Source organism: Rutidosis leptorrhynchoides, chromosome 4, assembly GCF_046630445.1.
Source record: "Rutidosis leptorrhynchoides isolate AG116_Rl617_1_P2 chromosome 4, CSIRO_AGI_Rlap_v1, whole genome shotgun sequence".
Classification (NCBI taxonomy): domain Eukaryota; kingdom Viridiplantae; phylum Streptophyta; class Magnoliopsida; order Asterales; family Asteraceae; genus Rutidosis; species Rutidosis leptorrhynchoides.
The window spans coordinates 231398092-231470180 of NC_092336.1; the positions used below are offsets into that span (position 1 = coordinate 231398092).

A 72089-nucleotide genomic window follows, 5' to 3' on the forward strand; every position below is an offset into this window, starting at 1 on the left:
ATATTGAGGAAACGGAACGAGAATTCAAATATAACTATCTTTTGTGAATATACTTATATTGTTCTATGTATTTAAGTCCTTTAAAAGTGATTAAATACGTATTTATACGATACTTGTATAAGCATTATAGGTTATAGGTATATATATCAAAGAACGTTACGTATAGTTATCGTTTTGAAAACTTAAGTTAGTAGCCTCAAAGTATACTTATAACTCATTGTTATTAATACACAATGATATTCTAAACCATCCTTAGATCATGTTAAATGTGTATAAATACGTATATGTACATAATCGTATAATTATCGTATGTGATATAGTTCGTGATATCATCGGTCAAATTGGACGGTCAAACGTTGTGTAAAACTCTTTTCAAAAACACAAGACTCAACAATTTGGATTGCTTATCATGTTGATAATGTTTAATTTATGTAAATATTAATCTCATATGTATAAAACGGTCGGAAAAATCCTGGTCGTTACAGTACCTACCCGTTAAATAAATTTCGTCCCGAAATTTTAAAGTTGTACCTATTTTGCGTTCTCGGGAAACAAATGTGGGTACTTTTGTTTCATCTGATCCTCTCGTTCCCAAGTAAACTCGAGACCCCTTCGAGCATTCCAACGAACCTTAACGATTGGTATGTTGCTCTGCTTGAGCTGTTTTACTTCACGGTCCATGATTTCGACTAGTTCTTCTATGAATTGTAGTTTCTCGTCGACTTGGATTTCTTCAAGAGGAATGGTGAGGTCTTCCTTTGCAAGACACTTCTTAAGATTTGAAACGTGAAACGTATTATGTACTTCGGCTAGTTATTGTGGTAACTCAAGTCGATAAGCTACCGGTCCAATGCGTTCGATGATCTTGAACGGGCCTACATACCTTGGGTTCAGTTTACCCCTTTTGCCAAAACGTATTACACCTTTTCGAGGTGACACCTTTAGCATAACCATGTCACCGATCTGAAAATCTAATGGTTTCCTTCGAACATTGGCGTAGCTCTTTTGGCGACTACGGGCTGTTTTCAGTCTCTCCTTGATTTGTACTATCTTCTCAGTAGTTTCATGTATGATCTCGGGACCAGTTAATCGTCGATCTCCTACTTCATTCCAATAGATAGGGGATCTACACTTCCTTCCATATAGTGCTTCGAATGGTGCAACTTTAATGCTCGCATGATAACTATTATTATACGAGAATTCTGCTAATGGTAGATATTTATCTCATCCGTTTCCAAAATCGATCACATATGCCCTGAGCATGTCTTCAAGAGTCTGAATTGTTCTTTCACTCTGCCCATCAGTTTGCGGATGATATGCAGTGTTCATATCCAAACGAGTTCCCAGGGCCTCCTGTAGTGATTGCCAGAACTTTGATGTAAATCTACTATCACGATCAGATATAATGAAAATAGGTATTCCATGCCTTGAAACAATTTCCTTTATGTATAATCGTAATAGTTTCTCCATTCTATTTGTTTCTTTTATAGGCAAGAAATGTGCAGATTTGGTGAGACGATCAACTATTACCCAAATGGTGTCATAACCCCATGCAGTCTTGGGTAACTTCATGATAAAATCCATGGTAATACCGTCCTACTTTCATTCTGGAATTTCTGGTTGTTGAAGTAACCCTGACGGCTTCTGGTGTTTTGCTTTGACTTTGAAACAAGTTAAACATTCCCCGACATATGCTGCAATGTCTGTCTTTAAATTAGGCCATAATAATGCGTCTTAAGATCTTGATACATCTTTCCAACTCCAGGATGTATCGAGTATCTTGTCTTATGTGCCTCGTTCAATATCAACTTCCTTAATCCACCCAACTTTGGTACCCAAATATGTTTTGCAAAATATCGAATTCCATCTTCCCGTATAACGAGTTGTTTCTCATACTTCTTCATTATTTCATTTCCTATGTTTTCCTTAGTAAGAGCTTCTCGTTGAGCCTCTTTGATTTGTGAGTTGAGGTTCATGCGAATTTTTATGTTCATCACTCGTACTCAAATTGGCTCTCGTTCCTTTCTGCTTAGAGTGTCAGCCACTACATTCGCTTTCCTGGGATGATAGCGAATCTCACAATCATAGTCGTTTATCAGCTCGACCTACCTACGTTGCCTCATGTTCAGCTGTTTTTGATCGAAAATATGTTGAAGCCTTTTATGATCGGTAAACACAGTGCATTTAACCCCATATAAGTAGTGTCTCCATATCTTCAATGCAAACACTACTGCTCCCAGTTCTAGATCATGCATCGTATAATTTCGCTCGTGAATCTTCAATTGTCGGGATGCGTACGCAATAACTTTCTTTCGTTGCATAAGGACGCAACTAAAACCTTGTCGCGAAGCGTCACAATATATCTCAAAATCATCGTTCCCTTCAGGTAACGATAAAATAGGCGTTGTAGTCAACTTCTTCTTCAGTAATTGAAATGCACTCTCCTGCTCAGAAGTCCATTCGTACTTCTTCCCTTTTTGCGTTAACGCTGTCAATGGTTTAGCTATTCGGGAAACATCTTGAATAAACCTTCTATAATAACCGGCTAAACCCAAAAATTGATGTATTTGTGTTGGTGTCTTAGGAGTCTCCCATTTTTCAATGGCCTCAATTTTAGCTGGATCAACCTGAATTCCTTTGCTACTAACAACGTGGCCAAGAAATTGCACTTCTTTCAATCAAAATGCACACTTAGAAAATTTGGCGTATAACTGTTCTTTTCTTAATAATTCTGATACCAACCTTAAATGCTGCTCATGCTCTTGCTCATTTTTGGAATAGATGAGAATATCGTCAATGAAAACGATAACAAACTTATCTAAATACGGACTACAAACTCGATTCATGAGGTCTATGAATACAGCTAGCGCATTCGTCAATCCAAAAGGCATGACCAAAAATTCGTAATGACCGTAGCGTGTTCGGAAAGCAGTTTTCGGAATATCTTCTTCTTTGACGCGTAGTTGATGATAGCCCGATCTTAGGTCGATTTTCGAATAAACACATGATCCTTGCAGCTGATCAAATAAGTCGTCAATTCTCGGTAGTGGATACCGATTCTTGATAGTTAACTTATTTAATTCACGGTAATCTATACACATTCGGAAGGATCCATCTTTCTTCTTGACAAATAAAATCGGAGCTCCCCACGATGAAGTGCTCGGTCGAATGAAACCACGGTCCAGTAATTCTTATAACTGGCTTTGTAACTCTTTCATCTCAGATGGTGCAAGTCTGTATGGAGCACGAGCCACTGGTGAAGCTCCTGGTACTAGATCTATTTGAAATTCTACAGATCTAAATGGAGGTAATCCCGGCAACTCTTTCGGAAAGACTTCAGGAAAATCTCATGCCACATGCACGTCATTGATGCACTTCTCTTTTTCTTTCGTTTCGACTTTATTAACATATGCTAGGATAGCATAGCACCCTTTCTTCAAGCACTTTTGAGCTTTCAAACAGCTAATGAGTTTTGGCTTTGAGTTAACCTTCTCTCCATAAATCATTACCGGCGTTTTATCCTTACGAGGAATGCGAATTGCCTTCTTAGCACACACAACTTCAGCTCCTATTTTGGACATCCAGTCCATGCTGACTATTACATCAAAACTTCCTAATTCTACAGGCATCAAATCAATTTTAAACATTTCTCCGGCTAAATTTATTTTACAATCACGGCAAATTTTATCGGCTTTAATTAGTTTACCATTAGCTAACTCAATCATGTACTTAGCATCTAGAGGTAATGATGAACAATTCAATTTAGCTTAAAAGTCTCTAAACATATAACTTCTATCGGCACCAGTATCAAATATAATAGATGCTGATAAGTTATTAATGGTAAACATACCCGTAACAAGCTCCGGGTCTTCACACGCCTCTCTAGCATTAATAATAAATGCTCTTCCACGTGCAGATCCGTTATTCTTCTCTAGATTTGGGCACTGGCTCTTATAATGACCCTGTTTCCCACACCCATAACAAGTAACAGTGGCCAAAGCAGTTCTATTTGCATTGGTGGCAGGAGTCTTGGTGCCATTTGTATTTGTAACGGGAACCCTACAATCTTCAGTAAGATGACCCCTTCGATTACAATTGTTGCACACGATATTACAATAACCAGAGTGATGTTTGTGGCATCTGTTACATAAAGGATTTCGTCCCGTGTAACCTGAGCTTGAACCACTACCCGTACCTTGTGTGGCTTCTTGTTTCTTGTTGGATTGTTGATGATTACCTTCCCACTTTCTTTTATTTTCCAATGTCTTGACATCGGTGTTCTTATCCAGAATAATCTGGTCCATCAACTCGTTTGCCATGGTGATGGCTTCATGAATACTCTTGGGTTTCGATGCTGTAACATTTGCCTTGACATTTTTAGGCAAACCATCTTTGTACTGTTCTATCTTCCGTTCTTCGATTGGTACCAATTCGGGACATAGCAAAGCTAATTCCATGAATCACTGATTATAGTTGGTGAGTTCAGTACCAACAACTTTCAGGCTTCATAATTCAGCTTCCAACTTCCTAACCTCGTTCCTTGGACAATACTCGTTGATTATCATTGTTTTAAATTCTTCCCATGGAGTATCATAAGCTACATCTCCTCCTACGGCCTTCACATAGTTTTTCCACCACGTGAGTGCACTATCTTGTAAGGTGCACGATGCATACTTGGTCATGTCCTTCTCGATACAACCACTGATTTTAAACACAGACTCAATCTTTTCGATACACCGGGTTAAACCGACCGGTCCTTCTGTTCCACTGAATGATGAGGGCTTGCAACCTTGAAAAGTTTTGTAGGTGCATCCCACACGAGGATTTGGGTTAACTGCAGAACCTCTTGCAGCCTCGACCCATAACATTCTGTCGTTCACTCGCTGATTGATGAGTTCCTCGATTTCTTGTTCCGTCATTCGGTTCAATCGCGCCATATTCTTCAATAAGAATGAAAAAAAAATAATTATTCACATGGAATATTATAGATGTAGTGTGTATTTACATTACATCGTAGCTTATTAATAATATGAACCAGTTATTATTATAAAAGCCTTTTCTTGTTATTAGCATTTTATAATTATATCTAGGGTAGTACCTACCCGTTAAAGTTCATACTTAATAGCTTAGTACAGAAATCAATTACTACCACCCAAATAATATTCAACCATGAAAAATTATTGTATTTTACACTTCACTATTTTACATATGCTTATCTTACATCAAACATCAAGCAAAACATACTAGTAATATTATACAAAATGTTATATGATCCCATGGTTTAAAACAACAGCGCATCATTTAGCCTATATCCCAAAACGTTTGTGTTCAGGGAATCGCTTAACGCTAATCCTAGTTGTCTCCCTACGTTTTGGCTGAGGGGTCGAAGAACTGGATGCCGGGATAGAACTAATAGGAATAGCGGGAATAGGGGTGGAAGTGTCTGGTGGAGTTGGTGCCACAACATCCTCACTAACCTCGGGATTTGATTTTTTCAATTCAGTAGCCTTTCGTTTCTTTCCTCGTTCGAACTTGTCTTTCGTAATTTCCTGTATTTCTTCCTCTTTAGGATCACTTTTCGGTTCCTCTTCAATTGATTCATCCGAAAATTGTGAGTCTTCCCCAAAGGTGTCGTCTTCATCATCGGATAGGTTAATGACTGGAACACTATCTGAGGATTCTGGTTCGGAGTCGCTGAATGTGATAACAAGTTTTAAGCCAGACATCTATCACATAATAACTAGCACGTTAGTACCACATAATATTTACATATTAATTTTTAACCAACAAGGATAAGCAATAGTTTTCGAAATCAAACACGGTCAAAGGCCAGACTCACTAATGCATCCTAACAAACTCGATAAGACACATTAATGCAAATTTTCTGGTTCTCTAAGACCAACGCTCTGATACCACCTGAATCGTCCCGTTCATATCGAATATAAACGTCACGTACTCATTGGTGTTATTGCGAGGTATTGACCTCTATATGTGACATTTTTAAAAATATGCATACGTTTTTATGATACAAACCATAATCTTTATTATAACAAAGGCTTAAACAACATAATAATGATTATCGTTTAGTGATAATCTTAGTCTTACAAACTTTACATTTGATAATAACAATACAATTTCCAACATATTTCACATTACAAATCTTCCGATATGCAGTTTTATTTTTGACACAAATATGCATACTCCAAATCTTGCTTAAATTCGGCATAATGCAGCGGAAGCTTTTATTTATCACCTGAGAATAAACATGCTTAAAACGTCAACATAAAGTTGGTGAGATATAGGTTTAATGCTAGCAGCATTATAAATATAGACCACAAGATTTCATATACATAAACGTTTTAATATAAATATTCTAAGTAGTTGAGCACTTGATAACCATACTTAACATTTAATCAACGTCGCATATTCCCTTTATTATGAAATCTCACTACACCGTACCAAGTGTAGTCACCGAAACGAAGTACTGTGCAACCGTTGAATACTGGTCGTCCAGTCCAATTGGGGTTGTCAGGCCCAATAGATCTATCAACAGGATTCGTGTTTACAATACCGCATGTAAATAGTAGTTACTAAGTTACAGGGAAGTATGCCAGTGGTACAACTCAACGTAGAATATATATTTTTAATCACTTGTGTCCATAACGTAAATCACAAAATGCATGTATTCTCATCCCGAAATATTTAGAGTTTAAAAATGGGACTATATACTCACTTTTACCTTGAAGATATTTAACACGACTTGGTCTCCGATAGATATCACGAACCTAACCATATATATAATATATCAATATATTTTCTTTTCAAATAATCGTTACATATATACTTATAATACTTTTAATATCTATTAGTCCGTAGTTAGCAGTCCGATGTTAGTGGTCCACAATTAGTTGCTCAATAAAATAAATAAAGACCCCATCGTATTCATATTGATCAGAATTAATCTCGACCCATGGTACCATGTTGTCAAATGACGTGTCGCGTACATAAAGTACCGTGTTGTCAAATGACGTGTTGCGTACAACCATGAGGTCTTATAATTAATCTTCTCGTGTTGTTTACGGGTGGTCCTGAAATATGTAAAATCAAATCATGAATAAATATATATAAAATATCATGTTAATTAGCCAAGATATGATTAGTTTGGTTTTAGTCAAAATATTTTCGTAGCTAAACTAGCTTCGGATACCCGATTTTGTTTTAGTCGTAGTTTCTTCAATACAACTCTGTTTTTGTTGATTCAACTTGCCACTTCCATGAATCAATTCATTATTTATGAATATGAACTGTAAATACCTTAGTTTACATTCGAAATCACATGTTATAGGTCAAACTTGGGTGAATCTTATGAAAGTGATCATTTCCATTATAAAAATAACATCTAGATGATCATTTTTATGAAATACTTACACTTTGAGTTATACCATGAGATTTTTATATATTAACATATTCATAAGAAATATCATTTTTCCAGAATATAAACTTCCAATTCATAGTTTAAGATGGTTTTTAATTATCCAACCCAAAACAGCCCCCGGTTGCACTCTGACGACGTAGATTCAGTTTTAAGGTGTTCTTTGTAAAAATAAGTTGTATCTTGTTAAATTAGCATATCATTATGATATATTACAGGTCTTGAAGTGTTTTAAAAGTCGAGTTAGAAGGATCTATTTAGTTTGCGAACAAGTTTGAAATCATTCAAACTATGTTTTTGTTGTTATAATTTGTAACTCAAAATAAGATAGCTATATGAATATGAATCGAATAAGATTATGAATAAGGTTACTACCTCAAGTTACTTGGATAAAGCTACTGGAAAGGAAGTATAACTCTTGATCCTAAAAAATGGTGAAGTTGGATTGAAAGATTGGAAGTAATATTGCAACTTCTTGATTCTAGGTTGTTTTTATGAGGATTAAAGCTTGTAATTAAAGCTAAATGATGGGAAAAATGCTTGGAGATGATCAAGTATGAAGTTAGGAGTGTTTTGAGAGAGAAATGGGAGTGTAAGTATGAGAAAATGGAATGAAGAAATGGTGTTCATGCATAAAAACGTTTTTAGTTTATAAAGAAAGAAAAGATTCCTAATTTTGTTTTCTTGCTAAATAATTCATGCTACTTGACAAATGGTTGGTTCCACATGTTCCTTAATCATTTAAGGCTTCTAAGGATGATAATTGATGTGTATATACCAATAGTATATACATCTAGAAGCTGCGTACAATACGGTTACATATACCCTAGGTATACGTGTAGAAATCTTGAGGAAATGGAACGAGAATTCAAATATAACTATCTTTTGTGAATATACTTATATTGTTCTATGTATTTAAGTCCTTTAAAAGTGATTAAATACGTATTTATACAATACTTGTATAAGCATTATAGGTTATAGGTATATATATCAAAGAACGTTACGTATAGTTATCGTTTTGAAACTTAAGTTAGTAGCCTCAAAGTATACTTATAACTCATTGTTATTATGTTAAACCATCCTTAGATCATGTTAAATATGTATAAATATGTATATGTACATAATCGTATAATTATCGTATGTTATATAGTTCGTGATATCATCGGTCAAATTGGACGGTCAAACGTTGTGTAAAACTCTTTTCAAAAATACAAGACTCAACAATTTGGATTGCTTATCATGTTGGTAATGTTTAATTTATATAAATATTAATCTCATATGTATAAAACGATCGGAAAAATTCGGGTCGTTACATTGTTGCAATACGAGAATACATTGCCTCAACCCTTAAGTTAAATGAAGAGATTTAAAGATGAACTAAATATAAATTTGAAGTTCATAAAAAAATAAGTGACTATATATTCATTTTTTGCTAGAAAATTCAAGAAATTTGGAAGATTTTTAGTGATTATTACTACGTAATTTATAGTTTTTGCTAAGACTAATATATTTACATTAGAATTTTAAAAAAATTATTATCTTATTATTTTATCGATTAAGGTCCAATTTTGTACTCGTTCCAAATATGGAGTGGGCAAAATATTAGTTTTATCGAGATTATGAATTTATCGAGTATTAAATTAAATGCGTCAAAACATGGAGTACTAAATTCACGATTTTGTTATTTCTCAGTTTTCTTTTTTTTTTTCCTGCCAAAAAAAAAAAAAATTCTGTTGTCAAAAAATAAAAAATAAAAAATAAAAGAATGGTACATTCTCAGCCGCTTATATAGAAACTCTAAACAACATTCGGACATTCCAGAGCTTCACTTCCAACCTTCATCTTTCGATCAACCCTAATCCCCAAAATGGAACAACAACAAGTGATTAACAACAAACAAATTGTATTGAAAGATTACGTTAATGGCTTCCCTAAAGAATCCGATATGATTCTTAACACTTCTGCCACCATCAACCTCAAGCTTCCACAAGGTTCTAATGCTGTTCTTGTTAAGAACCTTTATATCTCATGTGATCCTTACATGCGTGGTAGAATGAGTAAATCACAAGGCAGTTATGTTGATTCCTTCACTCCTGGTTCGGTCCGTATTTTTTATTTATTTATTCATTTTTTTTATCATTATAATTATAATTTTTTATAATTATAACGGTTTATGTTGATTATAATCTTGTTTAATTGTATCATATTAATAATACGATTGTGTGATTACCTGTTTTGATTGACCTAATTGGACTATCTCTTAAAAGTCTTGGATGATATTATTATTTTTATGATCAACATGACCATAAAGTCAAGTTGCAAAAGCATACTATTATTAATTATAGTGATGATTGACTGAAAAATATATAATATTAAAATATTTATTATTTAAAGATCCATAATTTTTTTTTTTTTTTTTTTTACGAGGAACCCTAGCGACGAGCCATAATGGCCGGTAAACGGCAAGCCAGGCCTCTACAAGATCCATAATTTACATATGCCTAAAAATTGACATAATTGTAACCATATTTTTAGGTACATGAATCATTACCCAAAATTGTATGAATTAAAATTTTAATTGCTGCAATTGTATGTCTGACCTTGTATAACTCTATACAGACAATTGAAATAATCAAAAATTTGATGCATACAACCATTGTACAAGATAGTGTAGTGATTGTACAAGATAGTGTGGTGGTTGGGTCATGATATCTTTATTTTCTGAAAGCTTTTTCTGTTAGTTTAAGGACAGAAATGTAATATTACGACTTATTATCATGTACCAATTTCCGTCTTACAGCCGATAGTTGGATATGGAGTAGCTAAAGTCCTTGATTCGGGCCATTCAAAATTCAAGAGTGGTGACTTAGTTTGGGGAATTACAGGATGGGAGGAATACAGCGTTATCACTAATCCCGAAACTTTATTCAAGATTCAACATACTGACGTGCCTCTTTCTTATTATACAGGAATCCTTGGTATGTTTCTTGTTTAACATTATGCATGACACATCCTATGTTATTTTACGCATAAAACGTCATGTGGGTGTGGGTCAATCCGATCTGTTTCCATCTATGTATAAGAAGTTAAGAACACACCAGTTTTGACCTCTCACCCAACCCGCCCATTTTGCCACCTGTAGGTATGCCTGGTATGACTGCATATGTTGGTTTCTATGAGATTTGTGGTCCAAAGAAAGGAGAGTATGTCTTTGTGTCTGCAGCTTCAGGTGCAGTCGGTCAACTCGTTGGGCAGTTTGCTAAATTAGCTGGATGTTACGTTGTTGGGAGTGCTGGTACAAAAGAAAAGGTTAGCGTCTTTAAACGTTTATCATAGTTTCTAATCGTGTAATTGAGTGATGGAAATACAACTAATCATTATGTATTAACAAATTACCGGTTAACTATGAGACACAGCTGATACCTTCTGATAATAAATGTTTTCTTGATAATTTCCTAGACTTAAAAATTAATGTTATTCATTTGTTTCCATATTGTTGTGTGTGTATGTGTATGTTATTACCCAAGGTTGATCTGTTGAAGAATAAATTTGAATTTGATGAGGCTTTTAACTACAAGGAAGAACAAGATTTAGATGCTGCTCTGAAAAGGTTAGCTTCAGAATTTATAGGAAGCAAAATGAGCGGGTCAATGACTTTCAAAACAAGTTATTTGGGACACGAAGGTTCACCCAGGACACTTTTTGTCCCAAGATTTCAAAATACAGATGGTTTTTATTTTAGTATATGATTACAAGCTTATAATTATATGTTAATCATAATATAAATTCTGTAGAGAACTTTTTATGGGGGACATGTTTCCTTTTTCGCTACTTTTATTATTTTATTTTACCCATTGGGTCCATAAGACGATGATTTAAAAAACTATCCAAAAAGACTGACTGATAAATAAATGGGTCGATATTTCCACCTTCAAATCAAATTGGAATTTTTTAGTAAGATTTGTCTTGTTATGTCAGGTACTTTCCGGAAGGCATTGATATTTACTTTGAGAATGTTGGTGGGAAGATGTTGGAGGCTGTACTCTTGAATATGAGATTAAATGGTCGCATTTCAGCTTGCGGGATGATCTCACAGTATAACGAACAAGGGGAAGGAGTGCGTAACCTTTTTCATATAATAGCAAAGCGTTTGCGCATTCAAGGGTTTATCGTGAGCGACTACTATCACTTGTATCCAAAGTATATGGAAATGATTATACCCCTTATTAAACAAGGGACTATAAGTTACATTGAAGACGTTGCAGAGGGACTCGAGAGTGCACCTGCAGCTTTGGTTGGGTTGTTTTCGGGCAAGAATGTTGGGAAACAAGTGGTGGTTGTGGCTCGCGAATGAGGATCGACAAAAATGCTTATATCTTTAAGGTTCTGTGTATGCGTATGTAAAATGGAGTTGAGCTTAATAATGAAGTGTCGTTAGTGTTTTGTGATGTGTGGTTTAATAAAGCTGTTTGTAAATTGGTAGAGCAATAACGGGCTGAGGATTTGCATTTTGACTTTTATTGATGTCAGCATAAAATTCTTCATCTTCATTTGCATATTACAACTTTCTTGTTTCAAACTTTTTTGAAGTGGTACACTTATAAGCGATTTGTGTAACTTACTTTACCTAATAACTTGAACATGGACCGGTTGAAGTTGTTCAAAGAATGACCGTTTCTTGAGATATGTTAGATTTGAAATGACATATATATTTGGATACCGAAGATGACATATGAAGGCACGATATCGGAGTGCTGCTTCTCAAGGTCGTCTTAGAAAAACCTCACCGGGGTGATCTAGTTACCCGGAATTTTCACTATTATTCTACAACCATTGAGCTAGTATACCATTGAACCGTACTAGCTTCGTTACAAACTTGATACTGAACTGTTCACCATCCGAACATTCGCTAGCTGGAAACACAACTTTTACTACCGAAAAAAAGATCTCAAGTGATTAGGCGGGGACAGGACTGCATGCCGTGACTTATTCGGCGCAATATCACAATTTATTAATTCTCGAGACCATTCCTCTAGAGCAAATTTAAATACCAACCTAGCCAGAAGGCTATCTAAAAGCGAGTCAAGCGCACACACACACACACAAAAAAAAAAAAAAAAAAAAAAAAAAAAAAAAAAAACCGAGACCAAACCAAACAAGAACATACAATCTAAACTAAGAACAAACCCCCTACAATAAAACAGGGACACAATAGCCCTAAGCTAGGCAAGCATGTCATGACCAGTATACATAATTAAAAGCTATCCCTAGGAGCTTATAATTCGGTTAAATAATCGATATTGAAATTGAAAGTTGAAACAATCAAGCTAATGAATGCTTCCCATATAAGAGCTTTCATTTGTTAGATTGTTGTCGCTTAACTTCTGAAGCACGTCTTTTAGTTTCAAACTGGTGGATCCTGTCAACATATTGTCCACGAATCGGTTGTAAGATTTGGGTAATGATAACAACAAATGTAGAGCCAGATCCTCTTCTTTCATTATATCATTTATGTCAGACAACTTCGAAACCAACCGACGAAAAGTGACAATATGGTCACTCAGATTACCTCCTTCTTCGAGTTTCAGCAAGTACAAATCCTTTTTGACAACCAATCTATCTTTCAACACCTGCAAAAGTTTGTCATTAAATACACTACGTGAAGATTTGTAAGCACTTTTATATGTTTATCTAGTTAAGATAGCTCTAATTTTATTTGCAAATTATGGTTTTCATTTAATTCGTTGAATTCTGGAAAACTATAAAATTGTGAAATCTTACTTGGATATCCAATGCTTTTTTGAGTTGCATATATACTTCATCCGCTTTTGGCCTTTTTTCTCGCTTTTCATGCAAGCATTGATAGGCAATCCTTAGAAAAGTAGCTAGCGACTTCGCTTCAATTTGTTCCTTAATACCCTCAAACACAATATCATCCACTAAGAAGTCTTGATATTGCTTAGATTCTCTAAACTTCTTTACACATGTAAGTGTTCCGCACAACATCTCACATAAAACCACACCAAAGGAATAAATATCAGATTCTATGGTTAAAAAACCAGTGTTTTCATAGACGGGATCACAATACACGGGATCAAAATAGTCGGCCGACCCAACAACATCTTTAACGGCATATTCCATCTTTTGATTTTTAGGAGTTATTAAGGAAAAATCAAAACAACTGATTTTTGGAGTCCAATCTTCATTTAGTATGATATTAGCACTTTTAATGTCTCTATGTACAACCAAACTTTGTCTTGCAAAACCTTCATGAAGAAATTTTAACCCATTCGCAATGCCTATGCATATTTCAAGCCTTTTTGTCCATGTAAGACTAACATCATTCACATGGCTATTAAGAGTATTTACGTTATATGCATTTTCATAAACGATAATTTGCTCATCCTTATCCTTACAATAACCAACAATCTCCATAATATTCTCGTGTTTATGCCCGAATAGGATTTCAAGCTCCCTTACAAAATTATGTTCTTCAGAAGATCTAGTGACCTTTAAAATGACCTTCTTAAGTCCAGTATTATATGGAACTTCTCCTCTGTATAACATCCCATATCCTTCTTTTCGAATGAAATTTTTCTCACTAAAGTTTTTTGTGCCCAATTTTATGTCCTTAAGTGAGAATTTGAAGATGTCATTCCGGTCTTCCTGTGAATGACGGGATACTTGATTACATAATAATTTACTAGGTTGTCATAATAATGTAACTATTTTCTAACAAAAAATAAAAGAGGACATCATATATAGAGAAAAAAAACTTATTAACTTTTCTTTTAGCCCTTTAATTAAGTGTTAACTAAGCTCTGCATGTAAACTTTGGCTGACTTGGTGTTATAACCATTTTCTTGACATGGTATCGGTTTAACCAGTCATCTTTTAATTGATTAACTAGTTCTTCATTTTAAAGGTTGAATGTTTTGACAAATTGTTTAGAGGTCATGCATAAAAAGAAAATAATCGTTGAAGTCAATTTAAAGCATCGACTTACTTGAAGCTTCAGTGCAAATTCAAGTTCTTTGATGATGTCAAACAGTTTTGGTCGACCGTCTTGAGTTTCTGCTAAACATTGAAATGCGATTTTTGAAAATGTTTCAAGAGACTTTTGATTAGGTCCTATCTTTAGACCAAAACAGTGTTCCTCGGCTTCTTCCATTACTTCCGAATCTACTATTTCCATTAGTGTTCCCTCAGAGAAGCGCCTTCGTGCTACGGCTGCAAGTCCCCTGTTGTTTTCGTCGGTGTAAATTTTTTTATAAGCCAATGTCCCAGTAAACATTTCGAATAACACAACTCCAAAAGAGTATATATCTGATTCCTTTTTTAATTTACCCGTCTTTGAATATTCAGGATCCAAATACACTTCTGTGCCTACAATTTTATCTGTCACGATAGTGCTCCTCAATTGATTCACACGGAAGAATTTGGAGAGCCCAAAGTCACCAATCTTGGCATCCCAATTTTTTCCCAATAATATGTTAGCACTTTTAATATCACGATGTATTATCCTTTCTTTGTCACTCATGTTTGCGTGAAGATAATCCAACCCATGTGCAATATCAAGGCATATTTTAATCCGATGAACCCAGTTTAGATAAGTTTCTTTCTTAATGCTTCCCAAATGATCATCAAGGGAACCATTTGTAATAAACTCATATACAAGGATCAACTCACGTTCTTCATCACAATAGCCTATAAGTGACACTATGTTGGGATGGTTACATCTACGAAGCATTTCAAGTTCTAGCAAGAACCCTTGTCTACCATGCCCATTTTCATCATTTAGGATACGTTTTATAGCTACATTCTGGCGTTGCCTAGGAATTCCATTCTTAGGATTTTCCTTTTCATTCTTCCCTTTCATTCCCGAAAAGAACTTTGAAGAACGGTTGTGTTTCTTAAGAATTTCTTTTTGATTCTTCCCTTCTATTTCCAAAAAGAAAGCATCATAGATGTCAAGTTCTGCTTTATACACCTTACCATATCCACCAGACCCGATAAGGTATTTTTCAGCAAAATTCTCTGTGGCTAACTTTACATCCCCAAGTTCAATCTTGATGATTTCCTGTAACATTTAATAAACAAAATAATGAGCCCTGCAGCTTTCATGTGCTGAAGGCAAAATTATCCGTTCCTACTAATTACTAAAATAAGTTCAAGTGTTTTGCTTGGCCAGTTTGCTAGAACTAATTGATTTGTTTAAAACATCATTTTTCTATGTCAAATGTTTAACTAATTGATCATGATTTACCCTTCTAATTTCTAATAACACAGAATGAATGATGGAAAGAAAATAATAATAAAGAAAAAAAAGGATGGGCTTACCAGATTTTCATGTTTCTGTTGAATCCATAAAGCTCTCTCAAGTAATTTCACAACATCAAGTATATGTGGAAGGTATTCATATTGACTATTGAAGCATTCATCAAGGGTGCTTCTCAAAATGTCCAATGCTTCCCAGTGCATCGTTTTGAGTATTTTATCATCGAAGTCCTCTAGTTGGGTACTGTAAAACTGATAAGTACCAAACGGGCTCCAGGAAGTTGGGTACCGCTTACAAAACACATCCATCAAAACCATACCGAAAGAATACACATCAGTTTTATGTGTCACAGTATCGGTCAATTTACACACTGGGTCAGTGTAGTCGTCAAAATTTTCATTGTAATAGGGGATGAAACAAAAACCGACAACTTTGGCCTCTAAATCTGTATCTAAAAGAATCTTATCGCTGCTAAAATAATAATTTTTGGCTTTTTGATTATGGATGTAACACAAGGCACGAGCAGCACCCAAACATATTTGCAATCTATGGGAACATGTGAAGTTTTTGTAGACGTAGTCTAAATTATAGAGACGGAAAATGGGAAGAGATGAGATATTAAGGATTTGGGCGAGACTTTGGAAGAATTCACACTCACTAACTAAGTAACCGCGTTTGTATTTGTAACAAAACCCAACAAAGGTTGGAATATTTTTATGCTTAAAACGGGAAACCACCGAGACCAATTTCAAGAAATCATCTTCTTCCATATATTGCCTTATTTCTACAATAACATTGATTCTTTTACCAAATCTAAATAGTTGCCCTTTGTAGATAGAAATATAAGGATCTTTATATTCGTTATCAACTATAATACCTCTCTTTTCACTCACAAGTCTTTCGATAATATTTCTGTCGTCAAAGTTGTTGGTAGCAGATTTGATATCACGATACGGAATTAGTAAGTGATCAAGTTCTTTGAATAAAGACGACATGATCCCAGATATTAATTTCCTTTTAATTAGTAACTAAAGGAAAGGATACACGGAGGGAGTTGGTACATGGGGTTGGGGTTGATGATGGTGGTGGTGGTGGTGTTGGTCAATTTTTTTTTGTTAACAAATATGTATAGTAGTGTGATGATAAAGCTGGATACATTTTTAAAATGATAGAATTATCTATCCAAATAATACGTTTGCCTTCGGTTGAATCTTATGTGGGAGCCTACTGATAACAATAATAATTCAATAAAACTCGCATGTTAATTAATGATGATAAGATTAATACAATATCCGTACCCTTTCCACCATTATTTTCTCAATTTTACGTCTAATCAATCCATTTTTATAGCAAAAATCACAAAAACTATATAAAATTCGACTTCAGTGAATGATGAAATAGGACAACAAAGATATCATCAAACAACCGGTTTAGGCTCGGCCAGAAAACAGAGTTCTAAAAAACTAAATAACAAACTATTGCTATCTATATCCGAGCCAAACCAAATCTTAAATAAACAAGAAGGACACAATATAAGTTTAGGTGTGATGACACGACTTTGCAGTCTACAGTTTCTGCACATACCGAGCAAAATGTGCAAGCACCTACCATGTCTATACCTGCTGCTGCTTCGACCACTCCAGGCCATCCCATGGTGACCCGTTCCAAGGCTGGTATTTTCAAGCCCAAATATCGAGTTAATCTAGCTTATTTATCGCATACTCGCTTGCATCATGCGCTTCTTACCACTAAGGAACCTAAGGGATTCAAATCAGCTGCTAAAGATCCAGCTTGGTTCGAAGCTATGCGTGAAGAGATGACTGCCCTTGGTCATAATCAGACTTGGGATCTTGTTCCCCGTCCCAAGCATGCTAATGTGGTTGGTTCCAAATGGGTGTTTCGAACTAAATATAATGCAAATGGTTCTGTTGATCGACTAAAAGCACGACTCGTTGCTCAAGGATTTACACAAATCCCTGGTATTGACTACTCAGCTACTTTTAGTCCGGTGGTCAAATCGTCTACGGTTCGTATAGTGCTTTCTCTTGCCACTCTTAACAAGTGGTCGCTTCACCAACTCGATGTGAAGAATGCTTTTTTGAATGGGAATTGAAGGTCAGTGGTACTAATATTGAAGCTTATACCAATAAGTTTATAGAGTTGGTTTCATTGTGTCCGGATATGGTACCAACTGAACAAAAGAAGATTGAGCGATACATAGAAGGTCTTCCTGATGAGATTCAAGGAAATGTTATTGCTGCTAGTAAAGAGACCTTAGATGCAGTGATACTTATGGCTCAAAACTTGATGATGGCTAAGAGGAGAAAGGCCGCGGTTAATAAACAAGCCGAGGCTAAGTCTAGTGAAGGAAAGAGAAAGTTTGAACCCTCTCAAGGTTCAAGCCAAGGTTCAAACAAGAGAGCTGCTAATAGTTCTAGAAGTGGTTATGCTGGGACAAAACCACAATGTAGTCTATTGTGATGCCTCGAACCAAGGTTTCGGATGTGTCTTAATGCAACGTAACAAAGTTATAGCTTATGCATCTAGACAATTGAAGAAACATGAGAAGAATTATACCACGCATGACCTAGAGTTAGGAGCCGTGGTATTCGCATTGAAGATGTGGAGACATTATCTCTACGGGATTAAATTCACGGTGTTTACCAATCATAAAAGTCTTCAACATATCTTTGATCAGAAGTAACTAAACATGAGACAAAGGCGTTGGGTCGAGTTATTAAATGACTACGACTGTGAGCTTAAATATCATCCTGGTAAGGCGAATGTAGTTGCCGATGCCCTTAGTAGAATGGATCGTGCAAAACCGATCCGAGTCCGAGCTTTAAACATACATATTCGTACGAATCTTACATCTCAAATCCGTGAAGCACAACTTGAGGCATTGAAGGAAGAGAATGTCCAACTCGAGGGACTTAAAGGTCTTGTAAAGCAACCTGAACTCAAGGGAAACGGAATAAAGTATTTCAATAAACGAATCTGGGTCCCAATCTTCGGAAATCTTCGAGAACTAGTCTTGGATGAAGCACATAAGACTAGGTATTCTATTCACCCAGGCTCTAGTAAAATGTATCACGATGTGAAAGAGTTTTATTGGTGGCCTAATCTTAAATCTGATATTGCCGATTATGTGAGCAAGTGCCTTACTTGTTTGAAAGTTAAGGCCGAACATAAAAAGCCATCTGGTTTACTTCAACAACCGGATATTCCGCAGTGGAAGTGGGAATGTATCACTATGGATTTCATTACTAAGTTGCCTAAGACTTCAAACGGCAATGATACTTAATGGGTCGTAGTGGATCGTCTTACTAAATCTGCACACTTTCTGCCAATCAAATAAACCGACAAAATGGAGAAGTTATCACAACTTTATATCAAAGAGATAGTCTCACGTCATGGAGTCCCTATTTCAACCATCTCAGATCGCGACAGTCGATTTATTTCTAGATTTTGGAAGACTTTACAATCTACTCTTAAAACTCAACTCGACATGAGTACTGCTTATCATCCGCAAACCGATGGTCAAAGTGAACGAACCATTCAAACATTGGAAGATATGCTTCGTGCTTGTGTTATTGATTTTAGCAAAGGTTGGGATAGACACTTGCCTTTGGCTGAATTCTCTTACAACAACAGTTATCACTCAAGTATTAAGGCTGCACCTTTTGAAGCCTTATACGGACAAAAATGTAGATCTCCACTGTGCTGGGATGAACTAGAGGATAGACAATTAACTGGTCCGGAAATCATTCATGAAACAACCGAAAAGATCATTCAAATTAAGAAACGATTAGAAACTGCCCGCAACCGACAGAAGAGCTATGCTGATATTCGTCGGAAGGATTTAGAATTCCAAGTTGGTGATAAAGTCACGTTGAAAGTATACCCTTGGAAAGGAGTCGTTTGTTTTGGTAAATGAAGCAAACTAAGTCAGCGTTTTGTTGGACCTTTCAAGATTATCGAAAGAATTGGTCCCGTGGCTTATCGATTAGAACTACCTGCCGAGCTTAGTAAGGTACACGACGTGTTTCACGTCTCAAACCTGAAAAAAGTGTCTTGTTGATGACACACTCGTTATTCCTTTAGATGACATTCGCATTGATGATAATATGCACTTCATAGAAGAACCAATTGAGGTGGTGGATCAAACTGAAAAACACTTGAAACAAAGCACTATACCTATTGTTAAAGTCCGTTGGAATTCACGACGAGGCCCCGAGTATACCTGGGAACGTGAAGACCAAATGAGACGGAAATATCTCCATCTCTTCTCAACCGCAGATGTATCCGAGAAGATCACCTAAAACTTCGGGACGAAGTTTTTATTAACGGGGAGGTACTATGACGACCCTCAAATTTTCATCTCTGTTATTACTGTTCCATTATAGGACTGTTTGTACTCGTAAGCTTTGTTTAACAAACTTTGATTAAATAGTAACTTTTGATCAATATTTTCGTTAATATAAAGTTTACGTATTTTTCTGTGTCTTTATATCTATAAAGCTATAAGTATTATTAAAAGTGATATTTTATAACCTTTAAAAATTAATATAAACTAAATTGGAACTAAATAAAATTAATAAAAGTTAGGGACTAATAAATAAATAAAATGTAATTAAAAAATGTAACCTTAATATTAATAATAATAATAACTATAATTAAAAAAATATAAAATACATAAAGAAATAAGTAATGCCGTATAAAAAAAATATAAAAATACATGAAATTACAAACAAATCGGCTTGTTGTAGAAATAGGAAATTAACTTAATCTCTAAGCTTTCTCAAATCCTAGTTAAACTCTAATTAGTGTCCTTGTTCTTCAAGTAAATTGAGTGCAATTAGGAAACCCAACACCACTATATAAGGCATCAAGTTTTCCTCATGAAATCACCACAAACCCCTAGCAAATTAGTCGACATTCTCCCGCTTTCCCTCCTCTATTTTCTGTTGACACTTTCAGTTCCCATCCAGCCTTCCAGTCGACTAAACATAACCCTCAAAACAGCCTCTTACATCGACTAAAACCACCACCAAACAACCTGTATTCGATCTCCTGTTTCCTGCTGAATTCGTGACCCTCAACAGCCCAAGAATCATCCATTGTTGCTGCATGTTTTTATTGCTGTACCTGCTGTTTCTGTTCGTGATTAAGAAGACCCAAACAACCTCAATTAGGTCGTGTTGTTGCTGCTTGGTTTCTGCTTTCTTGTTTCGCATCATCATCATCATCCTTAGTCTCCAATCTTGTTAAGGTAGTGATAATGCTAAAAACGAACATATATTTCATAGCATTATTCCTCAAGAAAGACAAGCTTTTAGTTGCAATTGTTCTATTTACAAGTGATATTCGTTTAAATAATAAAAGGTGAAGACAAAAGACAGATTCGACGAATTGAAGACGCAAACGACCAAAAAGCTCAAAAGTACAAAAGACAATAAAAAAGGTTCCAATTATTGATAAGAAACGTCTTGAAATTACAAAAGTACAAGATTCAAAACACAAAGTACAAAATATTAAATTGTACGCGAGGACGTTCGAAAATCCGGAACCGGGACCAGAGTCAACTCTTAACGCTCGACGCAACGGACTAAAAATTACAAGTTAACTATGTATATAAATATAATATAATATATAATTAATTATATTAATTATATATATATTATATATATATATTAAAAACCGTCGGCAGCAAGAAACTCCAAGGGTGTGAGCTGTAAATACATCTCCGCGACTCGCGGAGTTTTAAGGGCATTTTGCCGCGAGTCGCGGAGCCCCAATTTTCAACTCTGGCTATAAAGCCAACCGAATTCTGATCAAATTTTATCATTTTTTTTTCTTCCTCTTCATACGTAAAATTTATATTTATATTTATAATTTATATTTTAATTTTAATTATAATTCTAATAATAAGGGTATGTTAGCGAATGTTGTAAGGGTGTAAGTCGAAATTCTGTCCGTGTAACGCTACGCTATTTTTAATCATTGTAAGTTATGTTCAACCTTTTTATATTAATGTCTCGTAGCTAAGTTATTATTATGCTTATTTAAAACGAAGTAATCATGATGTTGGGCTAATTACTAAAATTGGGTAATTGGGCTTTGTACCATAATTGGGGTTTGGACAAAAGAACGACACTTGTGGAAATTAGACTATGGGCTATTAATGGGCTTTATATTTGTTTAACTAAATGAAAGTTTGTTAATGTTAATATAAAGATTTACAATTGGGCGTCCCTATAAACTACCATATACACTCAATCGGACACGATGGGCGGGGTATTTATATGTACGAATAATCGTTCATTTAACCGGACACGGGAATGGATTAATAGCCACTAGAATAATTAAAACAGGGGTGAAATTACATTCAAGGGTAATTGGTGTAATTGTTAACAAAGTGGTAAAACCTTGGTTTACACGCAGTCGATAACCTGGTGTATTCATTAAACAAAGTATTAAAACCTTGTTACAATTCGAATCCCCAATTAGTTGGAATATTTAACTTCGGGTATAATAATAATTTGACAAGGACACTTGCAATTTATATTTATGACTGATGGACTGTTATGGACAAAAACCAGACGGACATATTAAATAATCCAGGACAAAGGACAATTAACCCATGGGCATAAAACTAAAATCAACACGTCAAACATCATGATTACGGAAGTTTAAATAAGCATAATTCTTTTATTTCATATTTAATTTCCTTTATTTTATATTTAATTGCACTTCTAATTATCGCACTTTTATTTATTGTTATTTAATCGCACTTTTAATTATCGTACTTTTTAATTATCGCAATTTTATTTTATCGCACTTTTATTATTCGCAATTTCATTATCGTTATTTACTTTACGCTTTAATTTAAGTCTTGTATTTATTTTATATTTTACATTAGGTTTTAACTGCGACTAAAGTCTTAAAATCGACAAACCGGTCATTAAACGGTAAAAACCCCCCTTTATAATAATAATATTACTTATATATATATTTGTATTTTTATAAAAGTAAACTAATATAGCGTTGAGCTTTGTTTAAAGATTTCCCTGTGGAACGAACCGGACTTACTAAAAACTACACTACTGTACGATTAGGTACACTGCCTATAAGTGTTGTAGCAAGGTTTAAGTATATCCATTCTATAAATAAATAAATATCTTGTGTAAAATTGTATCGTATTTAATAGTGTTTTCTGCTAAAATTAATAACTATTTTATATACACCTCGTTGCACATCAAGTATTTTTGGCGCCGCTGCCGGGGAAAAACTCTTAAAAGCCGGAAGCGCAACGCTAATATAAAAAAAAAAGATTTTTATCTACTTTTATTAAAATTCGTTTTTGTAAAAATACGTTTTAATTATTGAAAAATATAAAAAGAAAAAACAAAAATATAAGCATTTTTAAGATTTTGTTAAATATTTAAGTGTTATAAGCTTCTTTATTTTTATTTTAGTTTATAAAAATATAAGTTTAATTTTAATATCTTTTATTTATATAAAAATTAAAAACAGAAAATAAAAAAAAAAATAAAGAAAACGCGTAAAAATTTCAAACCTGTCAACAGAATTTCTGAACCCCGCGACTCGCGGGGTTTTCTTCTTTAATTGCCGCGACTCGCGGAGGCCATCTGACACGCGACAGGAAGCCCTAAAACTGCATTAATTACGGGTTATTATTTATTATTATTATTTAAACCTTATTATTATTATTATTATTATTATTATTATTATTAGTTTTAGTTTTAATTTTACTTTTTATTTAATTTGTTGTATTTAGTTTTAATTAGTTTTATTAAATTGTAAAATTTGTAGTTTTATTAAATAAATAATATAAAAATAATATTTTTATAAAAATTGTACTTTTTACAACTTTTTGTATATTTTTATATTTTGTCCCTTTTTAATCGTTGTAGCGTAATATTTGTATTTTTTTTAGCTCATAATTAATTTTAAACTTAGTTTTTGCTATAGTTATTTTTACTCCTAGATTTTTAGGCTTTGCCATAGAATTCCTTAAGTGCTTTTTCTTTAGACTAAGATTTAGGTGCTTTAGAATTTTGCGACGCCTTTTTAAGTTTTAGTTTCTTTTTAAGTTATTTCCATTTGGGATTTAGTTTTTCCTGTAAGCTTTAATATTTTTAGACACCTTTTACTATGTACCAATTATCATTCCAATTAGTAATTTCAATTTGCGATTATAATTTTAAGTTAGTTGTAGTAATAAGGTTAGGTTAGTTAAGTATTTTTAAGTTTTTATAAGTTTCTTTTATTTTTTCGTCACCTTTTATTTTTCAACCATTTTTTCTTTTTCAACCTTTTTCGACGAACTCTTTTTCTCTCTTATTTCTCGCCATTCTAGTTTTTAGGACATAGATTTTTATTCTACTTCTTATCTAAATTTCTTAAAATTACGAAAATTTATTTTAAGTAGTTAAATTGATAGACATCAAAATTTTCTGGTTCGTAGTAATAGTTGGATTTGTACGTGGACCGGGTTATTGGAGCCAAACAGTCCTCAATTATATTGAGACCAAACGAATCCTGCCCCTCTGCTGCATCTTTTGGCTATTCGAAACGTGGGCAAAATCAGAAAAGTCTATTGATTGGATAACTTATTATAATTTTTCTTTCCTTTTTAAAACTAATAGGATATTCAGTGAATGCACCGAGCAAGACGTTCATCACCTTTTGTACGTTCACCACCTGTAACTCGATCAAGACATCGTTTAACAAATATAACCGCCGTTGATTTTTCTTTAGAATCGTCATCCAGTCGACCAAGTACTTCAGTTCAAATTTCCGATAATCCAGTTTTTGAAACAAACCTCACAATTGAGAATCCAGAGAATATTCAGGAACGGTTCATAGATCCTGAACCACTAAACTTTCCTCCGGAGCCACCAATCATTCAAACAGAGATTGTTAAGGAACGAACCATTAAATCAGAATCATCTAGTGATACCGATTCAACAAATTCAATTATGGAGAATCTGGAACCTTTAAGTATGGAAGACCGAATGAGAGCTAAACGTACTGGCCAAGGTCACGCAATTACTCATCCAGACATTAATGCGCCAGATTATGAAATCAAAGGACAAATTCTACACATGGTGACTAATCAATGCCAATTTAGTGGTGCGCCGAAGGAAGATCCAAATGAACATCTACGTACCTTTAATAGAATCTGCACACTATTTAAAATACGAGAAGTGGAGGATGAACAGATATATCTCATGTTATTTCCCTGGACTTTAAAGGGAGAAGCCAAAGATTGGTTGGAATCGTTACCTGAAGGGGCGATCGATACATGGGATGTTTTAGTTGACAAATTTCTTAAACAATTTTTTCCTGCATCTAAAGCCGTAAGACTTCAAGCAGAAATTGTTACGTTCACACAGAAGCCAAATGAAACTCTATATGAGGCGTGGACAAGATATGGAAAGTTATTAAGAGGATGTCCGCAACATGGTTTAGACACCTGTCAAATAGTACAAATATTCTACCGAGGATGCGACATCACTACAAGAAAAGACATAGATATAGCAGCTGGTGGTTCTATTATGAAGAAAACCGAAACTGATGCTTACAAAATTATTGATAACACTGCTTCCCACTCACATGAGTGGCACCAAGAAAAAGATATCATTAGATCATCTAAAGCAGCTAGAGCCGATTCTAGCCATGACTTAGATTCCATTTCCGCAAAGATAGATGCTTTCGAGAGACGAATGGAAAAGATGACTAAAGATATTCATGCTATACGAATTAGTTGTGAGCAGTGTGGAGGACCACATTTGACAAAAGATTGTCTCAGTATTGAATTAACAATGGAACAAAGAGAGAATATTTCATACATAAACCAAAGGCCTGGAAATAATTATCAGAATAATTATCAATCGCCAAGACCGATTTACAATCAAAACCAGAATTATAACCGAAATATTCCTTACAACAACCAACAAGGTCCTAGCAATCAACAAGTATCCAATAATACTTACAATCAGCAAAGACCGAATTTTCAAAACAAACCACCACAACAAACCGATGATAAAAAGCCGAATTTAGAAGATATGATGACGAAGCTAGTTGAAACTCAAACGCAGTTTTTCACATCTCAAAAACAAACCAATGAACAAAATGCTCAAGCATTTAGAAATCAACAAGCTTCTATTCAAAATCTGGAACAAGAAGTAAGTAACCTAGCAAGGTTAATAGGTGAAAGAAAACCGGGAAGTCTACCAAGCGATACAAATGCTAACCCCCGGAATGAAACAGCTAAAGCCATTACCACAAGAAGTGGTACAACACTTAAATCACCTGAAATACCTGTAACTTCTGATGAAACTATTCCTACTACACAAGAACCACAACCTGATCAAGATAAGGAAAAAGAACCGGTAGTTGAAAAGGTAAATGAAGATAACACAGTTAAAGATAAACCTTATGTTAAACCATACCAACCACCACTTCCTTACCCGAGTAAAATGAAGAAAGAAAAACTTGAAGCCGAGCAATCCAAATTCTTGGATATGTTTAAACAGATAAATGTAAATCTTCCTTTCATTGATGTGATTTCAGGAATGCCAAGATATGCTAAATTCTTGAAAGATCTAATCTCAAATAGAAAGAAAATGGAAGAACTCTCGGCTGTTACTATGAATGCTAATTGTTCAGCAGTGCTGTTGAATAAGATACCAGAAAAACTATCTGATCCAGGAAGTTTCACAATTCCATGTTTTCTGGGTAGTCTTAGTTCAATAGAAGCATTGGCAGACTTAGGTGCTAGTATAAATCTAATGCCGTATTCACTATACGCTAAACTAGACCTTGGAGAATTGAAACCAACCAGAATAAGCATACAACTAGCCGATAGATCAATAAAATATCCTAGAGGGATAATGGAGAACATGCTAGTTAAAGTTGGTACTTTAGTATTTCCAGTAGATTTTGTTGTTTTGGACATGGAAGAAGATTCTCAAGTTCCTCTCATATTAGGAAGACCATTCTTAAACACGGCTAAAGCAATGATAGACGTGTTCGGTAAGAAATTGACCCTAAGTATAGAGGATGAGAGTGTTACCTTTTCAGTTGATAGAGCAATGCAACAACCACAATCTGCAGATGATACATGTTATTATATTCAAACTATAGATGCACATGCGGAATTATTAGAAGAATTTCCAGAATTACAAGGAACAGGAGAATGTTCTTTAGGAGAAGGTAATGAACCAATTGATGAAGCTGAAATGTTAGCTACACTTATAGCTAATGGATATGAACCAACAACAGAAGAAATTCAAATGCTAAAAGAAGAAGACAGATATCGATACAAATCATCGATAGAAGAACCTCCGAAATTAGAATTAAAGCCACTTCCAAACCATTTGGAATATGCTTATTTACATGGTGAATCTGAATTACCTGTAATAATATCGTCTTCTCTTACTGAAAATGAGAAATCACAGCTCATTTCTGTGTTGAAAGCTCATAAACCAGCCATTGCATGGAAGATTCATGATATTAAAGGAATAAGTCCTTCGTATTGCACACATAAAATCCTTATGGAAGAAGGTCATAAAACGTATGTGCAACGCCAACGAAGATTAAATCCTAATATGCAAGATGTAGTTAAGAAAGAGATTATTAAACTGCTAGATGCAGGTTTGATATATCCAATCTCTGATAGTCCATGGGTAAGCCCAGTTCAATGCGTGCCTAAGAAGGGTGGCATGACTGTCATTACAAATGAGAAAAATGAGCTTATTCCTACTAGGACTGTAACAGGATGGCGTGTATGTATTGATTATAGAAAATTAAATGACGCCACCAGAAAAGATCACTTTCCCTTACCTTTCATAGATCAAATGTTGGAAAGATTAGCCGGAAATAGTTACTATTGTTTTCTAGATGGATTTTCCGGATATTTTCAAATTCCAATAGCACTCGAAGATCAAGAGAAAACCACATTCACGTGCCCTTATGGTACTTTTGCTTACAAAAGAATGCCATTTGGACTTTGTAACGCCCCTGCAACCTTTCAAAGGTGTATGATGGCAATTTTTCACGACATGATAGAAGAATGCATGGAAGTATTCATGGATGACTTTTCAGTCTTCGGTGATACATTTAAATCATGTCTAGTTAATCTGGAACGAATGCTAATTAGATGCGAAAAATCAAATCTAGTACTTAATTGGGAGAAATGCCATTTCATGGTTAAAGAAGGCATCGTTCTTGGACATAAAATTTCAAAAGAAGGAATTGAAGTGGATAGAGCTAAAGTAGATGTAATTGCTAAACTTCCACATCCCACCAATGTTAGAGGAGTTAGGAGTTTTCTAGGGCATGCCGGTTTTTACCGACGTTTTATAAAAGATTTTTCTAAAATTGCCACTCCTATGAATAAACTCCTAGAAAAGGATGCGCCATTTATCTTTTCAGATGAATGTATCAAATCTTTTAATATTCTTAAAGAAAAACTCACTAATGCACCGATCATGATAACACCAAATTGGAATCTACCATTTGAACTAATGTGCGATGCAAGTGATTTTGCAATGGGAGCCGTTTTAGGACAAAGGATTGAAAAACGATTTCAACCTATATATTATGCTAGTAAGACATTACAAGGAGCACAAACGAACTATACAACTACTGAAAAAGAACTCCTTGCTATTGTCTTTGCTTTTGACAAATTTCGATCATATCTCGTTCTAGCAAAAACGGTGGTCTATACCGACCATTCTGCTCTTAGATACCTATTTTCAAAACAAGATGCTAAACCAAGATTAATCCGTTGGATCTTACTCTTACAAGAGTTTGATATTGAAATCCGAGATAAAAGAGGAGCAGAAAATCTCGCCGCTGATCATCTTTCTCGTCTTGAAAATCCCGAATTAGAAGTTCTAAATGAATCAGCCATACAAGACAACTTTCCTGATGAATATCTATTGAAGATAGATTATAAAGAAATCCCATGGTTTGCAGACTATGCAAACTACTTAGTTTGTGGATTCCTTGAAAAAGGATTATCGTACCAAAGACGAAAGAAATTCTTCAGTGATATAAAACACTATTTCTGGGAAGATCCACATCTGTTTAAAAGTTGTCCCGATGGAATAATACGCCGATGTGTATTTGGAGATGAAGCTAGTAAAATTTTAAACCATTGTCACACAGGACCAACAGGAGGGCATTATGGGCCTCAACTAACAGCAAGAAAAGTTTATGAAGCTGGATTCTATTGGCCTACAATTTACAAAGACGCACACCTTCTTTGCAAATCCTGTGATGCATGTCAAAGGGCCGGAAAAATAAGTCAACGTGATGAAATGCCACAAAATGTCATTCAAGTATGTGAAGTATTTGACATTTGGGGTATTGACTTTATGGGTCCATTTCCAAAATCTCATAATAATCTATATATACTCGTAGCCATTGATTATGTATCTAAATGGGCGGAAGCACAAGCTCTCCCAACTAACGATGCACGAGTTGTAGTCAACTTTTTAAAACGTCTTTTTGCAAGGTTTGGAACACCGAAAGCTTTAATAAGTGATCGGGGAACTCATTTTTGTAATAATCAACTTGAGAAAGTTCTTAAAAGATATGGAGTAACTCATAAAATCTCCACCGCATATCATCCACAAACAAGTGGACAAGTTGAAAACACCAACCGAGCTTTAAAACGTATTCTAGAGAAAACCGTAGGATCAAATCCGAAGGAATGGTCCATTAAATTGGAGGATGCACTCTGGGCTTTTAGAACAGCCTACAAAACTCCAATTGGAACCACACCTTTTAGACTTGTGTATGGAAAAGCATGTCATCTTCCAGTAGAAATTGAACACAAAGCATTTTGGGCTTTGAAGACATGTAATCTTGATTTACATGAAGCCGGACGTCTACGATTAAGTCAACTAAACGAATTAGAAGAATTAAGACATGAAGCATACGAAAATTCGTTAATCTATAAAGAAAGAACGAAGAAATGGCATGATAAAAGAATCAGAAGTTCAAAAGAATTTAAAGAAGGAGACAGAGTTCTTCTTTTCAATTCACGATTCAAGCTATTTCCTGGAAAATTGAAATCAAGATGGTCTGGACCATTCATAGTCAAAAGAGTTTTCCCATACGGAACGATAGAATTAATAAATTCAAATGGGATTGAATTTAAAGTTAATGGTCACAGAGTTAAACATTACATACATGGTCCGATGGAAGTCGACAACGAAGTTAATCACAATTTCGACACCACAGCTAACTAAGTGTGGGGAGAATCAAGTCTTTAAAGGATAATATGTATTTCTGTTAGAGTTAGATTGTCTGTTTTCGTGTAGTTCTCGAAAATGGAACACGTATGGTCTTTCCCTAGCAGACCCTAAAGAACTAGTCTTCTCCCCCCATTCTGAATTTTTATTTTTTTTAGGTTTTTACAAAATGAAGACTGCCTGTGAATTAAACCATGGTCTAATGCTACACTCTTTGATCACTAAACGTAATAATGACATACTACCGAGTGAATTAGTATCAGTAATCAGAGAAAGAATGGACAGAGTTAGAAAAGGATCCAGATGCGAAGATAATAAGTTACAATTTGGTAAAGGAAAATCAAAATCCGCAGCGAAAAGAAGAGCACGACACCTAGAACGATGTCACAAATGCGGAAAATGGTCACATGGAGGTAAATGTTCAAATAATCAAACCTATTCAAATACCGAATTTGTTACTTTATGCAGAGACGGACCGTTCATATGTTTAGAAGAAAAGACAATGAATGCTCGAGGTTACGCCTATGCAGCCATGGAAAATCAATTAAACCGACTATCTTATGAATATAATAGATCATATAACTAAGAAATCTATTTCACAGGTATGTCTGTACAGTTTTTATTTTTATTTTTATTTTTAACCTTTTGATAATAAACGCTAATTTGTTCGCTAAAAAGTATTAAATTGGTATTAAATAAAATTAGGTTTGGCGACCGAAATTATTGATATACTTCAAAAATTTATTACATCACTGCGAAATTTAACGTTTATTCTTAAGGTATAAATATCTTTAATCAATCAACCCAAAAATATTTCAAAAATTCGTCATGAGTTAAATTAGGTCTTGGAACCGAAATTACTTTACCGAAAAGAGGGGCGCATATTTTTGATAATATTTGATTGATTAAAGTGGGATAAAAAGCCAAAAAGATTTTTAATTTTATTTTTACCATGTTTTTAAAATTAATCTTAAATTAATATTGTAAACTTTGTAAAAACAATATATTTAAAATTGTAAATATTTGAAAAATTAATATAAGTTTGGTATGAATTTATGAATTTTTAAATTAAGTTTGGTGTGAATTTTTAATTTTTAAAATATGAAATTTTAATTTTATGCATTTCAAATTTTAAGTTTGGTGTGAATTTTTAATTTTTAATTTTTAATTTTGAATTTTATATTTAAGTTGTGTGAATTTAAAAACAAAAATTTACTTTATCTCATTAAGTTAAGAATATGATTTTTAAAATTCGTCGTAAGTTGAAGACTAGGTCTTTGAACCGAAATTGCTTTACCCAAGGGAGGGACGAGAACTTTTATTATCATTATTTTTAATCTTATTGATTTAAAGTATGCCAAAAACATTGAAAAAACCCAAAAATCTTAGCTTTTAAAACAATCGCTACAAAAAGACAAATTTTAAAATTTTGTCGAAGGACGGACTAGGACATCGATCCGAAACGACCTCGTCCTAAATAACAAGGGAAACAAAATTTTAAAATTAATTTCTTAATTGTTTTCAAAAGTTAATGATTAAAAAAAAAAAAAAAAAAAAAAAAAAAAAAGAGTAAACTCCGCGACTCGCGGAGTTTGCAGTGCAAAACCTCCGCGACTCGCGGAGGGACCAAAACCCAGAAAAAAAAATAAAAGAGCTGCACGAACTGATCACTCTCCCACACTCAAAAACACTGCGAAATACAGCTCGAAAACAGACCCGAAAAAACCCGAAAATCACCCCCAAAAATCTCAATTTTTAACCGTTAATCACCAAATTTTTTGCTAAAATCATGTTGAGAAGGATGATATCTAAGAATTACTCAAGAAAAACGGTAAATTTCTACACCTAAACACCATTAATTCGAAATTAGGTGTTCTTGAGCTATTTTTTCCCAATTTGATTTTGATGCTTTTTAGTGTAATTAGACTTAAATTGTTTATGTATTATGCTTGTATAACCTAGATTGATGCTGTTTAACATGATTAGAAGCCTTAAACTTCAAATTTTGAATAATCTAGGGTTTGTGTTCTTGAGCAATTTGGGGCTTTTTGATATAAACAGGTTATGGCCAATTTTTGTCATGAATTGTTGCTAAATTGAGTAGTGTAACATGTCTAGGTAGTTAAATGATCCAAACTTTGAGCCTAAACATGATTTTGAGAATTAAAGTGGACTTTTTCAAGTCCAAAATTCATGAACTTGATTTTTGAAAGATAATGCCATTTGAGACTTGTTTATTTGCTAGTAATGATTATTTTGACATGTTATTTGAGTTGAATGCTTATGAACTTGGCGAAAATTTTCGTATATGCTTATTTGAAAAAGTATAGATTTGATAAAAATGTGAAAATGAGCTTAAGTTTGATATAAATTGATAATGTCATTGTAATTATTTTGATTGATGATTTTGCTGACACTAATGCATATTTGGATGCACAAAATTTGTGTTTGATGTGTTTTGCAGAATGAAAGGGGTGAATCTTCATCCCAAGCCCGCCATGCTCCTGCTGAGAATTTGGAACAACAGGAGGTAGATAACTACTACAAGCAGGATGTACCTCATCCAGTCATGACCTTTTCCGATATGCATTTGGAAGAGTTGCACCCGAACTTGAGATTTGACAGACTTTGGATAGATTATCCAAAATATCAACGGGGTTTGCATACTCTTCATTCCAAGGTTGTTGAGGTACCGAGGGTCATAGAATGGGGACCCTTGGAAGCTGTAGAATTGGCCGGGCCAATTAGGGAATTACTTGTACAGAGGTATGGTAATTCTTCTTTTAATGACTGGATATGTTTATTCACCATACGCAGACCTGTATATAAAGTATGGTGTGAAGAGTTGTTATGTAGTATAGAGTTGAATGATCGGGTAGCTAGTTTAACCGATCGTTCTTTTATTAGATTTTTGTTAGGCGGTTCGATGCGCCACATGTCTTTACTGGACATGGCTCAGGCTTTACGTATATATACGCCTGAGGAGTTAGCGTCTGCCGATTGTAGAGGATTGATACTAAACGGTAGAAAGATAGATGAGAATTTTGATACACACGGTGTGTGGAGTCAAATGACAAGCCATCACCGTTTCAAAGGGGGAAACTACTCTTATTTGGATATAGATAGAGCCGAATTAAGAGTAATACATAGGTTTTTAGCTAATTCGATTACACAAAGGGGTAAAAACAAAGAAAAGGTAAATGAACAAGATTTGTTTTACCATATGTGTATTCGAGACCCACAGAGCGCTGTAAGTATACCATATTGTGTGGGTTATTATTTATCAGCTATGGTTCGGGGGATGCGTCCACATAGCATAATAGGAGGTGGTATTTTTATTACTTTGATTGGTGAATATCTCGGTGTGGATATAAGTCGGGGGGGATTATTAGTAGAAGAGCCGGAACCCCGCGACACTATAGGTTTAAATGTATACCATGGTGCGAAAGTTTTGAAGCGGCGAAATAACGCCGCAGTACGATACCATGGTAGACATCCACAGGTGGAGAGAAACCAGGAACAAGGTAATGTAGGAGGGGGGAATGAGATGCAAGAAATGCATAGGTTTATAGCTTCTCAGGAATACGAAAATGCTAGACAGAGAGCATTTGAAGATTGGCAAGTTCATCAGAACCAGATCATAGCGCATTGCCAACATATAGGTAGAAACTATATTCCTACACCAAAACCCGTCTTCCCTCCTTGGTCGATAGAGATGCAGCCACCATATCCTACGTATGACCCTGCCGAAGCATTCTATAGCACTTATGGTTATGCGTGGAACCCCTATTGGTACCAATATCATCCTTAGTTTACTTATTATTTTTTTTTATTTTGTAATTTGTAATTATTGATATGTTTAATACTTTTGTTAATATTGTAATCATTTTTATAATTATCTAACTTTTATTCTTAGATTTTAATAATTTTTGAATGTGGGGTAATAAACCAAACTTCAAAAATATGTATATATGTTTGCAGTTTATCTTATGTACACAACAGGGTAAAACAACGCATTTTCAAAGACTGGCATTAAGTTCAGCAAAAGCAACTAATTTTGACGACAAGATGCAAAATATATGTGAAATAACAACAAGACGGAATGAACAAATGATGTGCACCATTTATCATTCAACAAACAAACGCCAATATATTTGGAAACTTTGGTAAAAATTTAATCATTTTCACACAAATCACCCTCAATAATTTAAATTGTTACTGATTTCTTGCAAATGAGGGCATTGCAAGATCTTAAGTGTGGGAAGGGGTTAAATTCTTTCGGATTTTAAAAAATTTTTACTTTATACACTTGGTTACCATTAAAAATACTAGTAAAGCAGTAGTTGTATTAGAATCTAGTGCTCTCTGATAAAAAAGAACAGCCCTAGTCTTATATACTGACTACCCAATTCTAGTAAAATTTTTCAATTAAATGAATTCAAATCATGTTTATACATATTTATGAACGATAAAACTAGGTTTTAACACCGAAATTATTGTTACCTCGGAAAGGACATAAATTGAGAAACAAACAAAAATGTTAAAATTCATTTAAAATGGAATAGAGGACGATAAAAAGAAAAATAAAAAGCCAAGTGTGGGAAAATTTACCAAGTTATTTTAAACATATGCCACATATATTTGTAACAAATAACTGAAAATACTTTTGCTTTGGACTAAACTAAACTGTTTTACCCAATGAAAGAAAAGAAGAGATGGATCTACACGATGAATCAATTCCATCATTAAAAGGAAGTAAAGTCTTCCGAAAAAGACACGCGCTTCTTGATTTAGGTCATGAAGTTGTCGTCCAGACCAGCTGTAGGTTGACGAAAAATCTAGAAAAGTCATCTCTAAAATCAGCAGGAAATCCACGGACCTCAGCATCAAACAGGGTCGCCAAGTGGTCAGATTTATCCTAACCATGAGAAGGATTTATCTCGTACAATGGGGGGGCACCATGCAAATTAGCTGGATAAGACTAATGAATCAGATCCCCAGAAAGGATAATCTCCTTAAAGATTAAAAATCAGCTTTTAAGACTGATATTACTCAATCCTAGAGATTGACCTTAAAGATTGAGAATTCAAACTCATGGAATTCAATGATATCTAAACTCGAGCTTAAACGAGAAAATATTTTGATCAAAATTATAAACCGATTTGTTTTCTGAAAACCCTATTTTCAATGCGTTCATTACCATTGAACGTAAAATCCTAGGAATTCACCTGGAATTCATTAGGTCACCTGAACCAAATCGGGTGTCAACCGTAAGAACGGTGGTTGCATAGCATGGTCAAAGACAGGACCTTGTGCCAGACCTAAAAATTATAAGGGTGAGCTTTACTATTGCTCCTACCAAGGATAGTAATTGCGTCCGACACGTTATAGACCATAATCAAAAGCATGTCACGGGACATTGCCTTAACAGTTGCTTGTTCAACGCTTTCCTTTACAACCGGACGGTAGTTTGCCGAAAGGTAATATACGGAACAAGTAAACTGGACGTGTTGCTTTCCAAATACAAGGTTAGCAAGTGGGTGACACAAAACCGCAAGTTTTGAGCTAAAATTTTCAAATCTGAAACCCACCAAACCCACAAAAATATTTTGCAAACACCGGTAAAGGGTTATTCCGGAAAACTTATCTAGGGTAAAAACTAGATTTAATTTTCAAAAGATCAAATGTTTTCATAAAGATCCAATTTCCTTAATGGATCTAAATTTTTAGAGTCATGTGGGACTGTAAACCATATCGTTACTACCATTGTTTATACCGCCGTATAGAAATCACTGATGTACAAAGTGTGAAGAATAAAGAAGTGATTCTCGTATTTCAAGACAATATTGCTTGAGGACAAGCAACGCTCAAGTGTGGGAATATTTGATAATGCTAAAAACGAACATATATTTCATAGCATTATTCCTCAAGAAAGACAAGCTTTTAGTTGCAATTGTTCTATTTACAAGTGATATTCGTTTAAATAATAAAAGGTGAAGACAAAAGACAGATTCGACGAATTGAAGACGCAAACGACCAAAAAGCTCAAAAGTACAAAAGACAATCAAAAAGGTTCCAATTATTGATAAGAAACGTCTTGAAATTACAAAAGTACAAGATTCAAAACACAAAGTACAAGATATTAAATTGTACGCGAGGACGTTCGAAAATCCAGAACCGGGACCAGAGTCAACTCTTAACGCTCGACGCAACGGACTAAAAATTACAAGTTAACTATGTATATAAATATAATATAATATATAATTAATTATATTAATTATATATATATATTATATATATATATTAAAAACCGTCGGCAGCAAGAAACTCCAAGGGTGTGAGCTGTAAATACATCTCCGCGACTCGTGGAGTTTTAAGGGCATTTTGCCGCGAGTCGCGGAGCCCCAATTTTCAACTCTGGCTATAAAGCCAACCGAATTCTGATCAAATTTTATCATTTTTTTTTTCTTCCTCTTCATACGTAAAATTTATATTTATATTTATAATTTATATTTTAATTTTAATTATAATTCTAATAATAAGGGTATGTTAGCGAATGTTGTAAGGGTGTAAGTCGAAATTCTGTCCGTGTAACGCTACGCTATTTTTAATCATTGTAAGTTATGTTCAACCTTTTTATATTAATGTCTCGTAGCTAAGTTATTATTATGCTTATTTAAAACGAAGTAATCATGATGTTGGGCTAATTACTAAAATTGGGTAATTGGGCTTTGTACCATAATTGGGGTTTGGACAAAAGAACGACACTTGTGGAAATTAGACTATGGGCTATTAATGGGCTTTATATTTGTTTAACTAAATGAAAGTTTGTTAATGTTAATATAAAGATTTACAATTGGGCGTCCCTATAAACTACCATATACACTCAATCGGACACGATGGGCGGGGTATTTATATGTACGAATAATCGTTCATTTAACCGGACACGGGAATGGATTAATAGCCACTAGAATAATTAAAACAGGGGTGAAATTACATTCAAGGGTAATTGGTGTAATTGTTAACAAAGTGGTAAAACCTTGGTTTACACGCAGTCGATAACCTGGTGTATTCATTAAACAAAGTATTAAAACCTTGTTACAATTCGAATCCCCAATTAGTTGGAATATTTAACTTCGGGTATAATAATAATTTGACAAGGACACTTGCAATTTATATTTATGACTGATGGACTGTTATGGACAAAAACCAGACGGACATATTAAATAATCCAGGACAAAGGACAATTAACCCATGGGCATAAAACTAAAATCAACACGTCAAACATCATGATTACGGAAGTTTAAATAAGCATAATTCTTTTATTTCATATTTAATTTCCTTTATTTTATATTTAATTGCACTTCTAATTATCGCACTTTTATTTATTGTTATTTAATCGCACTTTTAATTATCGTACTTTTTAATTATCGCAATTTTATTTTATCGCACTTTTATTATTCGCAATTTCATTATCGTTATTTACTTTACGCTTTAATTTAAGTCTTGTATTTATTTTATATTTTACATTAGGTTTTAACTGCGACTAAAGTCTTAAAATCGACAAACCGGTCATTAAACGGTAAAAACCCCCCTTTATAATAATAATATTACTTATATATATATTTGTATTTTTATAAAAGTAAACTAATATAGCGTTGAGCTTTGTTTAAAGATTTCCCTGTGGAACGAACCGGACTTACTAAAAACTACACTACTGTACGATTAGGTACACTGCCTATAAGTGTTGTAGCAAGGTTTAAGTATATCCATTCTATAAATAAATAAATATCTTGTGTAAAATTGTATCGTATTTAATAGTGTTTTCTGCTAAAATTAATAACTATTTTATATACACCTCGTTGCACATCAGGTAGTCACAAAACCCTAGTTCAATCATTCATTTAATTCAATTACTTATAAGTATTATATTAAGTATTATGTTTAAGTATTGTTAATGAATTCTGAATATGAATGATTATAATGAATTAAAAGCATTAGGTTATGTTGAACTAGTTAATGAATTCATGTTGAATTATGATTAGGTTTATGGATAAGTAAAACATGGTTAATAAGTTACTAGGTGATGAATATAATAAGGTAATGATATTGGAATATGAGTTAGTAATTGATTATAACTATTAAGGATTAGGGTTAATGAATATGATTAGTTATTGGTTAAAAAGTTATGATTTTATGTGATGATTAGGTTAAGTTTATGATAAAAAAGTCTTAATTGTAAGATTAGAAATGTTTAGTAAAGAATAATGATAATAATAATACATGTGCATGCATGCATGCATGCATACATATGTGTGTGTATATATATATATATATATATATATATATATATATATATATATATATATATATATATATATATATGCTTGTGTATATGCAAATATATACATAGGTGTATATGTATGAGTATATATGTATGTATATGTACGTGTGTATGTATGTATGAATATGTATTATGTAAGTTATATTAAGTTAGTAAACATAATAAAAAAAAGTAATAAGTGTATATATATATGTATCATCTTACACTTATATATATATATATATATATATATATATATATATATATATATATATATATATATATATAACACATATACCTAATATATGTATGTACTATATAGTTATGAGCATGTATGATAATAATAAAGAATATATATATGTATGTATCACATAGGTGTATATCTATATATGTAACATATAATGATAAGTATACATAATAGTTGATTAATTAAATAATAATACTATTATTAGTATAACTTATACACCTAACTATATAGTAACACTTAATTACACTAAATATATTATCACTATTATATATATAACTAATAAGTATCTTAATAACTTGTTATGTGTATACACCTATAACGTGAGGGTTATAATTGAAGATAGCGTACAAAGACTACAAACATCACCGCTACTTGTGGCCTAGGGTGATTCTTGTTGCCATTATGGGACGCTTGTGGATCTCGATTGCCAAGACTTAGATTCTGGTCAAGAGATCCTGGGCCGCTCGGTAACAATATATCATTCGAGTAACTTGCATGTTAGCAATGAAGTTTTGGCAAGATTGTACAACATCTTTGTTAAGAGTTATAACCCGAACTTCTTAAACTAGAAGCTTACTATAAGTGAAAGCTTTCCATAAATAGTAGGTTTCCAAATATAGAAACTTTTGAGAAATAGTAACTTTTCTCGAAAACCGTCACTGTTAATATAGTTTGCTATATTAATAAACAAACTTTATGTCTATTAGACATTAACTAATTGAACATTATATCTCTAGGTTGAGATCTCCATTTACACACTCCGTTCATACTACTTGTGTGGAATTTCTTGCTTGCTATTAAGGTGAACTTCATAGCCCTACTTTTTAATTATCTTTGTATATATTTATTTTGAACTTTTGGGGTGAGACACATGCTTGCTTTTAAACTGTTTTACGCTTAGACACAAGTACATGAAAACTTTATTTTGATTAGTTCAAACTGTGCTATGACATGCTTTGATTCATGCTTAATCCCTGCCATGATATCATTAGTTGCTGGAATTTTGGCAAGCTTAATTGTTGTGGGTAGCGCTATTGAGAGTAACGTCTCTATCCGGATGACCGTTGGTCAATGGATACATAATAATGATTTAACGACACGAACGAATAAAGTGATCATGGGGTAACTTGTTTAGTTTCAATATCATACACCTCAGCACTACTAATGAACTGATTAAACTTTATAACTAAATCTTGTGGTCTAAACACTATTATATACCTATGTTGTTCACTCAACCATTTTTGGTTGACACTTTAACCATGTTTTATCTCAGGTGAAGATTGCTAAAGATTTGTGTGCTATTTGAACTTTGCTGCTTTTGGAGTCCGCATCTTATCATTTACATTTTTGCATTAAAACACTTAGTTTACATTTACTTTTGTTAAGGATTCATTTGTAATGACTTAATACTTTCCGCTGCTATAATACATTGGTTTTTAATTAAAACGTCTCATATAGAGTCGTCTCGCTTTACACTTGTGTTATGATATTGGTTAGTCACATATGACCCCCGGTCCCATTTAGGGGGTGTGACATTAGGAGACAGATTAAATCGCGTGATGGATGCGAGGAGTTTCTTCCTAGCGGGTGTGTGACTGGCAAATGAGAGGATTCGATACCAAAATTGCCGTTCTAAAAATAAAAAAATGAGTCCCATTAAGTGCAAGGTGTGCATTGGTGGGGACGTGACTTCCCATAAAAGAGGTTGGGGCTTGACTCTCTTGAGCTGCAAAATTATCTCCCTTGTGGTTACCTGCCAAATTCATGGGCCTCGAAGATTTCGAACGTGTATGTGTTTGAGCCTCACCTGAGGAGTTTTACCACACACGATGCCTGTATAAATTTTTCGTGCTCCTGAGGAGCAGTAAGTTTGTAATTGTTCGTGTTCGTGCATGTAATCCCCAGTTCTGTGTTTAATACTCGTGATATTTCAGTCATGTAATGTGTGAACATTTGTGTTTGAATACTGGTTATCGTTTATTAATATTTATCGTATTTAACCAATGTTAAATGATGAGTTCAGAGTTGTTGGTTGGCAACTCTGACTATCTCCCGATGGAAGACACCATCGGACGAGGGACGTGGAGCATCGGCCGATAGTCAAAGACCATCGCCCGATGGTCCCTGCAGGTGGCTATAAATATACACTACTACATTTCGGCTCATTTAGAGCCCTTAATTTAGACGTGTTTACTACATAACACATCTAATTTATCAAACGGAACACGTCTAATTAAGGTTTTTACAAAAAGAAGAACACGGAACACGTCTAATTAATATTCACAACACGTCTGATTAGAAACCTACAACACATTTAAATAAGTTTAATACCTCTGATTGGTAACCACGTCTAATAACTTTTACCGAGAACTCCTCTAATTGGCAACACGTCTAACAAATATTTCAAGGAACACGTCTAATTAACAACACGTCTAATAACTTTTACCCGGAACACGTCTAAATGAAAATACAACACGTCTAACTGGAAACACATCTAATACGTTTTTTCAGGAACACGTCTAAATGTCGAACACGTCTAATAAGTTACAAAAAACACATCTAATTAGTTTGCAACAAACGCCTTTTAACTGGAACACGTCTAAATAAGTTAACGAGTTATATAAGTTAACGATCTCTGTTTAATCAACCTAACCCTTACAATTCTGTTAACATAAGTTAACCGAACACGTCTAATTAAACAAACAGTTCTAATAACCTAACACGTCACTAACGGACCAAATTAATAGGAACTTAGTTAGAGAAGAGTTTGAATCAGGAAATAATTTGATTTAGGAATGGATTTTGATAAGTATATCCTATATATAATATAATTATAATAATATAAAATTTTATATACCTTAAATAAGATTACTATTAAACTTATATATAATATAAAAAATCTATTCAGAAAAATACACACGTTTTTTTGTTTCTGCTTGTTCTGTTCTTGTTCTGCTTGTTTCGCTTCATTCTGTTCTTGTTCTGCTTGTAAAGTGCAGGGATTATATTAGTTTGATTCTAAGTTACAAGAGTTAACAATGGAGACATCAAAATCAGAGGTAATTCAATCTTTCTTTTTCTTTATATCTTGTCGTTTGTTATGCAGGTTTGTATAAATCTGGGTTTACATGAACTTTAATAATATCACAACACATGTTTGATTCTATAGCACAACTAGCTGACTATATAACACACCATGATTCACATGATTACCCAACACGATTGTAGACATGTATTGCAGACCTGGAGTAGAACTGGACATAAAAACGAAACACAACCATCTGACTGTTTTAACACACCATGATTGACGTGATTACACAACACGATTGTAAACATCATATAACACTATATTAACAACATATAAACTTTATAAACATCATATAAACACACTATATATAACCTATAACATATAAACCGTTATTATGCAATGAAAGAAAGTTATACTATATAGTAAAAATAGGCATCCACAACCTGCTAGTACTAGCAGAACCAACCGGGACAGCTTAACCAAAACCTGGATTAGCTAGCTACCTGCTGCAAACTATGGCAACCAAAAGAAAACCAAACGTAGTCTATTATATATATGCCTAATTCAGAAACTAACCTATGTATGGTGAAGTAATAACAACTCAACGCTCACTCCATGTTAGGGAAAAACCCACGAGGTAGTATACATGGTAAATCAGACCCAATAACCAATATGATTAGCAATGTTGACCTTATAACCACCTTCAGTGGCAATCATAACCCTAATCATAACCCTAAGTACAGTTGCATTGATAAATTACCATAAACACAGACAATTATATTACCATAACAAAATTTCATACAAAAGTAGCATCACAAATATTCATTAACTTCAATAAAAAGTAGCATCACAAATATACATTAACAATCACAGTTATAGTAGCATCAATAATATTCATTACAAATTACAATTTGATTAGATTGTTCTCACTCATACCTTTGACATCTTTGACGAAAACAGTTTTTGAAAGCTTCTGTAAGAGGATTCTTTCAGACTTCCTTCTTTTTGGTGGAGGACTAGGTTTCATTCTGAAATTTGCAAGCTATGCATCAATATGTTTAATCAATGGATCTTTCTCTGTATTAACTTCTTCATTAACATCTTCATCAAAGTGTTCTTTTTTGTCGTCTTCCATCAACATTTCTTCATCAACATTGTCTTCAAACTCTGCACTTTTTCTGCTTCGTTAACTTTTTTAAACACTCCATCTTTTATTTCTCAAACCACATAATCTTCTTCTTCATCAACATTTTCTTCTTCCTCTTCGTTCAATACCATTTGGACATCAACATATGGAACAAACTCTGCATCTGTTTCTGGTTCATTCACTTCTTCAATCACTGCATCTTCTTTTTCATTGACGTCATTATCAACATTTACATTTTCATCGGGCTTGTCTTTTTCAACATCCTATTCATTAACAAACATGAAAAACTAATTGTAGTAAGTACTTTAAAAGGCTAGAAAAAAACAACATTAAGTTAAATCAGTTACCTTTATGTATATCGACTGTCTTACTAATTTTTTGGTGAACTTCTGATGTTGAACTCTCGGTTCATGTTTTCTCGCCACCTCTTCATCATCATCCTCCTCACTAATATCCTTTTCATCATCAATATCCTTTTCATGATCACCTTCCACTTCATTAGTACCTCCCACTTCATTATTACCTTCATCTTCATCTTCATCTTCATCATCACCTTCATCTTCATCATCACCTTCATCTTCATCATCAGCCTTCTCATCAACATCCTTTTCATCATCATCATTCTCTTCATCATCAACATCCTTGTCATCATCACCTTCCCCTTCATCAGCTCCTTCCACTTCATTATCACATTCATCTTCATCTTCATCATCACCTTCATCTTCATCATCAGCCTTCTCATCAACATCCTCTTCATCATCATCATTCTCTTCATCATCAACATCTTCTTCATCATCATCATTCTCTTCATCATCAACATCCTCTTCGTTATCACGCTTTTCGTTTTCCTGAGACATCTCATTAGCAAACATGAAATATAAAATGTAATAAGTAAGCATTTAAATATTGTAAGAAAATAACATCAGTTAAATCAGTTACCCTCGTTCCTTTATCGTCTACTTTCTGTTTCTTTCTGCTTTTGCTGTAGCCTATTGTGCTACTTAAACCCCTTGTTTGACCACCGTGTTCCTTCCCCATATGAGCTAACAAGGCATCCCCGCCTTCTTTATCTGTCCTAACCTGGAAAAAACAACACAAGTAATCAATTATAGAAAAATTATGAGTTGGTAAGTCTAAAAATACACATATAAATATATTACAATTTTCTCTATAAGCGGCGCAATTGTTTCTGGGCATACTGCCATCTTCCCTGCGTCATCCGGCTTCATCCTGCCCAGCACGTAATACCTCGCAACAGGATCTTTAATATCGTGGTATGGTGTACGTTTATCAGGATCATTTGCTTCTGTCTCCCATTGTGCTTTTTTCCCACGATATCCCGAATGACCAACTCGAGCATACTTTTCTTTTTCTTTTTTCAAAGCGTTTTGCCTGCCTTTTTCTCTAAGAGCCTACACAATGTAAATGCGATTAAATGCCTTTTTCAAAGCATTACAATATCACAATGTACCTCCAAACCTGTTACAAATCAAATGAATAGCACTTACTCGTATAGCAGGCGTATATTCGATTTCACAAAACTTTTTCCATTTTTCGGGAGTTATGAAATCGTAATCTTTTACTTCCTCATAAGGAAGCTTGTCATCATCCATAAACGTTCTTAACATGAGCTTGAATCTCGTAAACGTTGTGTTGCATTTTTGAAGTGTTGTATTTCGTGCAAAATCGTCTTCAATCTTATGAAGTTCCTGTATTAACTTAAACTGTTGTAAGTGGTGAATGTTGTAACATATATAAATAAAAAGTAATTAAACAAAATCTTAGATTTTAATACCTTTATTTTCAACCATAATTTTTGTTTATGATCAGGAGACACATGCTTTCAATCCTTTACAAGAAAATCACAATTGCTCCTAGTTTAAACTCCAATGTTGCTGGAAAAAATAGCTTGGTTTTTTCCAATAGCTTGGCCGTACTCGTCAAATTCAATCTTCAACTGAACAACTGACTTGTTTTTCAGTTTGTTTACACTTCTCTTTTTATTTTTTTGTTGCATCTGTACACAAAATGCAATAGAAAAGATACACATCTAAGCACAGGCATATACAAATTATGATCATAGTACAGCAAACACAGGCTTATACACCTTAATATCATTTCAAACACATGCAGTCTTATTATTGTGTTATGAATAATACAGCAAACACATCACACATACACAATATGCAATAATAAGGAAATTGACCGAACTCATAACCAAACCCATTTTAAAGTCTAATTGAGCGACAATAATAGTCATATTTTTTTCTGAACAAAAAAAGGTAATAACTTTAGATTATCAAATACAAAATTAATTATAATTACTGATAGGAACTAACCTTAGAAATAATCTCTCTTGAAATACCTTTCCTCGTGTAAGTCATGGTAGAAAAGTAGAATCATGCAGAGACCGAATCTAAAATAGAACATGAATCGAATTGGGTATCGAACAATTAGGGTTTACAGATTCAATTGATTTGGGTTACTTCGGGGTTTTTTTAGATCACAGATAGATAAAAAAAAGAGAAATGATAAAGACGTAATGGTATTATGATCGATAAAACTCAATTGATTTTGATTTGGGGGGTTTTTGTCACAAATAGACCATACGTGAGGTTAGGATGTTGCTTGGTAGAGAGGAGGTAGTGGGTTCTAGTCCCTTTTCCAACTTTTTACATTCTTTATTATTATTAATGTGTTAACTTTTTCAATGTTACTTGTAGATGGATCGGAATACTTGGATATACGAGATAGGTCGCGCTAGCTCTGAGTTTATTGATAGTTTGACAAATTTATTACAATTTCCGAGACTGATCAACTAAAAAAAGGAAACACCACAATTAGTTGTTGTGACGACCCGAAAATTTCCGACCAAATTTAAACTTAATCTTTATATAATTCTGACTTGATAAACAATGAATTTTTAATAAATTTTGAACCTCCGGAAATAGTTTTACACAAGCTTTTGTTCACCCTTTTATTCCGACGATTCACGAACGTCATAACTTGATTTAATTGTTTAATTGTTTAATTATTGTGTATATATATGGATTTATATATATTTAACTTGAAAATATGATAAATAAATATCTCATTAAGTATATTAACAAAGTATTGTATATATATTTTCATACTACTAATTTAAAGAGTTTTTGAACAATATATATGTTACTATTTAAACGACGTAATTAACTTATGTTAAAATGTATTTACATATAATGTATTACGAGTGTAAATACATCCTTACAAGTATTGAATACACTTTATAATATACCAATACATATAAAGGATAGCTATACTCGTATTTCTATTCAATTTTCTCAAGAATTCTACTTGCATTCATACGGTATTTTTACCCGTATTATACACAGCTTCTTGAAGTATTTACTATTGGTATATACCAATAGAAATCTGTAATTATTTGTGTAATATGTCATCCATGACCTAATCAATATAATATGTCATCCATGACTTAATACATTTTAACTTATCTAAGATATTTTCACTAAAAGCCAAATTTTCAAGCCTATAAATAAGCACCATTTCTAACTCATTTTTACACATTCATTTTCCAAATTTTACTTCCAATTTTCACACACACTTGCAAGAACTCTCTCAAGTTTTGTTCTACTACTTCTTTCCAGCAACTTTCCATTCTAAACTTGAGGTAAAAACTCTACTTCAACTCTTGTTCAATTCATATGTTTATAGCTATCTATATAAGAGTTTATAAACTAGAACATAGTTTAGTTGATTCTAAACTTGTTTGAAAAACTAAACTAATCTTTCTAACTTAACTCTAATAACTCTTATTTATATGTATTATGATGTTATATTAAGTTAATATAAGAACTTATAACTTGTACATATGAAGAACACCTTGAAACTTAACATATATCCTTTAATCTCCATTCAGTAAAAAGCGGGCTGTTTTGGGTTGGGAATTAAAAACCTATCTTAGACTTTGAGTTCGAGGCTAAGACTTTGGAAATATGTTAATATATGTAAAATTGACTTCTTAAGGAATCCATAGCAATTTGATTCACTTTAAACGGAGTTGTAATGAATATTTGGCGAGCAAAACAAAATCTGCTAAAATTAACGTGGTATGGACGAAATTTATATTATAAAAACTATATTAACCATATCCTTGTTAACTTTTCCTATATCCTATATATATTTGGACATGTTATCATTAGTATAACAAAATATTATAATCTTGATTAATTTCGAGATTGTATATATATAATAATCTTGGTACGTTCCATGACAATACGTGCACAATACATTTTGATAAATCCTAAGACAATACGTACACAATACGTCTTAGTTAATTCTAAGACAATACGTATACAATACGTCTCTGGATTGATGCAAGACAATACGTACACAATACGCCGTGGGTTAATTCTAAGATTATATATATATATATATATACCGATTATTGGACGGTTGGACTTTTCGGACTATTTTGGACTACTAAACTTGACAACTTAAATAATCACATGTGATTGAAAATATAAATAACCACATGTGATTGAAAATATAAACTTAAACAATCACATGTGATTGAATATATGATATGAACTTGCTATATTAATTTTGTTCACATGTATTATTATCTGAATCGTTATTATTATTATAGGTTCGTGAATCCAAGGACGACGGCCATATTTTTAATAAGTTATAAAATTATTATTAATATACTTTTACTACCGTGAGTATATAGTCCCATTTTTAAACTCTACAAATATTTTGGGATGAGAATACATGCATTTTATGTTTTACGCCATAGACACAAGTACTTAAAATATATTCTACGTTGAGTTGTACCACTTTGCATATCTTCCCTAATAGCTTGGTAACTAATATTTACATGTTGTAAGAACATGTATACGCGAATCCTATTGATAGATCTATCGGGTTTGACAACCCCAACCGGGCTAGTCGCTCTAGTATCGTAAACGGTTGCATAGTACTTCGTTTTTACTACACTTGGTACAGTGTAGGGAGATTTCATAATAAAGGGAATATGCCACATTAATGGTTAAGTATAGTTACCGAAGCACTCAACAACTTATAGAATACTTTTATACACTTGCGAGTGTACATATATTTATAACTATGAAAATCTTTTGGTCTATATTTATATCGATGCTAAACCTATATATCTCACCAACCTTTGTGTTGACTGTTTAAGCATGTTTATTCTCAGGTCCTTAAGAAAGTCTTCCGCTGTTGCATTATCTGAGCAAGCTGTACATGGAGTCTCATGCTTTTGTTTAAATGAAGTGTTGCATTCAATAAAACATTTGTCATGTATTATATCCGATTGTTATGTCACGTGAGTAGTATTTGGAAACCGATGTATCATGGAGATTATTTCTTAAATAATCGCCCTCTTGTTTAAAACATGCATTATATATAATAATGGTGTGCTTTTTATGAAATGAATGCAATATTTTTCTAAAACGTATCATATAGAGGTCAAATACCTCGCTATGGGACCAATGAATAACGTACTACGTTTATAGTAATATGGACGGGTCGTTTCAGTTGGTATCAGAGCGGTGGTCATAGCGAACCAGGTCTGCATTAGTCTGTCTAACTGATAAGTCGTTAGGATGCATTAGTGAGTCTGGACTTCGACCGTGTCTGCATGTCAAAAGTTTTGCTTATCATTTGTGTCGAAAATTACCTACTTATCATCCTTAGGAAATTACCTACTTATCATTCTTAGTCTAGACACGTCTTGCTGCATTGATTGCATGAATAGTGTATAGACAAAATTCATATCTTAGCGTATCTGCTAAATTGTGATGACCCGGAAATTTCTGACCAAATTTAAACTTAATCTTTAACGTTTCTGACACGATAAGCAAAGTCTGTAAAGTTGAATCTCAAAATTTTTAAACTATTCAATTACCTTTCGATTGTTCTCAACGATTCGTGAACAATTATAGGTAAATAGATACATATATATACCATAACTTGAAAACGTAACAAAGTGTTGAGTATATGATACTGTGCATTAAACTTATTGGTTTGATTATCTGATTGATATATTTAGATACAGAGTTAAAAGATTATGCCAAACGATTGAATTAAAAGATAATTATTGAGTCCCTTAAGGATTATGATATTATTACGGGTCTCTGTTGTAAGGTCCACGTTGATTTGGGAAATCATTCATTCTTAACGGTATTCGGAATAAATGGTAAAGTGTTTGTTTAAATAATGTAATTTGGACACATACAATAATAAGGAATATCAACTGTTGGAATTAGATATATGAATAACTTGCGATATGTATTTTAAAACGTGTTTATTAATATCGAAAATATATATTTAACAATACGATAAAATATAATATTAACTTGGTCATAAAAACGAATTGTTATTATATATATATATTAACAAATAGCGAGATGATGATTTATAGAAGTAAATGATCAAAATACTCGAAAGTTTAAGATATACTTTGAGTGGTATAGTTTAGGGATAATTTAAGGCTATATTTTGACAAAGGTACGTGACACGAAATGTAAAATACAAGTTTTCTCAGCGTACGAAAGGACATTTGATGTACGACTTATCGGGAAAAAATTACAAGTCAACTATGCATGTGAATTTAATATAATATATAATTAATTATATAAATTAAATATATTATATATATTATATAAAATTATGTCAACAAACAAAAAGTTAAAAGTTTGTGAGCTGGATCAGAGGGCCATGCGATCGCATGGCCTTGAAGCACAAATCCCATGCGATCGCATGGGGTGCTTTTTTCAGAAAAAGGTACTATAAATTCAATTGTTTTGCTCGAACATCACACACACTTACACAGATATAGATATATACTCCGTAATATTTATATTATTTATATTATTATTATTATTATTATTATTAATATTATTATTATAATTAGTATAATTATTATTATTAAAGACTAATATTAATATTAATCTTATTATTATCAGTAGTATTAATATTATTTTTATTAGTATTATACATAAAATACTACGACGAGGTCATGTTCAAACGATTTCAAAAATGATTTTCGAGTGAATTAAAGCTAAGAAAATTATGGGTTATTGCCAAGGAGGTTATGGGTAATGTTCGGAGGTATAATTGTGAATCAAACTTAGTGTTTATCTTCTCCGTTACGTCTACGTACTTTTCTACAATATTGAATCTCAACATTAATACGTAAGCATTTATATTTTATATTTTATAAATTAATAGTGTATACATACTAGTGCTCGAGTGTATATATTTATACATTCTTGTATGCTAAATTTCGTCGTTAAACAGTTTATAATAAATCACGAATTAAATACATATATTACGGGTAAAAGGTATATGATATACATGTTTTCAGAAAGCTGGCGAAAAATCAATAACTTTTCATTTAGATATCGAATAGTTTCGAGGAACGAATCAAAAGATATGGTCAACTGAATTATAATTGACATTAATTGGAATTGCTTTTTGAATCTGCAATTAATACTTAAACAACTTGTTTACGAGATTGATAAAATGGATTTTTGAATATTACCAACCGAGTAAATGAATCCTTATATAAGGTACGTCTCGTTTGTTGAACTATTGTCAAAATTGACTTTTTGAAACAACTTTGAATAACTTTTGTATGTCAATTTCGAGCATTAGGATTGTGATACACTATGACCTGACCTAGCTTGATAGACATTTATTGACCAACATATGTTCTCTAGGTTGAGATATACGATTATTTGATATACCGAGTTTCGGTTACATTACGATGAACAACTTTATGTGCTGCTAAGGTGAGTTTCATTGATCCCTTTTTAATTGCTTTTGCAATATATATTTTTGGGCTGAGAATACATGCAATTTATTTTAAACGCAATGGATACAAGTACATACTTAATTCTACACTGAGTTTGAACCGAAAATCCCTTAGCTTTGGTAACTAGTAACTGCCAGTTATAAGAACTGGTGGGCGCGAGTAGTAGTATATGGATCCATAGGGCTTGATATCCCCGTCCGAGCTAGAGCACTAGCCTTTTAATGGACGTATGCTATTTGAGAAGCGTACACATTGGTTTGCGTGTCTTATTAAGATGATTATACAAAGGGTACAAATTATATATACGTTAAGTTTAGTTACCAGGGTGCTCAATTTCGTAGAATATTTTGATAAACGTTTCTGGATGAAACAACTGAAATCTTGTGATCCATCTTTATATACAGATTATGCGAACCATACAAACTATGAACTCACCAACCTTTGTGTTGACACTTGTTAGCATGTTTATTCTCAGGTTCACTAGAAGTCTTCCGTTGTTTGCTTATATGATAGTCAAGCTATGTGCATGGAGTCTTATATGGCATATTTTTCAAGAAAACGTTGCATTCACCAATTCATCATCATGTACCTTATTTTGACTGCATTGTCAACGGAAGTACTATTGTAAACTATTATATACGGTGATTGTCTATATGTAGAAATCATCAGATGTCGAAAACCTTTGATTTAAATATTCATTTATGGTGTGCCTTTTCAAAAGAATGCAATGTTTACAAAACGTATCATATAGAGGTCAAATACCTCGCAATGAAATCAATGAATGACGTGTTCGTCCATATTAATTTGGAGCGATCGTCACATAAATCATATCTTATCATATCTATTACTGTAAACTTTGCCTGACATATTCCGTAAATTCCTCCGTAAAATCTATGAAATCTTTTGATATATATATATATATATATATATATATATATATATATATATATATATATATATATATATATATATATATATATATATATATATATATATATATATATATATATAGATATTCTATGTAGTTAGAATACCACCCGATAGCCGGAAAATCATTTCATATTGAAAAATCCTTTATTCAATCGTACGAAATGGAACTCTCCACTAGTTCAAGTCCCTCGAATTCCGATATGGAATTTCACTCGAGCTCCAAAAGCAGTGTGACCGGAATGGATTGACCAATTAGCCATCATCTATTTTGAATGAATTAGGGATGGGTTCGTAGTCTACTTAATCATTGGAGACAAAAAGAAGGTGATTCCTTCCATCCACCACATTGCCCTCTTGGTGAAGAACATGAGGCACTTACCAGCGAACCCATTCGTAACACCATTTTCTCTCTCCTTTCCATGATATGCCGCAATGAGTATAATATTACTAATATTATTGAGGCTATCCGACCTTTACTCCGTATCTTGCATGGTGAATTATTTAGTAAAAAAAAATTTACTGTCACGAAAAGCAAAACTTCATTAGCAAGTGCATCCTACATCATTTCATTCCCTTTATAAAGCTCTTGACCTCTCTTTTTATTCAAGAAACTTTAAACATCTTCTTTCACAATACAAAACAAAACAAATTCTCATCATCTATACTCACATCAAACCACTACCAGCACCAGCAGCAACATTACCAACAACATCACAAGCCTCAACATCGCAAGCCGCATTACGAGCATCAACATCATACGCACCTCAGGCACTGAGGGATACCAACAATAATGAGTGATGAAGTATTAATTCATTATTTCATTTACGTTGAAGAAATATTCCGCGGCGATTATGTAATCTCTAAAGTTTTAGGGATTATTCATTTCTAGTTCCAACCGTAAACCAAATGAGATTAATATAATATTAACTCATTAAATCCATATTACATCTGAAGAAAATATACATACGTATATTTTCATAAAGACTGTAATAAAAATTCTTTTGTACAAAATATTACTTGTGAAATTTTATTTTAACGGGTAGGTAATACCCAAGAAATACTTAAGTTCACATTAATATGTTACACTGTACATTTTCAATGATGTTTTGACAATCGTTAATTATACTCTCTCCTTTCATAGCAATATACATCATTTCACAAAATTCAAGACAACCATTTTCCATACCAATTCAGTTACATATTCTGATTTTGACAGATCAAAATCCAAGTCAAGATTTAAGAAGTGCCATCAATCTTAAATTCCTACATCCTTCAAAATCATACTTTAAATTCAAACTATACTAGAACATCACTTTCCTTGACAGAACTCATAAATATATTCGTATCATTCAAGATTCACGAAGAATTCATTATACGGATATTGAGGATGACAACCTGCGTCTAAACCCTTCAAAATTCTTGAAAACATCTCAACTAAGGAACAATCGAGAGAATGAACCAATCACACGATACATACGAAGAATATATGCATATAGATATGCATTAGGAGGACACTTGAACCTAAGAAAAGGTTCAACACGTATTCGTGTCAAATCCTTTAGCTTTATTATTACCCAAAATAACTTTACAATCCCTTTTCAAAATAGCGAATTTTATCACAGCTCCAAAAAGACAACTTCGACTTTTCATCCGGAGTAGCCTTATTATAACCTTGATATATACGTTGTCTTTTCGCCATCGTTACTGGGAAACCTTTTACATTCCACCACATTAGTAGTAAGCTTACCAGCAACTTTATTGCTCTTTGACTTAAATCTATCTGAAAGATCACTATAAAACCTTGTCATGTACCCATCTACATCTTCTAACAATAATTGTCATACAAAACCCCAGGAAGCATCAATAATTATTCTTGAATCTCACATCATTTCTGCATATACATATAACGTTATTTCCTGAAATTATAATTCTGAAATCCGGAATAGTACTTCAGCCTACGAATCAGTACTATGAAGTTTTGAAAAAGCTGAATGAAGCAGCAGAAACTGTAGACAACCGTAACAGTCAAAAGTTGATGATAAAGAATATTGTGTTAGCAAAGCACAGAAAAAGAGAAGGTTTGGAACTGGAAAACAGATTGAGCAAACCCTGAAGGAGGCTGTGGACAAAACACAAGGACGATATCTACCTTCAAAGAATCCAAATGATTCGGTGTCTGCTAAAATCCTTAGCAAATACCTTGCTCCTTACTCTAAAACCCTTGTGGACAATATTCTTCATCATCCTCTTATCTTAAATATTCTATGATATCATCGTATCTTCCATTATAATTATCCTTCATATTTCTGAAGATATTTTCATAATCATTCTTATCTGAAATCATTTATTCCTTTGCGTTATCTGTATCACATCATAAAGAAAACTGTTTTAGTTTCTAAATATCTGAAACCTCTGAGTGTAAAGTATGAATGTTTTTGAAGTAATGTTGGGAACTGAAGCATGAGTAAGTATAATATAATGACACTTGATCAACGTGATTATATAACAGTAAGTCATGCTGAGTTTCTAAATGGAACGTAATGATTCACAGACCATAACGTCATCATGTGCCATGTTACATGACTCTTACATTCAATCTAATCTCTAAACATATCAAGAACATATTCTATTGATAGTTCTATCTTTTCCTTTGGATTCTGGTAATTTCACAAGTCAAATTGTGGTATTACAATTTCTCTCTTAGAGCATTAGCTATGTTCATTTCAAATTTCATATCTATGAAATCTAGACCATTATTCACTTGACTTAAAGTAGGGAAAAGAAGATGGAAGCATGAAACTCCAAAATATAAGGAAAAATATAAGCATGAAGACAACGCAGAAATTACAAACCGTGTATATCAATGCGTATAGCAATATAAAGACACGAGAAAACTAAGAACACTATAAACCCAAGAGCATAGTAGAAATTAACAGATTCCTCTGCTGGAAGATGAAAAAGAAGAATGACAGATGTGATAGTCAAGAATATATCAAGAATGAAAACTGGATGGAGCATATTGACGAATGTTTTGGAAGTACGAAGAAAGGAAGAAAGTATAAAAGATGGGAGATGTGGAAATAAGGAAACGTAGGACGTTGATTTATAGTAAAATATCCGTCAGAGAAATCGAGATAGATTATTGCATCAAATCGAAGAGGATCATAATTTCCTTAATCGCCGAAGAATCAAATCTTATATAGATTACAAATATTTTCTTTAATCCGGAGATCAACCGTGATGACGTCAAAAGATAAGACGAATCCCTATTTTCTCATTTCACTCTTTTACAATAGCTTCACTCATACGTTTCGAGTAATCGAATTATTTTATCCATATTTCTCAATCATGATAAAACCATATGAATCAACTTATATTCGTCATAATAACATTCTTATTGTTAGCCATGACGACCTCGATCAAATTTCGGAACGAAATTTCTTTAACGGGTAGGTACTGTGACGACCCGGAAATTTTCGACCAAATTTAAACTTAATCTTTATATAATTCTGACTTGATAAGCAATGAATTTTTAATAAATTTTGAACCTCCGGAAAGATTTTTACACAAGCTTTTGTTCACCCTTTTATTCCGACGATTCACGAACGTCATAACTTGATTTAATTGTTTAATTGTTTAATTATTGTGTATATATATGGATTTATATATATTTAACTTGAAAATATGATAAATAAATATCTCATTAAGTATATTAACAAATTATTGTATATATATTTTCATACTACTAATTTAAAGAGTTTTTGAACAATATATATGTTACTATTTAAACGACGTAATTAACTTATGTTAAAATGTATTTACATATAATGTATTACGAGTGTAAATACATCCTTACAAGTATTGAATACATTTTATAATATACCAATACATATAAAGGATAGCTATACTCATATTTCTATTCAATTTTCTCAAGAATTCTACTCGCATTCATACGGTATTTTTACCCGTATTATACACAGCTTCTAGAAGTATTTACTATTGGTATATACCAATAGAAATCTGCAATTATTTGTGTAATATGTCATCCATGACCTAATCAATTTAATATGTCATCCATGACTTAATACATTTTAACTTATCTTAGATATTTTCACTAAAAGCCAAATTTTCAAGCCTATAAATAAGCACCATTTCTAACTCATTTTTACACATTCATTTTCCAAATTTTACTTCCAATTTTCAGACACACTTGCAAGAACTCTCTCAAGTTTTGTTCTACTACTTCTTTCTAGCAACTTTCCATTCTAAACTTGAGGTAAAAACTCTAATTCAACTCTTGTTCAATTCATATGTTTATAGCTATCTATATAAGAGTTTATAAACTAGAACATAGTTTAGTTGATTCTAAACTTGTTTGAAAAACTAATCTAATCTTTCTAACTTAACTCTAATAACACTTATTTATTTGTATTATGATGTTATATTTAGTTAATATAAGAACTTATAACTTGTACATATGAAGAACACCTTGAAACTTAACATATATCCTTTAATCTCCATTCAGTAAAAAGCGGGCTGTTTTAGGTTGGGAATTAAAAACCTATCTTAGACTTTGAGTTCGAGGCTAAGACTTTGATAATATGTTAATATATGTAAAATTGACTTCTTAAGGAATCCATAGCAATTTCATTTACTTTAAAAGGAGTTGTAATGAATATTTGGCGAGCAAAACAAAATCTGCTAAAATTAACGTGGTATGGACGAAATTTATATTATAAAAACTATATTAACCATATCCTTGTTAACTTTTCCTATATCCTATATATATTTGGACATGTTATCATTAGTATAACAAAATATTATAATCTTGATTAATTTCGAGATTGTATATATATAATAATCTTGGTACGTTCCATGACAATACGTGCACAATACGTTTTGATAAATCCTAAGACAATACGTACACAATACGTCTTGGTTAATTCTAAGACAATACATATACAATACGTCTCTGGATTGATGCAAGATAATACGTACACAATACGCCGTGGGGTAATTCTAAGATTATATATATATATACCGATTATTGGACTGTTGGACTGTTGGACTTTTCGGACTATTTTGGACTACTAAACTTGACAACTTAAATAATCACATGTGATTGAAAATATAAATAATCACATGTGATTGAAAATATAAACTTAAACAATCACATGTGATTGAATATATGATATGAACTTGCTATATTAATTTTATTCACATGTATTATTATTTGAATTGTTATTATTATTATAGGTTCGTGAATCCAAGGACGACGGCCATATTTTTAATAATTTAAAAACTTATTATTAATATACTTTTACTACTGTGAGTATATAGTCCCATTTTTAAACTCTACAAATATTTTGGGATGAGAATACATGCATTTTATGTTTTACGCCATAGACACAAGTACTTAAAATATATTCTACGTTGAGTTGTACCACTTTGCATATCTTCCCTAATAGCTTGGTAACTAATATTTACATGTTGTAAGAACATGTATACGCGAATCCTATTGATAGATCTATCAGGTTTGACAACCCCAACCGGGCTAGTCGCTCTAGTATCATAAACGGTTGCATAGTACTTCGTTTTTACTACATTTGGTACAGTGTAGGGAGATTTCATAATAAAGGGAATATGCCACATTAATGGTTAAGTATGGTTACCGAAGCGCTCAACAACTTATAGAATACTTTTATACACTTGCGAGTGTACATATATTTATAACTATGAAAATCTCGTGGTCTATATTTATATCTATGCTAAACCTATATATCTCACCAACCTTTGTGTTGACTGTTTAAGCATGTTTATTCTCAGGTCCTTAAGAAAGTCTTCCGCTGTTGCATTATCTGAGCAAGCTGTGCATGGAGTCTCATGCTTTTGTTTAAATGAAGTGTTGCATTCAATAAAACCTTTGTCATGTATTATATCCGACTGTTATGTCACGTGAGTAGTATTTGGAAACTGATGTATCATGGGGATTATTTCTTAAATAATCACCCACTTGTTTAAAACATGCATTATGTATAATAATGGTGTGCTTTTTATGAAATGAATGCAATATTTTTCTAAAACGTATCATATAGAGGTCAAATACCTCGCTATGGGACCAATGAATAACGTACTGCGTTTATAGTAATATGGACGGGTCGTTTCAGTTGTCCTTGTAATAAATGAAAAAATGCACGGTGGTTTACTGGTTCAACTGATATCAAAAATCATCTAATTGTACAAGGATTTATGAGAGGGTACACATGTTGGTCTTTTCATGGTGAGTCATTAGCTGACCTTAACCCGTCTGTTTCGGATAACGATACCAATAACGAAGAAAATTCATACAATAGTGACAATAATGTTAATTTTGATGACATGTTTGACGATATGGATATGGAGGATAATGTTGCTGATAAGTATCATGACAGATTACAACAACTATTTGTTGACGCTGAAAAACCTTTATATACCAGTTGTATGAATTTTACAAAACTTTTCGCCGTTATACAACTGGTTAACTTAAAATCAAACAATGGTTGGATCGACACAAGTTTCACTAGCCTGTTAGAGTTGTTGAACAAAATGCTACCAGAAGGTAATGAGTTGGCGGTTTCAACATATCAAGCAAAGAAATTGATGTGCCCAATGGGATTGGAAATACAGAGAATACATGCTTGTCTAAATGATTGTATGTTATACAGGAATGAAGACAAAGACCTTCATCAATGTAAGGTATATGGTACATCTAGATATAAACGTGGAAAACCAACTGATAATGTTGATAGTGATGTGTCGAAAAATGGACCTCCTGCAAAATTATTGTGGTACTTGCCTATCATACCAAGATTAAAGAGATTATTTGCGAATGAGAAAGATGCAAAATTATTACGTTGGTATGCTGAAGATCGTAAAAATGATGGGAAAATGCGACATGTGGCCGATTCACTTCAATGGAAAAATATTGATAAAGATTTTGAAGAATTTGGGGATGAGATATGTAATATAAGGTTCGGACTCAGTTCAGATGGAATTAATCCTTTCGGAGATTTGAGTAGCCGTCACAACACGTGGCCTGTTCTTCTATGCATTTATAACCTACCACCTTGGCTATGTATGAAAAGAAAATACATAATGATGTCTCTTTTAATTCAAGGCCCAAAGCAACCTGGAAATGACATTGATGTTTATTTGCAACCATTAGTTGATGACATGATGGAATTATGGAGTACCGGCATATACGTTTATGATGCATACAAGAAAGAATACTTCCAACTACGGGCAATGCTTTTTTTCACCATTAATGATTTTCCTGCTTATGGTAATTTGTCTGGATATAGTAGGAAGGGGAAAAAGGCATGTCCTGTTTGTGAGGAAATCACTCGATATGGCTCACAAATTGTAAGAAACTAGAATTTATGGGGCATCGGAGAGAGCTTGCTGAGAATCACTCGTATCGTAAAAAGTCAGATTTATTTGATGGTACTATAGAGGATAGAAAGCTACCACCACCATTAGATGGAGAAACTACACTCTCCAAAGTTGCTAATATAAATGTTGTGTTGGGAAAGAAAGGTTTTGGTCCTCCCAAAGGTATTTGGAAGAAAAAGTATATTTTTTTGGAAATTACCCTACTGGAAGCATTTACGAGTTTGACATTGTCTTGATGTTATGCATACTGAGAAAAATGTTTGTGAAAGTTTGATAGGGTTACTGTTGAACATTCCTGGAAAAACAAAAGATGGAATTAAAGTTAGAAGGGAGATGGAAATAATGAATATCATACCAGAGCTACAACCTAAAGATATTGATGGAAGGTCCACCAAGTTTCTTCCACCGGCCTGTTATACTATGTCGAAGGTCGAGAAAACTAAATTTTGTCAATGTTTACATGGTATTAAGGTTCCATCAGGATACGCTGCTAACATTAGGAAGTTGGTTTCGATGAAAGATTTGAAGTTACTTGGTATGAAGTCACATGATTGTCATGTACTAATGACTCGGATGATTCCTATCGCAATTCGTGGAATTCTACCCAACCGTATTCGACACACAATAACAAAACTATGCTTATTTTTCAACATGATGTAGCAACCCGACAAAATCGTCATTGACGGCGCCGTCTACTTAGGTCCCGTCACGTGGTCATGAGTCTTTAAAACAAAGTTTGACCAAAATATGTCGCATTCATTTCAAATGTATGGAGGTTTCAAGTTTACAAAAGTAGTTCAACGACTAGTTATATTACAACGTTTAAAGTACAAATGAAACATATGCCACACAATTTAAAGTAAGTCAAAAGACGTTCCATGTATGCATGTATACTCGACATCCAATCAAGTATCAAAAGTAGAGTGCGGAAGCATGTATCACTTAGCATTCAAGGACCTGAGAAAAACATATAGAAAACTGTCAACGAAAAAAAACGTTGGTGAAATCATAGGTGTATTAGTAAACGTATGTATTTGAACCACAAGATTTAGTATAAGTTGATTATCCAAATCGTTTGCATTCCAAAGATGTTGTATGTATCACGAGCACCCAATTATCAAGGCTTAACTGAATGTTACCTCTGAATCCATAGCGATAGAACATACACTGAAATGTCCAGTTCATATTGATTATAAACGTTCCATATTAATTGATTTCGTCGCGAGGTTTTGACCTCTATATGAGACGTTTTTCAAAGACTGCATTCATTTTTAAAACAACCATAACCATTATTTTATCTATAAAGGTTTAAAAAGCATTACGTAGATTATCAAATAATGATAATCTAAAATATACCGTTTACACATGACCATTACATAATGGTTTACAATAAGAATATATTACATCAAAAATAAGTTTCTTGAATGCAGTTTTTACATAATATCATACAAGCATGGACTCCAAATCTTGTCCTTATTTTAGTATGCAACAGCGGAAGCTCTTAATAATCACCTGAGAATAAACATGCTTAAAACGTCAACAAAAATGTTAGTGAGTTATAGGTTTAACCTATATATTATCAAATCATAATAATAGACCACAAGATTTCATATTTCAATATACATCCCATACATAGAGATAAAAATCATTCATATGGTGAACACCTGGTAACCGACATTAACAAGATGCATATAAGAATATCCCCTATCATTCCGGGAAATCCTTCGGACATGATAAAAATGAATTCGAAGTACTAAAGCATCCGGTACTTTGGATGGGGTTCGTTAGGCCCAATAGATCTATCTTTAGGATTCACGTCAATTAGTAGATCGGTTTACTAATTCTTAGGCTACCAAGCAAAAGGGGCATATTCGGCTTCGATCATTCACCCATATAATGTAGTTTCATTTACTTGTGTCTATTTCGTAAAATTTTTATAAAACTGCATGTATTCTCATCCCAAAATATTAGATTTTAAAAGTGGGACTATAACTCACTTTCACAGATTTTTACTTCGTCGGGAAGTAAGACTTGGCCACTGGTCGATTCACGAACCTATAACAAATATGTACATATATATCAAAGTATGTTCAAAATATATTTACAACACTTTTAATACATTTTGATGTTTTAAGTTTATTAAGTCAGATGTCCTCGTTAGTAACCTACAACTAGTTGTCCAAAGTTAGATGTACAGAAATAAATTGATATATATTATCTTGAATCAATCCACGACCTAGTGTATACACGTCTCAGGCTAGATCACAACTCAAAGTATATATATTTTTGGAATCAACCTCAACCCTGTATAGCTAACTCCAACATTACTGCATATAGAGTGTCTATGGTTGTTCCAAATAATATATATACATGGGTCGATATGATATGTCAAAACATTTGCATACGTGTCTATGGTATCTCAAGATTACATAATATATTAGAATACATGTATAATACAATATAAGTTAGCTAGGATATGATTATTATAGATTTGTTACCAATTTTCACGTAGCTACAACAAGAAAAATTATCCAATCTTGTTTTACCCATAACTTCTTCGTTTTAAATCCGTTTTGAGTGAATCAAGTTGCTATGGTTTCATATTGAACTTAAGTTTATGAATATAAACAGAAAAAGTATAAGTTTATAGTCAGAAATACAGGTTACAAGTCATTTTTGTAAAGGTATTCATTTCAGTGGAAAGAACGACGTCTAGATGACCATTTTGGAAAACATACTTTCACTTTGAGTTTAACCATGATTTTAGGATATAGTTTCATGTTCATAAGAAAAATCATTTTCCCAGAAGAACAACTTTTAAATCAAAGTTTATCATAGTTTTTAATTAACTAACCCAAAATAGCCCGCGGTGTTACTACGACGGCGTATATCCGGTTTTACGGTGTTTTCGTGTTTCCAGGTTTTAAATCATTAAGTTAGCATATCATATAAATATAGAATATGTGTTTAGTTGATTTTAAAAGTCAAGTTAGAAGGATTAACTTTTGTTTGCGAACAAGTTTAGAATTAACTAAACTATGTTCTAGTGATTTCAAGTTTAAACCTTCGAATAAGGTAGTTTTATATATATGAATTGAATGATGTTATGAACATCATTACTACCTCAGGTTTTATGGATAAACCAACTGGAAATGAGAAAATTAGATCTAGCTTCAAAGGATCCTTGGATAGCTTGAAAGTTCTTGAAGCAGAATCATGACACGAAAACAAGTTCAAGTAAGATTTCCACTCGAAATAAGATTGTTATAGTTATAGAAATTGAATCAAAGTTTGAATATGAGTATTACCTTGTATTAGAAAGATATCTTACTGTAAACAAGAAAGATTTCTTTGAGGTTGGATGATCACTTTACAAGATTGGAAGTAAGCTAGCAAACTTGGAAGTATTCTTGATTTTATGAAACTATAACTTATAGAATTTATGAAGAACACTTAGAAATTGAAGATAGAACTTGAGAGAGATCAATTAGATGAAGAAAATTGAAGAATAAAAGTGTTTGTAGGTGTTTTTGGTCATTGGTATATGGATTAGATATAAAGGATGTGTAATTTTGTTTACATGTAAATAAGTCATGAATGGTTACTAATATTTTTGTAATTTTATGAGATATTTCATGCTAGTTGCCAAATGATGGTTCCTACATGTGTTAGGTGACTCACATGGGCTGCTAAGAGCTGATCATTAGAGTGTATATACCAATACTACATACATCTAAAATCTGTGTATTGTACGAGTACGAATACGAGTGCATACGAGTAGAATTGTTGATGAAACTGAACGAGGATGTAATTGTAAGAATTTTTGTTAAGTAGAAGTATTTTGATAAGTGTCTTTAAGTCTTTAAAAAGTGTATGAATACATATTAAAACACTACATGTATATACATTTTAACTGAGTCATTAAGTCATCGCTAGTCGTTACATGTAAATGTTGTTTTGAAACCTTTAGGTTAACGATCTTGTTAAATGTTGTTAACCCATTGTTTATTATATCTAAAGAGATGTTAAATTATTACATTATCATGATATTATGATATATTAATATATCTTAGTATGATATGTATACAGTTAAATGTTGTTAAAACGATAATCGTTACATATATGTCTCGTTTCGAAATCATTAAGTTAGTAGTCTTGTTTTTACATATGTAGTTCATTGTTAATACACTTAATGAGATGTTTACTTATAATTTATCATGATTAAACATAGTGTATCAATATGTTAATATGATTCATATGTATTTCATAAGACGTTGTTATAACGATAATCGTTATATATATCGTTTCGAGTTTTTTAATTCAATAAACTCAATTTTATGTATATAACTCATTGTTAAAATACCTAATGAGATACTTACTTATCATAATATCATTTTAACTATATATATAATCATATATATGTCATCATATAGTTTTTACAATTTTTAACGTTCGTGAATCACCGGTCAACTTGGGTGGTTAATTGTCTATATGAAACCTATTTCAATTAATCAAGTCTTAACAAGTTTGATTGCTTAACATGTTGGAAACACTTAATCATGTAAATAACAATTTTATTTAATATATATAAACATGGAAAAGTTTGGGTCACTACATACACTATACCGATAAAATTATATTTCATTCGCTAACGGTAGCGAACCGTCCGAATGAGGGTTCGTCAAACCCGTATGGCCACATAACATAATTACTCGCTTACACCCTACAAGTGTAACTAATGATAATTGAATTGAGAATTTTTGTTCTAACTCGTACGTGGAATGTTTGTTTTCGTACTTGTGTTCAATGTATAAAAGTATAAATCGTTTATGTTTTCTCATCCCAAGTATAAGTATAAAAGAGTAAAAGTGGGACTATGATCTCACCTTGATTGCATGAAATATAAATCTACTTCACAAAGTAACGTGTGCAAGAACGAATGCTAGTCTTGACCTAAACAAATAGGTTGTATCAATATCGGTAAACACGGTCGGTCAAAGTGTTCAATTAGTCCTATGGCTCGTTACGACTCAATTTCATAGCATGTGAAACATGTTGTCAAGTTTCATGCAAGATACGAGTATAAAAGCACGCTAGAACGATCGCATAATATTTGGTTAAGTTTGACTAAAAGTCAAACTTGGTCAAAGTCAAAGTCAACGGGGTCAGGTCGGGTATCCGACAATTTTTCTATGAAAGATAAGCATATATAAGCATGTTGGCCAAGTTTCATGTTAATCGGACATGTATAGCATAGCGGGAATTAAACGGAAAAAAAGAAAGACAATTTGGACAGCTAGCTTCAGATGCGCTGCATCCCTTAGTGATGCGCCGCATCTGTCTGCTGATGCGCCGTATCCAATAGCGATGCGCCGAATCACTACCTAATTCCAGTGGGAAAAGCTGAAAAATTAACAAGTCTCGAACCAAACTTCATTTAAACACAATTTATGAACCGAAGACACTAAAAATGCTTACCATATATCGTCGGAAAGGTATTTTAACGAGGAAAACAACTAGCTACATATCATAAATCAAATCTAACATTTACAATAATCAAATTTCTAAATTAAATGATCAATCAATGCTCATCATAAATGCTTCAAGTCCATAAATGCACATTGATGATTCGAAAATTAAATGCACGCATATAATACGCCGTTTCGTAGGTAATCATGCACACAATACAACTAAACACTTACAATTAACATTGCAAAGCATTTAATGCATCAAAAATCCATTTTACTTCTATCAAACCCTAACTCAAAATCATAAATTTAGTAATTATGTTTAAGGAGTCTTTCTAAGTCAACCTACACATCAAATGGATGCTAGTAACACATTTAATACATGCACTTTTAACATCTAACAACATTTAAGTAACCAAATCTCAAGATCAAACACACCCATTTCAAGTTTAAGCTAGTTACATCAAAATAGCAAGAACAAGCAAATAAATCACACAAACATGTTAGACTTGATCCATAGACACTAATTAACACACTTTTAAGTCAAAAACATCAAGAACATAAAATCTAGTGTTTTTAGAAAGTTACTCAAATGTAATAAAGTTGGTATGGATTCGAAGAGGAAGATGCAAGGATTCCAAATATGCAATTTGTTTTGATGAACACTTGCTAGATCCAATTTAGTTGATGAATTTGTGTATTAGGTGTTTGAGAGAAAAAGTTGAAGTATTAGATTTGGAGGAGGTGAATGAATGGATGAGGAAGAAGTTGACTATTTGACCTAGTCACATCTTTGGTCCCTTGGCAACATTGGTCCCTCAAGTTTAAAGCGGGTGTGTGAATTACCTAAACGAAATATTTTAAAACGCTTAATAACGAAAGATGTTATAATTATATAACGGGCTTTAAATTAAATAAACGGAAAGTAAACAGAAAAAGGCGGGATGTTACATTACCTACTCCTTAAAAGAAATTTCGTCCCGAAATTTAAGTAGGCATGGTAGTCGTTGTTTCTTCCTCGAGATCTTGCGTTTCCAAGTCCACGAATAAATGAGGGTACTTCTTTTTCATTTGATCTTGTCTTTCCCAAGTAAACTCGGGTCCTCTTTTGGCGTTCCAACGGACCTTGACAATCGAGATTCGGCTTTGTTTTAGCATTTTGACAGAGTGGTCCACAATTTCAACCGGTTCTTCTATGAAATGAAGTTTGTCATCAATAGTAAGCTCTTCGAGAGGGACGACGATATCGGGTTCGGCAAGGCACTTCTTCAAGTTTGATACATGGAAAGTAGGATGAACGGAGCTCAATTGAGGCCGAAGATCTAATCGGTAAGCAACGGTTCCAATACGTTCCAAGATTTCGAAAGGACCAATATACCACGGATTTAACTTCCCGCATTTCCCGAAATAAATTACACCTTTCCAAGGTGCGACTTTTAACATTACGCGGTCACCGACTTGGAATTCGAGGTCGTTGCGTCTAATGTCGGTATAGCTCTTTTGACGACTACGGGCCGTCCTAAGCCTATCTCGAATTTAAACGATCTTCTCAGTTGTTTCATGAATGAGTTCGGGTCCGGTAATTTGTGTGTCGCCTACTTCGGCCCAACAAAGAGGTGAACGACATTTTCGGGCATATAACGCTTCGAATGGTGCGGCGTTAATACTCGCGTGATAACTATTGTTGTAGGAGAATTCGGCGAGAGGCAAGTGCTTATCCCAAGATTTTCTGAAATCGATGACGCAAGCTCGTAGCATGTCTTCCAAGGTTTGAATTGTGCGTTCGCTTTGTCCGTCAGTTTGCGGATGGTATGCGGTACTCATGTCTAATGGTGTTCCCAACGCTTCTTGTAAAGTATGCCAAAATCTAGAAACAAAACGGCCATCTCGGTCGGAAATAATCGATAATGGTACACCGTGATGGGCTACGATCTCTTTAATGTAAAGTTGTGCAAGTTTCTCTATTTTGTCGGTTTCCTTCATGGCTAGGAAGTGGGCGGATTTGGTGAGACAGTCTACAATAACCCAAATAGTATCGTAACCGCTCGCCGTTCTTGGTAGTTTTGTGATAAAATCCATCGTTATTCTCTCCCACTTCCATTGTGGGATTTCGGGTTGTTGAAGTAGTCCGGACGGTCTTTAGTGTTCTGCTTTGACTTTGGAGCAAGTTAGGCACTTTCCAACATAAGTAGAAACGTCCCTTTTAATGTTCGACCACCAATATTGTTCCTTGAGGTCGTGGTACATCTTATTGGCACCGGGGTGAATCGAATACCTTGACTTATGGGCTTCGTCTAGAATAAGGCTTCGCAAGTCCCCATAACTAGGCACCCAAATTCTTCCGGCGAAATATCAGAGTCCGGTCTCCTTAACTTCGAATCGAGAGGCGAGGACGTTCAAGCGTTCGAGAGAGATGTTTTCATCCTTGAGAGCCTCGTCTTGGGCTACATGAATTTGATTATTGAGATTGGTGTGGATGGTGATGTTTAAAGCTCAGACATGAAGAGGCACCACTCTTTCTTTTCGACTTAAGGCATCGGCTTCTACATTTGCCTTCCCGGGATGGTAACAAAGCTCACAATCGTAATCGTTCAAAGTTCCAATCCACCGTCATTGTCTCATGTTTAGTTGTTTTTGATCGAAGATGTGTTGAAGGCTTTTGTGATCGGTGAATATAGTACTCTTGGTTCTATAGAGATAGTGTCTCCACATTTTGAGTGCAAAGACAACGGCTCTGAGTTCAAGATTATGTGTCGTGTAGTTCCGTTCATGAATTTTTAGTTGTCGAGAGGCATAAGCAATGACTTTCTTTCGTTTCATCAATACACACCCAAAACCATATTTCGAGGCATCGCAATATACAACAAAATCATCATTGCCTTTGGGAAGTGACAAGATAGGAGCGGTGGTTAGCTTTGTCTTCAAGATTTGGAACGCGGACTCTTGTTCGATTGCCCAAATGAATTTCTTTCCCTTGTGAGTTAATGCGGTTAGAGGACGAGCAACCAAAGAGAAATCCTTGATGAATCTACGATAGTATCCGGCGAGACCCAAGAATTGTCGAATGTGAGTAGGAGTAGTAGGGGTTTCCCATTTGCTAATGGCTTCGATTTTTGCGGGATCGACCTTAATGCCTTGGTCGCTTACGACATGACCAAGAAATTGAACTTCCTTCAACCAAAATTCACACTTGGAGAATTTGGCATAGAGTCGTTCTTGTCTCAAGAGTTCGAGCACAAGTCGAAGGTGTTGTTCGTGCTCTTCTTCGCTTTTAGAATAGATCAAGATATCATCGATGAATACAATAACGAACTTGTCGAGATACAGTTTGCACACGTGGTTCATAAGATCCATGAACACCGCCGGTGCATTAGTCAGACCAAATGGCATTACAAGAAATTCGTAACTACCATAGCGAGTCCGGAAAGCAGTTTTGGAGACATCTTCACCCGTAACCCTTAGTTAATGATAACCCAAGCGGAGATTGATTTTTGAATATACACAAGAACCTTGTAGTTGATCAAAGAGGTCATCAATGTGAGGAAGAGGATATCGGTTCTTAACCGTCAATTTGTTTAATTCACGATAGTCGATGCACATTCGTAGGGATCCATCTTTCTTCTTAACGAATAAAATCGGAGCACCCCATGGTGAATGGCTAGGTTGGATAAAACCACGGTCAAGTAGTTCTTGGATTTGACTTTGCAATTCTTGCATTTCGGATGGAGAAAGTCTATACGGTGTACGTGCTATGGGTGCGGCTCCCGAAATAAGTTCGATTCGGAATTCTACCGGTCGATGAGGTGGAAGACCCGGCAATTCATCGGGAAAAACATCGGAAAAGTCACTAACAATTGGCACATCATCAATATGCTTCTCATTGGTCTGGACTTTCTTTACGTGGGCTAGGATCATGAAACAACCTTTACGAAGGTATTTTTCAACTTTAAGGCACGAGACGAGGTTGAGTCCGATGCAACTCTTATCGCCATAGACAATCAAGGGTTCACCATTCTCGATAGGAATTTGAATCACTTTAAGATCGTAAAGGATGTGAGATTTTATTTTGGCTAACCAATCCATACCAATTATTACATCGAAGCTCCCTAGTTCTATAGGTATCAAGTCAATTTCAAACTCTTTACCCATTAAGTTTAACGTACACCCCCGGTAAAATTTGTCGGCACTCAATAGTTTCTCGTTGGCCACTTCAATGGTATAAGTAGTATCTAGTGGAAGTGGTGGAGTGCTAAAAGAATGAGTCAAAGTCTTGGATACAAACCTCTTATCGACACCCGAATCGAATAAGCAAGAGACATAAGAATTGTTGAGAAGAAACGTACCCGTGACTAGTTCATTGTCATCTCGGGCATCCTCGTTGTTAATGTTGAAAGCTCGGCCGTGTGCATTGGGGTTAGCTTTCTTCTTTGGGAATGCATTTCTAAAATGACCTGGTTGGCCACATTTGAAACAAACACCCGTTTTTGATGCATTGGGCCCCTTTTGAGTGACGGGGGCGACACTTCTACAATCGTTGGCCACATTACCACTTCTTCGACATTTGTGGCAAAATGGCTTGCCACATTCACCCAAATGATTTTGTAGCACTTGTTACAATAAGGTAGATATCCAGCATAACCCTTCTTGGCATCAGAGGTGAAAGACTTTTTGGTGAAGTTGTTGTTGTTGTAGTTGCTTGATTGAGTGGCTTCCTGTTTTCTTTTGTTGCCACCCGATTTATTCTCGGCCTTAGGTGCCGGTACTACGATTTCATCCACCGTTTCTATCAATTAGAGGGCCATCTTTAAAGCGTCTTGTAGGTTAGCGGGTTTGGATGACATTACCCCATGTTTGATGCTCTTAGGAAGACCATCCATGTAAAGTTCAACTAGTAGAGGCTCGGGATTTACAAGGTTTGGACACATTAGAGCTAGCTCGGCAAACCGTTGATTATACGCGTTGAGGTCATTTTCGACCACTTTCAAACCTCTTAGCTCACTTTCGAGCCTTCGAGTCTCTTCGCGGGGAAAGTATTCGGTGATCATCTTTTCTTTTAAATCGGACCAAGAGAGAGCGTGGGCTTCATCGGTACCCACCGATTGTACATACATGTTCCACCACGTGAGAGCGATACCATCAAAAGTGTGGGTGAATTATTTGACCTTTTCTTGGTCCCGGCAATCGCTTATGCTAAAGACGGCTTCCGTTTGCTCAAACCATCGAGTGAGAGCAACCGGACCTCCGGTCCCATCGAAAGCATGAGGTTTGCACCCCATGAAAGCTTTGTAGGAGCATCCCTCGTTTGAGTTATCGGCTCCATTGTTGTTGTTGTTGTGGTTGTTGTTATTGTTGTTGTTGTTGGATGAGTGTCCGGCCTTGACCGCATCTACGGCGGTGGCTATTATTCGATAAAAAGCTTGTTCGGGAGTTTCATTGCATAGAACTCGGCGAGGAGGCATTGTTCCTTCAAGACACAAGAATATCATTGATTAGTATTCTAAATAATACTAATCGTGACATGGAATAAAGATAGAGAGAAAATTTTCCTTGACCCGCCTTAAATTCTTTATGTCATAACGTCAGAACGTCCATATGTGTCACCGTAATATAATCCCGGCAATTATATTACCCTAATTCATATGTGCATTCGACATTATTTCATATAGTCAAGGTGGCGTGTCAATCAAATTAAACAATGTGAGATTAAGATGGAATAAGAGTTAGATATGAATAGAAGAGTTCGAGTATAAATGCACAAGTAGTCAAGTAATTCCTACTTCAAGTCTATATGCCGGTTGTCGTCTAGACTCACTAATGTACCCTATGACTCGGGGTCGACACCAATGAACTCTAAATCCCTACAACCAATGCTCTGATACCATCTATAGCGACCCGACAAAATTGTCATTAACGGCGCCGTCTACTTAGGTCCCGTCACGTGGTCATGAGTCTTTAAAACAACGTTTGACCAAAATATGTCGCATTCATTTCAAATGTATGGATGTTTCAAGTTTACAAAAGTAGTTCAACGACTAGTTATATTACAACGTTTAAAGTACAAATGAAACCTATGCGACACAATTTAAAGTAAGTCAAAAGACGTTCCATGTATGCATGTATACTCGACATCCAATCAAGTATCAAAAGTAGAGTGCGGAAGCATGTATCACTTAGCATTCAAGGACCTGATAAAAACATATAGAAAACTGTCAACTAAAAAAACGTTGGTGAAATCATAGGTGTATTAGTAAATGTATGTATTTGAACCACAAGATTTAGTATAAGTTAATTATCTAAATTGTTTGCATTCCAAAGATGTTGTTTGTATCACGAGCACCCAATTATCAAGGCTTAACTGAATGCTACCTCTGAATCCATAGTGTTAGAACATACACTATACCGATAAAATTAAATTTCATTCGCTAACGGTAGCGAACCGTCCGAATGAGGGTTTGTCAAACCCGTATGGCCACACAACATAATTACTCGCTTACACCCTACAAGTGTAACTAATGATAATTGAATTGAGGATTTTTGTTCTAACTCGTACGTGGAATGTTTGTTTTCGTACTTGTGTTCAATGTATAAAAGTATAAATCGTTTATGTTTTCTCATCCCAAGTATAAGTATAAAAGAGTAAAAGTGGGACTATGATCTCACCTTGATTGCACGAAATATAAATCTACTTCACAAAGTAACGTGTACAAGAAAAAATGCTAGTCTTGACCTAAACAAATAGGTTGTATCAATATCGGTAAACACGGTCGGTCAAAGTGTTCAATTAGTCCAATGGCTCGTTACGACTCAATTTCGTTGCATGTGAATCACGTTGTTAAGTTTCCTGCTTTGACGACCTGGAAATTTCTGACCAAATTTAAACTTAATCTTTATATAGTTTCGACACTATAAGCAAAGTCTATTAAACCGAGTCTCAAAATTTTTGAACTGTTTCATATATACAATTACCCTTCGACTTTTATCGATGATTCACGAATCATTGCTTGTAAATATGTGGATATATATAAATATGTGTATATATAAATATATGTATATATACATATAATAACATGAACATTAATAAACTATTATATATATTTATTGTTATAAATAAATATGTAAAATAAAATACATTGTAATAAAAACTATTATTTTATATATAATATATGTATATTACTTGTATATATATATATTGTTATACTTAATTTAATTATTTAATATATATTAATTTGCGTAGTAAATTTTGTTATTTAAAAATGTATATATATATATATATATATATATATATACATAGTGTATATTAAATATAATTAATTTTGCACTTAAATTGTAAATGTCTGTAACTTTCGGTTGACGTTTAATTATTTTTAAAATAGGTCTAATATATATATATATGAAGTTTTAAAATAAAAGTTGGTACATAATTTGATTAAAAATATAATAGTTTTGATAAATATTTTTTTTACCTTTTCAACCTAAGTTTTTGTACTCCGTACATATTAATTGGAACAGAAAATAAATAATTATAGAACCTTTTTGATCAGGTTTCAAACAGGTAATGACCAGAATAAATAAATGGACTTAAATTGAAAATTTGGGAATTTTAGGAACACTTTTATACGTTAACTGTTTAGCAATGGACATGCCCCGTAAAAACTGGTAATAGTTTAATTATAC

The 72089-nt window shown here is 33.6% G+C and overlaps 3 protein-coding genes across 3 annotated transcripts; 2 read left to right on the top strand and 1 right to left on the bottom strand.

Moving 5' to 3' along the window:
* The first annotated feature begins 9247 nt into the window (after positions 1 to 9247).
* On the top strand, positions 9248 to 11976 carry LOC139843370 (2-alkenal reductase (NADP(+)-dependent)-like). Its single transcript, XM_071833449.1, has 5 exons — positions 9248 to 9533; positions 10233 to 10410; positions 10575 to 10741; positions 10960 to 11042; positions 11411 to 11976. Exons 1-5 carry the CDS (start codon positions 9300 to 9302, stop codon positions 11784 to 11786), a joined length of 1038 nt encoding a protein of 345 aa, XP_071689550.1. The 5' UTR covers positions 9248 to 9299; the 3' UTR covers positions 11787 to 11976.
* Positions 11977 to 12759: 783 nt separating this feature from the next.
* Positions 12760 to 16705, bottom strand: LOC139841467 (uncharacterized). The gene is made up of 4 exons (XM_071831684.1): positions 15773 to 16705; positions 14439 to 15512; positions 13214 to 14098; positions 12760 to 13062 (listed from the first exon to the last, which is right to left on the bottom strand). Exons 1-4 carry the CDS (start codon positions 16703 to 16705, stop codon positions 12760 to 12762), a joined length of 3195 nt encoding a protein of 1064 aa, XP_071687785.1.
* A 614-nt stretch (positions 16706 to 17319) lies between these two features.
* On the top strand, positions 17320 to 17823 carry LOC139841468 (uncharacterized mitochondrial protein AtMg00820-like). Its single transcript, XM_071831685.1, has one exon. The coding sequence runs from the start codon at positions 17320 to 17322 to the stop codon at positions 17821 to 17823; it is 504 nt and encodes a 167-aa protein (XP_071687786.1).
* Positions 17824 to 72089: the final 54266 nt, after the last annotated feature.

Bases quoted from the DNA above. Each gene is read 5' to 3' on its own strand.
- LOC139841468 (XM_071831685.1), top strand. From the start codon at position 17,320: ATGTCTATACCTGCTGCTGCTTCGACCACTCCAGGCCATCCCATGGTG.
- LOC139843370 (XM_071833449.1), top strand. From the start codon at position 9,300: ATGGAACAACAACAAGTGATTAACAACAAACAAATTGTATTGAAAGAT. The intron at 10,411-10,574 runs GTATGTTTCTTG...TGCCACCTGTAG, and splicing joins TTATTATACAGGAATCCTTG to GTATGCCTGGTATGACTGCA. The intron at 11,043-11,410 runs GTTAGCTTCAGA...TTGTTATGTCAG, and splicing joins TTAGATGCTGCTCTGAAAAG to GTACTTTCCGGAAGGCATTG.
- LOC139841467 (XM_071831684.1), bottom strand. From the start codon at position 16,705: ATGTCGTCTTTATTCAAAGAACTTGATCACTTACTAATTCCGTATCGT. The intron at 14,099-14,438 runs GTAAGTCGATGC...CGTCATTCACAG, and splicing joins AATTTGCACTGAAGCTTCAA to GAAGACCGGAATGACATCTT. The intron at 13,063-13,213 runs GTAAGATTTCAC...AAACTTTTGCAG, and splicing joins AAAAAGCATTGGATATCCAA to GTGTTGAAAGATAGATTGGT.